Source organism: Galeopterus variegatus, unplaced genomic scaffold (genome assembly GCF_000696425.1).
Source record: "Galeopterus variegatus unplaced genomic scaffold, G_variegatus-3.0.2 Scaffold617, whole genome shotgun sequence".
NCBI lineage: Eukaryota > Metazoa > Chordata > Mammalia > Dermoptera > Cynocephalidae > Galeopterus > Galeopterus variegatus.
The window spans coordinates 611,950-673,077 of record NW_007726728.1 but is presented as its reverse complement, the minus strand read 5'-3'; the positions used below and the strand labels follow the sequence as shown (position 1 = coordinate 673,077).

Here is a 61,128-nt window from a genome sequence, read left to right as displayed (position 1 = left end):
GCCAAGCGAAGATGGCTGGCTTGCCCGATCTGAGCCGGCCGGCTCTGCCCCCACCCCCCGGAGAAAATGGAGGCAGGGCTGCTGAAGGGGCCTAGCCTGTTGTGGTAAGCACGGGCCGGGCAGGCCTTTGCCCCCCAAGCGGGGCTGGGCTGGGCGGCACTCACAAAGCTCCCAGAGCTGGGCCGGTCCTGTGCCTTCCTCTCTGTCTCTGCATTGCTGCTGCCGTCTTTCCTGGCCTTTGTTGCCTTGGGCTGCTCGGTCTCCCAGCGCGGTTGCAGCGCTCTCAGGAATCTTCTTTTGCATCGGCCCTAAAACCTCGAGACTGTAGTTGCTTTTTTTCGTTGTAGATTAGTTGATCAGTGATTTATTTGTTTTTTGTTGCTCTTGGAAATGCAAATAGTACTCTGGCAGCACAGCGCACAGTTCTCAGGCTCGCTCTGTCCTCTGGCTCGCCCGCTTCAGACCCGTCGCCATCTTGAAAACCTCTCTACAAGACTGATTTTGAGTGTATGGATCAATTTGTTATCCCTCCAGAACCCTGTATCTGTGTTTCTGTGTGATAAGCTGTGCTACAGCAATCAACGGGTTTTGAGTAGTTGTTAGTCACATGCACTAGTCACTGAGCATCTCTTTTTAATTTTGGTTTTGTTTTCCAAACAGGATCTTATAGAAAATGTAGTGGCTGTTGCTGAAAACACCGCTGATGAGCTAGCCCGCAGTGACGGGAGGGAAGTACAGTTGGAGGAGGATCCTGACCTGCAGCTGCCTTTTCTTTTGCCAGAAGATGGCTATTCTTGTGATGTTGTCAGAAACATTCCAAATGGTTTACAAGAATTTTTAGACCCTCTGTGCCAGAGAGGTAAATATCATTTACTGTGCCTGAGTCTGAGCTGTTGCCCAGGTTAAAGTGAACATTTTATTCACTGTCTGTCTTACATGCCAGTCCACTTGTGTGGTAGTGCACCTCTGTGTCTTCTGGAGACATCTGTGTTCTGGTGAACTGGAGAAGCATTTCTTGGTGACGTAGGATCAGAAGTGTTCAGACACAAAGCCCTCCTGGATGTGTTGTGGCCCTGCCCGTAAGCACCTGCTCTGCCTACCTGGTATCATGATTACATTTTCTGCCTGGGCCAATAACAAGGGATCTTTTAGTGCTTCTCCCTTATTGATATTTTATGAGCCTGGCAGGTTGATTAAGCCTTTTACAACTAAATTGTATGCTTTGTGTTGGTACTGGCACAGCAGACTAGTTCAGAACAACACAAGCTGTGGAATCAGATTACCTGAGTTTTAATCCCAACTCTGTCATCTACAAACTGTGCTGTCATGGGCAGGTCACTTCTGTGCCTCAGTTTCTTAAATGTAAAGCGGACACATTGGTTGTTCCCGTGGATCACTCAGAACCACGTGGAGCGAGTGCCATGTGAGTGGAGACTGCTGTGTTGCTGCCGCCTGGGTCACGAGTGCCGAGCTAGCATGAGTTTGTGGCTAACTAAACCTAAACGCCAGCATACTGTGTGCTTTGCATACTGTCCTTTTATATATGAAAGGTTTTATAGTACTGCAAGGTTTCAGTGCAACTGATTTCCCTGATTTTATTATATAACCTTTGCTGTATTTTGTTGGTGGTATATATTTATTGTAAACAACTGCAGTTATTCATAAAGTTTGAGCTTTTGAATTAGACTTAATTTTAATCCCACTCTGCTACTTTTTGTGATAACAGCTCAGATAAGAAGGAAAACAGACCCAAAAATGTAGGGGGTAGTTTAAACGAATAAAAATAACAATAATAGAGAAGTTAAGGTTTTTAGACCCATCGGTATTTAAATTTAGTGGGTGTGATTTTTAACTTCATTGAGTATTTCGCTCACCACAGTAAATGTGAAGCATCTTCAAAAAGTTCATGGAAGGATTTGCATTATCTTTTAATTCCATTTTCCACAAACTTTTTGAAGTACCCTTGTACATTTTTATATCTTCAAAGATATCCTCAAAGTTTCTGATAATTAAAGAAAAATCATTTTACAAAGCCTTCTTTTTCTAGTTAAAATGTGTTGTAGAATGCCAACTGTGCTCGGCTCTGGGTGCCATCATCCTCAGGGAAGCAGAGGCCAGTCGCGGTAAGGCAAGGGTGAGGTCTTTTAGGAAACTGTGAAGGATGAAGGGGTGGGAGCAGTTGTAGACAGGGACAGCCTTCAGTGCTGGTACAGGTGACACCTGTGGTGCCTGTGAGCAGGTGAGGAAGGGAGGGTTGGGCTGTGGTACCGTTCTGAGAAAGTTTCAGCCGGGTATGGACATGAACTAATGATTGTCTGGGAAAAGCCTTTGGAAGTGTGGCCTCATGGGGGACCAGAGACAGCAGGCACTGGGCTGCCATAGAGCTGCTTAAAGATGTCCTCCCATGCTCACCACGTCTCACATCAGAAACCATGCCAGCTTTACTTGCCACCTATAGTTGTTAACTATGGCAATAATCTTCTAACAGTCTTCTCTCCCTAATTCTCTCTTACGTTCAGTCCTCCATACTGCCAGTGGGTCTTTTAAAACTAGGATTTGTTTATTGCTCTCTATCCTACTAAGAGCTCTTCCCCCATCACCTATAGGATTCCAGTAAACTGTTGAGCATGACATCTCTCTCCAGTCTTATTTCTCTACTTTGAAACACACACACCATGAACCATATATTGTACAAGTATATCCATGCTGTTGCCTTTGTCAGGACTCCGGCTGTTGAACTTACACACTTTTGCTTATATTCTTAAATTCCAGTTAGGCAACTATTCATCTGAAAAACCTTGGCCTCTCCCTAACACTAACACACCTCCCCAAGAGCATTCTTATGTTGGTCCTTACTTCTGTCATGTTGAATTTGGGATGTGTTTGGCTCTGTGTCTTCTGTATTCATTGTTAGCTCCTGGAGCATTGCTCGGCTGGGCTGCACTTCGTCTTATCCTCAGTAGCTCACATGGGGCCTACTGCGTGCTGTGTGCCCAGTAACTAATTTCTAATTAATAGCTTGCAAATAAGAATGCAGAGACACTAATAATTTACTGGCATTTTGCAAATGTATATAATTTATACTGTGTAAGCAATGACCAGTTTTGTAATATGTGCCATAGAATAGATATTTGCCATGTTGGAAATAGTGAGATCTTGACTTGGTGATGAAGTTTTCTTCCTGACTTCCCCGTAGGCTCTTTTGAAGGATTAAATGTGGGGTTTATGTGGTATTTCTTCCTGGTCTTGGCATCACCGCAGTATTTCGTATGTGTTAGGGGATAATAGTGCATGTAGCCTAGTACACGATGTCTTTAAAAGACTTACAAAGAATTGGGTGTTTTCTTTTATGATATCAGTGTTGTTAATTCTTCACATTTAATTCTTTGTGAGCTGATTAAAGAACTGCTATGTGCCCTCAATTTATATTCCTTTTGTTTTTTCATACAGTACAGTCCTATGAGAGAAGACTATAAAACTAGCCTGGACTCATACCTGTCTGAGACACATTCCTTAAGTTAATAAAGCAAAACCTCTATTTGCAGTATGGTCCAGAACTTGTTATGGATACCTGACATTTGAAAAAATAAGAAAATAGTTTACAATTGTTGGAATTTCAAAATTATGAGAGATTTGTGATTTCCTAAAACATGGGAAAGACGAGCAAATTATAGATTATATTTTATTTTATTTTATTTATTTATTTATTTATTTATTTTTTGTCTTTTTGTCTTTTTCCGTGTCCGGCAACGGATCGCAACCCTCAGTGTTGCCCCCGTACCGGACTGGGGACCGGCAACGGGATCGCAACCCTCGGTGTTGCTCCCGCGCCTCGCTCAGCCAGTGAGCGGGAACCGGTCTGTATGTGGGATCCGAACCCTCGGGTGGGAGCGCCGCCACGCTTCCCAAGCGGCGCACTATCCAGTGCGCCACCGGGCCGGCCCTATAGATTATATTTTAATGAAACTATTATAACAGTGATTTTTTTTTAAAAGTAAAACTAAGTAAAACTACTTTATATTATTATTTTAAGTGAATATGTTTTTGACGTCTCTTTTTCCGTCTATCACAAACCACCTCATAAGTGTCCCAAAATAATAGTCAAAATTATCCTCCCTGATGAAACACTAGGATGGATGAGACCACTAGCTAATGCCAGCTCGGACTCCTAGCCAGTACCCAAGTCATCAGGATTAGTTAGGACTGTGTATTAATGAAAAGCTGCACAGTGTCTGGCACTCAGTATGCTCTTGATAAATGCTAGCTGCTAGTAGTAAGGAGATGACAGCTTTAAAGAAAACTTAACAAGAATTGTGCAAGGTCTACGTAATATGATTGGTCAGGAAATACGGAGGAGCACAAAATAGGACTTGAGTAAATGAAGAATAACATATTTTAAATTGAAAGGCTTAGTCTTATGAAGATGTCATTTGCCCTGATGAAGATATCAGAGATATTCTTTAAAACATTATAAAAAGATTCTAAAATTCATTTGTAAGGTATTTAAATGAGTATGAACCTATAAGAAAATTTAGATAAAGTGTAATGAGAAGAGGCCATCTAACCTAAGAATTGCTGTACAAGTCAAATAATATCTAGATGTCCTGTGTGTGATGTGGTAGTTAGACTTTCCATGTAGTGTCATTCTCTGATTCCCCTGTCCTTTCCCTTTGCTGAATAGATATTCTGAATGTTACTGAGGATCTCTTAATGTAGTAAACAGTTCTGCAGGGTAGTAATAATTACAAGTCAATTTAATAAATTTTTATAGATGTAAGAAAAAAGTTCTTTTGGAACACAGAGGAGAAGGAGACCAATTTCACTTGTCTGCTTGGTGCTGAAATTATGTTGGACCATAACAAATATATAATTTTAAATATCTGATAATTCAGTTTTCGGAGGGAATAAAGGCATAGAGTAAGAAAAATATTGCCATTAGATATTAAAAAGTCTGTGATTTATCTTGCTTCTTTTACTGAAGATCATGTGTCTTGATGTGGTGAGCTTTTTCAGTTTTATAATTTGCTTGTTTTCTTCCTAGGATTTTGCAGGTTAATTCCTCACACACGTTCACCTGGTACTTGGACAATATATTTTGAAGGTGCGGATTATGAGAGTCACCTCATGCGTGAGAACACAGAACTGGCAAGTATTTTGAGGTTGCTAGATGGACTGTAAAATGAAATGAGTTGCTTAGGACTCGAAGACGTGATGCGGTCTTGTTCTTTGCTTACACTGGACATTCTTGTTATGGGAAAATTTTTAAATCACTTTTAAATGTTGATTTTATTCAAAAAATCTTGAGTATTGATTTGTATGTGTATTCCCCCCCCATACCATGTTTATACAGTTTTGTCTATAAACGGTATTTTTAAAAATAAAAAATACTTACGCTAACAGTTATACCAGCCTTAATGTTAATACGTGTTTTAGAAACATATTAATAGGGAAGCTTTAACAGATTTTATAAGAAAAATATTTTTCTTTGGCAAAAATATTTTATTTTATAGTTAGCTCTGCCTTGTCTTAAATATATATGAAGTCATTTATTAATATTTTGCATCTTTTTGAAAGAATTGTAAACCTACTATTTTCTAGCTTCCTACATTTTAAGGAAAATTCTACTTTGCTTCATGCAGAGAGTTTTAAACAAAAAAGAATGCTTTTTTGTATATTAAGTTCAAAATGATTTATTTTGGCTTCCTAGCATACTTAGCTGCACATGTAAGTTCATCATAGCTGTATCCTAAAATTGAGTTAATTGATCTCTTTGTTACACCAAATACATGATCACTTTTAGCTACTAATAAAGTTAACGTTCCTCTAATACTTATCATTGAAAGCTGCAGTTTGTCATACCCCAAGTAACAGCAGCAATTTCTAATTACCAGATGTTATTAAAAAAAAAAAAAAAAAGTTTACTTCTTAGGTTCACTGAGTCTTCATCTTTCTATTTTATTCCCAGATTCTTCCACTTTCAGGTCTTGATTTTTTTAAAAAAATTCTAATGTCACCTAATTTTATTTATTTCCCTCAAAATATTCTTTCACATGCCTTGTTTATTTTCCTTTTAATTAAAAAGCCATGGGCGTAATTTCCACTTTTTGGCAATGTGCCTTCATGCTTATGTATTTAATTAGTTAAGTTCTCCCTTAGTATGTATACACTGTTAATTTTCTTTAATTTTGTTTACTCTGTAGTATGAGTTATGACATGTATATGATATGTAACTTCAATGGATAATTTCATTGTCATTCTTTTATGAATCTATTCAAGAACTGGCCTGCCGTATTGGGCTGTAATTTAGTCACTTCAGGTTGATTACCCGACCGAGTGGCCTTTACTTAATAGTAGAGTACTTTAAAAACTCATGTGTGAACCCTGAAACTGCTTTATTTTTGCTGTTTAAGATAAAATGACTGTTGGATTTTCCCTGGAGACAATACGTTAGGTCATCTTTGTTGTCACTGTGTTTGCTATCCTCCTATAGCCAGTTAAATTTAAATTTCTTTCTTTTTAAAAAAGCCTGGTAATTTATTTTGAAAGGTAATAAAGTAAAAATTGAATTTTGTCTTTATGAATCAAGTTTTCTAACCTGATGGTAATGGAAGTTTAGTTTTGATTTATAAATTAAGTTCTTAAAATAACACTTCAATAGCCTTTATGGCTAAATTCATTTTCAAGACTTTAGTCAAGAATATCAGTATTAAGTTTACCAAATCAATGCATGAAGAGTATTTGTATTAACTGATTTTTTTTTTACACTTTCCTATCTTACCCTTCTGTTTTCTTTTCCCATTTACTACAGTGAATATGATTGACCAGACCATGATTTGTCTTGCCATACAGAAGCACTTCCATTTCAGTCATAAAATAAACCTTTGTTTTCATCCTTTAGGCTCATCCTCTGAGGAAAGAACCTGAAATAATCACTGTGACCCTAAAGAAGCAGAATGGAATGGGCCTCAGCATTGTGGCCGCAAAGGTAGGGCAGAATCAGTCCTGTGAGAGTCGTCCTCTGCACTCTCTAACGCCGAGTCGGGTGGGTCAGAGCGGATTCCATGGGAGCGCTTTACCGCCTGTGCGTAAAGTGTGTGCTCAGTTCCAGTCCTGTGGGGGAGAGGAATGGTGTGCACTGAATGGAGCCACTGTGCTCAGTGGGCTCAATTAGTGAGGGATGACCTCCTGCTCTGAAAATGTAGCTAGTGAGTGATGCCTTGAGATGACGCTTATGCTACGCAGAAGGAGATGACTTAAAGGCCAAGTCAAGACTTGATTAGCACAATGGGGAGAAAGCATTGGCACAATAGAAAACTGCTTAGTAGAAACGGCACAGGTCTGTCACCTCATCACAGTGGGACATTAGACACCCTTACCAAATTTCAGTGCATGAGAGACTCATGGGGGACCTTTTTATACAAGCAGATTTTCGATTCTAAACTCCAGGTGTCCTCTTCCAGTAGGTGTGGAGTGGGGCTTAGGAAATTGCATTTTTAACCAAGGCTGTGTATGGTTCTGACAGGTATTGACTGCTGGGCCAACTTCCCAGAACTCTTAGGATTTGAGTCCCTTCACCCTTTAGTGCATGGAGGGATATTTATAACCACACGGTTCTTTCAGTTAGAAGAAATTAATATTGTGATTCTTGGAGTTACTTAGCCATAAGCCTTTTCTACCATGTGGATACTCATTTATGTTTGCTTATAGTAAATTTTATCTTTGAATCACATTCAGATATTTTCAGTGGAACAAATGTGATTTTTTTTTTAGCTAATATTCAATAACATTTTAATCAGCTTTGCTAATATTTTGCTTAAAGTAATACTTTAGCAACTAAAGTTTTTGTGTGTCCATATATCTTTGGAATGTACTAACAGCTTGCAAGTACTATATAGCAATATGATAGAAGTGCCTTCTGAATTGCACACTGTTAATGTATTTTGAGTAATATGTTTAAATCGATAATAGCCAAAAATTTTAGCTTAAAATTTGTTTTTCTCTATATCAGAAATATATATCCTGAGTATATGTGGAAATAAGCTGGCTGTCATTTGAAACCCTGCCATTCCCATTGCCTATGGACCCGTGGTTTTTAAAAAGTTGTGCTAAAGTCTTTTTCCCCTCAACCCCCTAACTTGTAAAGGGGCTGTTTGAGGTGAGGGTCTTGAGGAAGGCTGTGAGGGCTGCGTTGCTCTGGACAAATGCAAAAGCGTGAGGACAGCCTGGGAGGGCATGCTTTTGCCTGAGGGCGTGACTGTGAGCTCATGTGGTCCAGTAAGCAGTGGGCACTTCCTGGCTTGGGGTTTCTGCATGTCCTGTTGCCTCCATTTGGAATCTTTGCCTCTCATGCTGCTTTTTAAAGCAAGGCTCAAATGTCCTACTTTCTGAGGACTTCCCCGGCAGGTCAACCTTCTCTTCATTGTCCCCTGAGTTAGGGCTGGTCCCTCTGTACTTTCTTTTGAGCACTTCCCACAACTGTAATTACATCATGGGGAGTTTTTTTTTTTTTATCTTTCTCACTGTTAGACTGACTCTGTGTTGCATCTTCTCTGTATTATCTCCACTCCCTAACACAGTCCCTGGCATATGCTGGGCAAAAAATAATTGTTGGAAAAAAAAAATAAAGAACAGCTTTCTAAAAGACAGAGTATTTGATTTGCTATTATACATCTTCAATCCTGGAAATTAATTTACTTAACATAATAAATTACCAACTGTGTTAGAAAAACACTCACTGAGTTAGCTATGAGGAAAATTTCTACAAATGCCTGTGAGACACTATATGATCAAGATCCAGTGTAAGTATCATAAACTTTACATTTGGATATTTCAGAGAAGTGATCTCAGGAGATAGTTGTAGAAGACCTTGTGGAAGAGGTGGGCTCCAGCTAGCCCCTGGGGTGCACGTGATGAGGGAGGTCTGTGTAGGTGGGAACGAAAGCAAGCAGGGACAGAGCAGACGAGCCCTGTGAGATGGGGGGAGCTGAGTGAGGGAGGGCGGCGCTGAATTGGTTCTAAAACTCTTGGTAAGTCTCAAGACTGAGGCACCCTAGGGAAATGAAGAGTTTGGAACAAAAGAGGAACATGACGAAATCGGCGTTTTAGGAAGCTTTATCTGGGCGTGGCCTGAGGATGAGTTAAAAGAACCTGGGACTAAAGGTGGGCATCTGTTCAGTAGTCAGTTGAAGGGCTGGAGACCTTTTAGAGTATGGGTCGAAGGTGTTACGTCTGTGAAGCACCGAGTCCCACGGGCTCACCTGTGTGAAGAGGGCGGGTCCACAGCCTCTCAGCTACCCCCCAGTCCAGAATCTGCCGACCCCTGATAAGGACCGTGCTCATGGGCCATGCTTCCAGACCCACAACCCAGAGCATTTGGAGATGTGAAAGGGGAAGTATCGGCCATGACTGATTTTCTTCTGCTTACCAACTGAATCAGTGCCTGTTTTCAGGGAAATATTTACTAGGATCAAGAATTCTCTCACTATGCTTAAATATACAGGGAAAATTTAACCTTCGTCATTTCTTTTATGTATATCATCTTGTTTCAAATACTCATCTTGCTTGAGATTTGAGGAGTGTGTGGGGGGGACTACAATTATCAGAGTCTCCATCTTTTCCAGTTTAAAAAAAAAAATCTCTTTCCTCACAAAGCTACTTATCTTCTTTAGATTCGAGTCTGATGTAGGTAAGCATTCAGTTGTTGCTATTCTCTCTGATGTCGCGTCGTGGAACCAGTGTTACCTTACTGCAGGGAGGTTAGGAGTGGGTCTGGGGGTCCACCTGGGCCCTCCTTGCCCTCACCTGGATGTCCTCTGGCCTTGAAATGTTGGCCTCTGTCCTTGTCGGGTTGCCAGGTGTCAGGTAGGCAGTTACAACAACGAGCCAAACTAAAAGTCACAATCAAGCCTTTATTCAGTTCCCGAGGCTGTGCAGGCTGCAGGCCAGAGGAAGAGGTGAGAGTCAGATGATGAGCAGGTGGGGGAAGCCTCACACTACGGAAGCCCCAAACAGAAGGCTCTGCCTGTTTATGGGCCACAGGGGAAGGAGTAAAAATAGGAGCCAGAGTGGTGGAAGGTGCCTTAGCCCAGGCCCCCGGCAGGAATGCAGATGTGTGGATGAGCGTGGCTGGTCAGCAGAGGGTAGCTTCTCACTGCAGCCCCCCAGAGCCGCAGTGGCTGCCAGCCCCGAGTCCAGTGAACGTGCTGCATGAGCTGCTTCCACCCAGCCTCTGCTGCCTGCAGTCTCCATGCCCTGCCACAGCTGTCCTTGCTTCTTGTTTCTGTTTGCACGCACTTGTTCCCTCTTCCACTCCCAGCCTCTGCTAGTCTCTCCTCTCCTGTGGGCTCGAAGCCCCCGAGCTGTCCTGGGTCCTCTCTGCATTTGCTCACATACAGGGAAGCATCTTCTCTCTACATCTTCAGGAGAAAGTAGTTAGGTTATAAAAATGAAATGACTTTGGAATTTTTGCCAAAAGTATTTGTCATTTGTTATAAGATACAGTAGGTGTATCAACATAGCCCAGTTATTTCCATTAGCCTAACATGATTTAGGAGTCTGCAGGGGTTAGCTTCAGGATTTAAAGCAATTTTAGGACTAGGTCCTTTATTACTTTTACTAGTATTAGAAAAAACGTAATATGAAAGAGGTGGCTAATTGTTATCCCAGAAGACAATATTGATTCCCTATTGTGTGAAAGTAGAGTGTAATTTTTCACTTTTTAATGTTTAAATCTCTGGGATTTTTTTCTTGTTTTCTACACTAAAATTCATTTTAAAAGATTTGTAGAAATGACTGGAAAGAACTGTTAATAGGAATTTTAACTGGGATATAGGATTATAGAATGGAGCTTAATGGAGCATAGTTAACAACACAGGGCTAGACAGATACCAATCAGGAGATGAACTTTTTTCCCAGCTGAAGCTGCATTGGGGGATGCGGCAGATGTGCATGTCCACTCTGGAGCTTCTGGGATGCACGTCGTGCATGGAGCACACACTCCTGCCTCCCCTTCCCGAATCACTCACTCAGTGGCCCAGCACAGGTCTTCCCTGGGGAAAAGGAGGGTGAGGACCTTAGAACAGGGCCCTCTAAAAGAGCAGAAAGCCCTGAAGAGGTGGTGCACCTCTGCATTTCCTACTCTGCGCACACTCCCATGCAGGAAAGGGTGGAGAGTGGCGGGAGAGGCCCTTGCTCCTTCCTTTCCAGGGGACACAGACATGTGTGTCCCTTTTCTAAAGTGGACGGGATAGACAGTTAGTTCTCATTTATAGTCTTTTACAGATTTTCCCTAGGGAATAGCGTGTATAAATTTGAAACTGGAAGAAGAGTAATATTAAAAGAATAGTCCTTAAATGGTTAATTCATCAGCTTATAAAAATAGATTTAATGAGACCAAGTGTGGATTTGATTCTCATGAAAGTTGTTTTTTACCTAGGGAAAGTTTTCTTCTCCCACCAACAATGTCTGTAATCCTAGGTAGCCACTTTATCAGTACCTACTGCTTGATTGCTTGAGGGACAAGGCAAAAAAAAATACGAAAGAGTAATGACATCATAGGTCATTGCTTATTCGAGGACGTTTTCTGTGGTAGAGTGGAGGTCAATGAAGGCCGCTCTGAGGAAGTATCTTTTAAGCTGAAACTTGAAGGGTTAGTAAGTGTGGGCCAGATAGAAGATCACAGGTAGAGAATTTCAGGAGCGGGACCGCACGCAAAGGCTCTAAGCCTAGTGTGGCTGGAGCAAAGCATGGAAGCCCTGTGGGGTGTGTTACAAGGCAGGCAGGACCACTTTACTGGTGTTGTGGGCTTTGTTGCACTAAGCAGTTGTACTGTCGTAGCATGAAAGCAGCCAAAGGACAGTTCATTAAGGATTGACCCTAGCTATGTTCCAATAAAACTTTATTTATGAGAACAGGCACTAGGTTACTTGCCAACCCCTGAGGCAGAGCCGAGCCATGCAATGGTGGGTCTGGACAGAGATGTGGATTTCATTACAGGTGAAATAAGGAGCCTTTGAAGAGGTTTAAATGAAAGTATGCTATACTCAGAGTGCAGTTTTAAATTTTTACTCTTACTACTCTGTGGAGCATGGATCAGCTCAGAAGTACGACCAGAAACTACTCAGTAAGCTGTACTAGCTTTCCCAGTGAGGTTGTGGAGGCTTAGCCTTGGGAGCCAGCCAGAGGCAGGTGTGTTGTGTATGCACAGGACCAGTGTGCCTTAGAACAGTCACCTGTGAGGGTAGGTGTTTCTCCAGTTCACTTGGCAAATTTGAATGACATATTTGTTGAATGACAGCTTTTGGATTGGTTAATGAACTGGATGTGGTAGGTGAAGAGGGGAGATACTGAAATGATTGCTGGTTCTGTCTGGAGCCGCTGGGGATGTGGAGGTGCTGTTTCCTGAAGGTAGGGCTAGGAAGAAGGAGCATCTGCAGAGGGGTAAGCTTCAGTGGCAGTGGAGTCAAGAGTTCAGTTTTGAGCAGGCTACATTTGAGATTTGGGATGCCTGTTAAGATATGTGAATATAGACCAAGGCCAAGGGTTCAGATCCCTGTACCAGCCACCCCGCCACCCCCCCCAAAAAAAAAAGATAAGTGAGTATATTATCTAGTAGACAGTTAGATAGTGGAGCCATAGATAAAATTTGGGTGTCAGCATATAGATTCGCTAAAGGAAATAACTAAAAATGGTCTGTTAATTGGACACTGTGTTTTTTTCAGAAATGAAAAATGCTATGTTAATGTCTATTCTTGAAAAGAGGTAAACGAATCTAACAGTTCACTCGTATACTTGATTACTTACTGCAATCTATTTTTCTCTAGCTTATTTGTAATAACTGGTACTTGGAAAGGAAGGCTCAGCAGAAGATAACAAACGTCTGATCTGTGCACACTGCTAAGATATCATTGTGTAGCTGATAGATATGTAGGTCTGCGTAAGTTATAATAATAGAGCCGGCTTATTTTCAGCATTTTAGGGGTGTATTTTAAGTGCAGGGTAGGTCAGTATATGTGGGGATTTACCTTCAGCATGCTTTAGGTTGCTGGCCCTGCCTCTTACAAGCCCTTCAGCATGGTGTGCATCACATGTGATCCTGGTGATGCCTGGGCTCTGCAGTCACACTGCCTCTGCCACCAGCAGCCTTGGAATGCTGAGCAAATTGCTCCACCTCTCAAAGACGCCATTTCCTTGCCTTTAATGTAGTGGTAGTAGTTGTAGTTACCTCAAGGATCAAGTAAGAGAAGCTGTGTGAAGCATTTTGGGCCAGATATGGGATAATCACACAATAGCATCATCTGTCATTTTGTTCTTGTTAGTTTCGTGGCTTGTATTTTTTCCTGCAGAAAAGCCTGTAGACCTGCATCTTTGATTTATCCCCAGCAATCCTTACTGTATGTGTCCTTTTGTTGTTTTCTGTAAACTATGCAATTTTTGTATTTGGCCTAGTCATCTTTCCTTTTTAAATTGGTGTGTGGCTTAGCCACTATAACCCTGAACCATGTTTTCGTGTTGACTCCCTGACTCGCCTTCCACGTGGTGGTTGAGTTTTATGAAATCCAGATGATTTGGAAGCAGTGTGGGTATGCAGTACACTTCTAAAAACATTGCTTTTGGGGAAGTTTAGCATGCTACTTCTTGCTCATCTGTGGGACAACACTATGCTTCCTGTTTAATTTGGACTTTTAAAATACAAACAATTCCCTCCTTTTTATTTTTCTAGCTCTTTTTAAAGTTTAATAAAGTACGAAGTGAATGAAAATCAGGGCAGACTGGTTACGTAAGAGTCTGAGTGTTGCATTGGTTCTAGCTCATGCTGATAAATGCCATACGGTGTCAGAGCGTCCCGCTCACAGCTGTGGCGATCCCCATCTTGAAAAACCAGCTGTGTTGGTTGCCATTGAAAACAGAGAAGTAGACGATTGTTTTTTCCAGTTCGTGAAGTTTTTGTAGTCCTAGAGATGAAAATGTGGTTCTCTGTTGTTGGAAGAACAGAATCGGTGGTGAGTTTCTTCAGCGTGTTGTTGTCGATGTTCTTGCGCAAACTGGGATCTTTAAAGAATGCTTTTTCTTCCCACTGTAACTTGTTTAAGCCTGTCAGTAATTAACTTGCTCGTGAAGCAACCATTTGATGCAGCTTATAATTACACACCCAGACATTAGTTCTTTTCTATTTTTATGCTGCAAATTCTATAGTTTCATAAAAATATAAGGCTCCTATATGCTTTTTATTCAAGAAAAAAGCCGTAACATTTAACCCTGCTTATTATAATAGGGTGAAAATTGCTTTAAGTAATGATAACTGCTGCTGTATAACTTGCCAAGACATGTACGAGAGCATCCGTGATGTAACTTACTTTTGGCCACATTAGGTGGTTTTAGTGTAAGCTTTCTCTAAACCCTATTTTTTCTAAAAGTGAACATAAAATGACAGTTTTAAAAATACTGAAAATATTTTATTATTTCATCTAAAAATGGATGGTTAAAGTGCCTTAAAGATGTTCTAGTTTATTTTAGGATGTGTACTGCTTTTAAGTTTTTAAATCTCAGCTTAAAACACAAGATTCCTGTGCCTTAAAAATGAGAAGGTAAAAGAGTTTTTACTAATGTACCTTCTTACTGTTTGAAGAGTAATTTCCTTACTTAAACTATAATTTAGTCCTTTGAAGAATTTGAGACCCTCTGTCTTGTGTTCTTTAATGGCCTTATTATAGCCACATGGGAAAGACCTAGTCAAAGAAGTGAAGTCAGGAAATTCTGCATTCCTTTGTACGTCAGTTCCAAAGTACTCCTTGTGACTGTGGAGTTTCTTCCATGGAAATGCCAGAAACATCTTTCCATTAAGTTGTATGAAATGACACAGTGCTCCTCATAGCTTTTGCTTATGAACTTGGAAACAGTATTTTGTATTTCTGTGCCAAAAGCAAAATAGTAAATTACATAAAAGAATATATATTTTTTTGCCTATTTTTTAAAAATTATAGCCTAAGTGCTGATTTCTTAGATTGACTGAAATATTGAATTTCTTTACAACATTAAAATAATAGAGTAGAAGGGAGGGAGGTTTTGGTAATGGGCTACAATAATCAACCACATTGTATATTGAGAAAGTAAAATAAAACTAAAAAAAGAAGAAAGAAAATAATAGAGTAGAAACATAAATGTTAATCCTCTAAAGAACTTTCTTTTCACAGTGTGGTACACATAGAAAATATTTGTAGGGTCCACCAGGATAAAGGACATCAGCTGTGGTTCAGAGTGCCACAGGCTTGACCTGGGTGGGCTTTATAAGGAACCTCAGTGTCATCTCCACGGGTCTCTAAGGAGCTTGATTCACAGACTGCTTTGGGAGTCCAAGGAAAGCTGTGTGCCCTCTTTTCCCCAATGAAATTCACACACACACACCAAATGACATGTACAATTTTCAAGGGTTCATGGACCTCCTGCAGCCTATCTGTGGGACACAATTTTAGCATCCCATACCTAGTTCATCTCCTTTGTTGTACAGAGAGGGAAAAGATAGACATGGTATTTTCTATTTTGTATTTTATAGGAAGGGTAAACAGTGAACAGAGCTGGAACTATAGCTTAGCTCACAGAAATCAAGCTTAGTTACTTTGCAACATTATGTCTGTTAAGGGTAACTTACCATTTACTTTCAAGGTTGCTGGGAATGGAATGAATTTTAGAACTAATTATTTCAAAATTAAGGTAATTCATACCAAAAAGAGAGATCTTTGGAGTGTTTCTAAAACTCCAGTCTGGACTGTGACAATTTATGAACCAGAACAACTTGTTGACTAGAAGCAAATCAACTGAAGCCCTGAGAAAAGCAGCCAGTGCAGGGCGGAGCACTGCACTGAATGTGCTGATGAGTTTTCAGTGTTCCTGGGCTCTGAGCTCATTCTATCCACTCATTGTTTTAAAACCTCTAGCTGGAGAATCCAGACTAGATTTCCATGTCTGAAAACAATAGGGTTGAATTCATACTGCTTTGACTGGCATATCTTTCTTCCTCCTGCTCTTTTTTTTTTTTTTTTTCCTGGATTGTGTTGTAATGATGTTTTTATGTTGTTAATCATATGACACTCCCACACCCACTCTGAGTTTGCTACTGGAATGTAGCGTAGCTTCTTTCTGATCAGTCCTCGTCTGTGTGAGAAGAGGTGACCTAGACTTTGGATGTCTCCTGGAAAGGTGTAAGGTGCGTGAGGAGAACTGGAGAAAACAGGACATCTGGGAAGCAGCCTCTTCCGTGTGCCGCTTCTCATCAGATGCACACGCATCTCAGCTCCAGGGAAAGTACAGTGTGTAGCAGTTGAGTTCTTTTGATCATTCTTTTTAGTGACTTTTTTTCCTTTCACTCACTGCTATTCTCTTTTGTAACTTTTGTACAGGCACATTTCAAATACAGGTTTTTTTTCATCTCCTTTGTGCTGTCTGCCCTCTCTTTTCTCTCTGCCTCATTAGTCCCACCTCCCACTCAATCCCCTCCCCTTCTTTCACTTTTAGAGGAAAGAAAAGCAGTTTCAAGTTGTATTTTAAGACTAAAGTGTTAAGATCACATAGGTAGTGATGTTTGTGTTTCATTTTAATTTTTTTTTTTTTTTAAGAGGACTTAGGATCTAGGTTTTCTGCCTTTACTCTGCACTGCTTGCTAATGCGTGTTTGGATATCATTTTCTAACACTCCAAACTTATGCTGAAGGACACAGATGCTAATGTGGCAGTTGGGATGCTGTTCTGACAGTGAATGCTGTTCTCAAGTGCTTCCAGAAGGGAGAATGTGTTTTCAGTATTAAAAAATTAACTTCTGGTATTTAAGTTTGTTTAGTTAAATTTCGAAATTATATTTAGTGAAATTTATAATTCCTGATGCCTTTGGAATTTATAACTGCTTTCCAAAAGACCACCTACCTCCCCTTTTTTTAAAAAAGGAATTGATTTGTTAAATAAGGTATGGATAATCCTGAATGTTTATGATTATTCTTTTAATTTTACAAATAATAGACTAAAATGTAATAATATTTTTTCAAATACCATTTCAGGTACCTTTGGGTTTGGGCAAGGAATTCTTAAAATTATTCAGTCTGTGTATTTATCTGTTATATCATGTTCTCAATTTTAATGGCTCTTACTGCTTTTCAGTGGTTGGAAATCAGGGTTTATAATGTTAGCATATATATTATATTATGGTAAGATCTTGTTTTTGCCTAGTAATATGCATAACTGTAAATTTATTGCTAGTACCTATGGTTACAACATGCATACTGTGAAAAACCTATAGTTCTAGAGCAGCACCATCCCATAGAAATGTAATGTGATCCACACAGATAATTTTAAATTTTCTACTAGCTGCATTAAAAAAAAAAAAAGAAACAAGTGAAATTAATTTTAATAATATATTTTATTTTACCCAATATATCCAAAATGTCATCATTTCAATATGTGGTCAATATAAAAGTCATTAGTATTTTCCATTTTTTCCATACTAAGTCTTTGAGATGTGGGTGTATTTTACACATTCACGTTTCATTTCCTGCTGGCCACACTGATGGCTCTGCAGCCACACGAGGCCATCTTACTGGCTTTTGGTCAGTACTTACATAGCTTATACATGGGTCTTTTAGTGACTGATGTGCAGTAACACTGACACACAGCAGCAAAGAACATAGAATTCTGGGCTTCATTTCTTTTTTTTTCTTAATTGGAAAAAGTGAAATTACAATAATATGAATTTTAATTTTATGTATGTGTGTGTATGTGTATAAAATAGGAACTAGCAGATTATTTTAATAAATTTTGAATTCAGTCTTATGAGGCTAGATTAGATTGTGCATTATTGTTTAGAAATAAGACATAAATTAAGCGGTTTAATATTTCTGAAATTAATAAATTTTATGCAATTTTTAACATAGGCTGTAACCTTCTCATTTTCATTTAGATGAAGTGGGGCAAATAGCTAGAGAGCATAGGAAATTATTATGGCTTGATAGATGGCAGTTTTCCTAGGCACCTTACCAGTAGCTGGCAGTTAGGGGTGCAGCAGAGCTTCTTTACTCTACCACCCACCTAGTCAGGGTGGATATCTTTAGACCAGGACTGCTGTGCCCAGATCAAAACAGTGGACACTATAGTTGGGCAAAGATTGTAGTATTTCAGGTTGAAAATAGCTACCCATATTGATTTGATATACATATAGTTAGAAATTCCTTAGAGTTCTTTTATCTTGGGTATTCATGTGTAATTTTGTTGTTTTTTAAAAATAATTACGAGTCATACTGTAATTTCTTCATACAACAGTTGTATTTACAGTTTTTATGACCAGTTTATGGCCGTGAGCTGCGCATAAAATATAGGTAGGATTCAAACAAGCAGGCGTGGAAGGAAGGAAGGGCGTTCCCAGTAGAGCCTGGGAGTCTGCAGAACAGGAACGTGTCTACAGCAAGGTATAGTGTTAGTGGAATGCAAGCAGAGCAGTCTGTGAGATAGAGAATATTCACCAGATAAGCAGGAGGAGGTAGGGACCACATTTGGAAGATCCAAATACCAACCAGATTTGGACACCTCTTAAAATGTTCTAGATCCAGATTCTTTTACTTGCATATCTTGTCTATCTTCCTGTCTTTCTCTGAGTGTCTTTTTTAAATACCATATATCGTGATGCATTGTTTGACTTAATATATTCAATTTTTATTGCCAATCTTAAATAGACGGTTGGTCTATTAGATCTAATTGGTCTTTTGAATTGAGGTCTCTAATGATCATGAATGCTTATTTCCTCAGATGATAAGCAGATATAAATTCAGTTTACTTGGAATTAAAAGAAGTGATTATAACTTAGAATTCAGATAAATTCCCAGTATGTAAGAAAATAGTAATTATCATTTCTTAAATACTATGTCTTTCTCATTGTTCATACCTGACAGTAATGGATTTGTGTCATCTCCTAAAACGGTACATTTGGTACCATAGTCTGAAATGCTTAGGGTTTCTAACTTTCTAAACTAGTAATTCACAAAGTTATATCACTAACTCTATATAATGGACATATCAGTTGCTTAACTTACTGAAGTATACATTTAGTAAAATGACAGACTTATCTTGGGTTTTTAACATAAGGAATTGATCAAATTAATAGACTGCAAGACAATCTAAATGGGAAGCTGCTCTGGAAGGGGCAAAGTTCCCTGGACTCAGGAAGCTTGTAGTGGAGTTGGAGGAAGGGACCATCGGTACAAGTAACTCTAATACAGGACATGGTAAAAAGCTGCTCAAAGGGAACAAAGAAAATCCCACAAAAATGTAAGTGAGGAAGAGATTGTATCTTGTCTGACTCTGGGAAGGTGGCAGCTGGCAGGTGGTGGCAGGTTAGAAGTGGAATGATGGACGGGATTTGACAGATGTATGGCAGCAGAAAGACATTTTATGTGGAGCGATCAACAAAAGCAAGAGTGTGTGTCAGGATAGAACGAGAGAAGGTGAAGGAGGGTTTGGATTGAACATAAGCATAGTGTATAGAGAGAGGTTTAAACTTGAACTTGGGCTCAGGGGACCTTGAATACCTCATAAAGGAGGCTGCTGTACAACAGCAGTAGGAGCCAACAGACAGCCGGTGAAGTCTGGTCAGGACAGCATTCATCGAGCTGTGCTTTAGGAAAGGTAATTTCCTAAGGCAGATTGGAGGTAGGGAGACCAGCAGATCAGTCACAAGGAGAGCTTCCTCATTTTGTGAGTTTTTCTGAAACTCACAATGTAGATTGCTGCCTATTTAAAGTAGGTAACAGTGTTGTCAGATATCTGTGCAGCATGATCGGTTTTAGTTGAATATTTAAATTTAGACTTACTGAGTTTCACATTGCATGCAGTATCGTAAATTGCCTATATTTAAATGGTATAAGATTTCAGGTTACTTAAATATTTTTTTTGTAGTTTATGTGGAGTCTACAATTTAAGCTCGTGTATTAGGTGTCTGAAATGTGGAGTTATTATGAAGTAACAGAGCCCAGTAGTTACCCTTAGGTGTGTGACTCCTGGTCTGAATGATGAAACTGAAACAAAGTGGTAAGGAGTGAAGCTACAGCTCGTTGTGAACATGGAAGGAAGGCATCTTCCTGGAGTGGAACTGCACGTAGCAGGAGAACTGAGAGGGGCAGCTCGAGGTGTGGGGCAGCAGCCTGGTGCTTCAGGGGAGAAGGGGAGCAGTCCTGCTCTCATTTTCTTATATCATTCCATTTTGTGATTTTAAAAAGTTTTCTTATTACAGTTTGTTTCAATAAGTAGTTAGGATTTTGGGGAGTCTTTATTTATATTAATCTTGTAAAGCATACCAGAAATGGGAGCCAACTTCATTTATTTTCTCATTTATAGCAGTGTTATTAAAAAAAACTATATTATTAATATTATTGCTAAACATTTTTCTTGTCAGAGGTGATAGTAGTTGTTTACCTGTTAAAAGGATAATTTTAATTACAATGTCACTGTTACATTAACCAAAAAGATAATGCCACGTGAAATTGTAGGGTAAGTGCCCATTCACTCTAACAGTTGGTATTCTGACATTCAGTAAGCATTGTTTTTCTATCAGTTAAACAGAAAGTAGTTAAAATAACTAGTGCTTTTAGAACTTAATAAAAAAAAATCTGGCTGTGTGTTATTCATTGATGTACACACAGAGCTTAGGATAGGATAGCTACTCAGTGAATATTAGTTGAATGAAAGAAATTGTGATTTAAACAGCTGAGTTGTGGAATTAAATCTGTTACTTATAGATTATATAACATTATGGAATGTGTAAAAATTTAGTTAATTAGATTATGTATGAGGGAATATGTTGCTTTTCATTACTTCGCCCCCCACGGATTTGTCACCCCACTTGCCCTGGGTGACGGAGATGCAAAGGATTACTCAAAGCCCATCTCTACTGAGCAGTGAGAGGCCCCAAAGTGGTTAATCTCCTGGAACCCTCAAGAGAGAGGCATTCCTTCCTTGGGAAATTAATGCCAAATTGGGGTTCTCTTCCTGCATTTATTTTCCAGACCAGAAAGTTACAGGAAGAGAACAAAGGTGGGGTTATAGTTTAACAGTATAGGCTGGTAACTTTCAGTGAAACAAGCCAGAGGACATTCCAGTAAGGCAATTAAGTGATCCATTAACAACAGTTTGGTCGTAGCAAACATTCCTTCTTAACAGCAGTTTCTCAGTATCTTTACCTAACATCAGTAACTAGTTTGTCTTTGAGCCAGCAACGTGCTGTGCCACAATTCTTATCTTGCAACAGAGACTTATACCCTGAGGGAAATTTCCTGCCCATGCAAGGTCAATATTTGAAACTGCAAGGCTTTGGAAAACCAGGCCCTGTGAAGTACATATGCTTTATAGTATATTCCACAGGAATACCCAATTTAACAGATAGGAATAGTGAAGGGCTGTCTTAGAAGTAATTTTCCATAGCACGGTTGAGTTCCCTAGATTCAAGGAAACCCTGCATTGGCATAGGTGAAGTCAGGTAAAAGGCATATTTATTACTGTTTTGCTAATTGACATGATAAAATTCAGAAAATTGCCATTTATTAAGTGCCTACTGGATATTTTATCTTTTATTTTGAAATTTCAAATTTACAAAAAAGCATAGTCGTCACCAACTATCCCAGTGTTTTTTTAATGGCAAAGGATCCGTTTGAGAGCCATACGTTGCGCTTGACTGTTGCGGTGTCTTGGCAATGCAGAGTGATTTCAGAAGGAAGCTGTCAGGTAGACAGCTGGGCATCTGGGCCTGGGCGGGAGATTGGCAGCAAGACACAGAGAAGGGTATTGAGATGAACAGCGTGGAGAATCTGTGTCAGAGGATCAGGAGCTGCCAGAGTGAATACATGATTTTACATTGCATAGAACTTTAATAAACTTAGCTCACAGGTAATGTAACCATATGAAACTTGAAGCTTACTGTTTCCCAGAATTGAATTGTTGTGTTAAATTAGGAAATTTCATACTGTTTTCAAAATGAGATATGTAGTGTTTTATGTTCACAAAACAGTGACATGCTACATGCTTGATGTTTTTCCCCAAGGGGAAAAAGAGAGTCAGCACGAGCAGGGCTGGTTCAGCCAAACTCCCCTCTGTGAGTTTAAGTTGTTCACCAGAGGCTAAATGTGAATAGTTTCCAAGCAAAAATTTCGTAGTTCCTGGGTGTTGTAGAAAATTAATTTTAATTAAGTCATTTGTTGTCTCTATGTCTCTATGTCTTTCTGTGATACCTTCTTAAAGTTTTATTTTTATGACACAATACTTTTTAACTATTGAAATGGATTTAGATTTACCTTTTGTTGTGACCTCCGAAATAAATAGTTATAGAACACTGTCAATAATGTCCAAGATTTCATGCATATGGTTGCTTCCTTTGATATTTTCAATAAATTATTCAAAATCTTGATTTTTATGTTATAATTGTGATGTCTAAGTAGATTATTGATGATTCTGAAAGTAATTACATATAGCATTTAAGTCAGCATCACAGAATTTCACTATTCTTTCATAATAGAACAATTCTATGTGGATTGATTCCTGTTGCTTTAATATTTATTTGATTTACAATATAGAGTATTTCTGCATAATTTTCTCTTCCTACCTGAGTTTCTCTTATTGTTTGCCAGAGGAAGTTTTTTCTTATTTAAAACTTTAAACTATGTATATGAAAAGAACAAGGGGGTCAGGGGGATATAGGTAAGTAATGGAATGTAGAAACGCTATATAAGGTAAATAGCTTTTTGTATTAAGATGGTTAATAGTATTTATCATGCAAGTAATTTTTAGTTCACTTACACTTGTGGCTGTTCAAAACTATTCTTAAATTAACTTCAGGATTCCAAGTCTATTTAGGTCTTCTCATCAGCTGATTCATAAATAATTGACTAATTGTTCAGGGGTATTTTTTTCTTCTGAATTTGGAAGCTTAAAATCATTTCCCATTGGTTTCTTCAGTTTTACCAAATAGAGTGTTCATTCTATTAATATAGATTTTATATTTCTAATTTTCACGTTCAAGTGAGAACCAGGACTTCATTACAGTTATTTGTATATATGTGGAGTGGTTTTATTTTTGTTTTACTTTCCCTTGTAGTGCATTTCTTACTGTGTATTTTCAGTGTGGTGTTTTTACCTTATTTTTGCATAGGGTGCTGGTCAGGATAAACTGGGAATCTATGTCAAGTCTGTTGTGAAAGGAGGAGCTGCAGATGTGGTTAGTATCGTTTTTAAAGAAGTAAATTTTTAGTGTGTCATTCCTCTGTTGAACAAATGATGTGAGATATTCTGCTGATGCTTTTAGTTATGCAACACAATACAGTGTTTGCTGGAAGAACAAATGTGATGTGCACTTATCTTTACCTTATCTTCTTCCTCCCCTCTCTGTCCTTGCCCCCTGACATGTGTATACACCTTTTGGGTGTGCCCAGGATGGACGACTAGCTGCAGGTGATCAGCTCCTCAGTGTAGATGGACGGAGTCTGGTCGGACTCTCTCAGGAAAGGTATGATTGATTTATTTGTTCAAAACTTAATATTGGCATTTTCAGGTGATACTTTGCATTAAACTTTGCAGTTGGAAGATGACAAATAATGCTAAAATGTATGCTGTTATTACTCTTTACCTTTTTAAGTATAAAATTTTCAGTGCGATGACATTTTGTTACCAAATTATAAAAAACTATTTTAATCTAGAACAATTTCTTTGAAACTAAAAAAATATATACTCTTAGCACTTCCTGAAATTTCTGAATCATCTTACTGTTCTTAATATGATAACAGGAGATGTGTTTGCATGTTTTAGTAGTGAATTTTTAAAGAAACGAAATGGGCAGTAGGTTATCTCTCTGAACGTCAGGACTGTTACCAGCTAGCAGATGAGGCTGTGGAAGGTACTGGTTAGTTGCTCTCATCACAGGCTGCTGCAGTGACAGAGCCAGCACTGCATTTTGTTTTTCTTACTTTTGTGATACTTTCTTCCTAGGGCAGCAGAACTCATGACAAGAACAAGTTCTGTGGTGACACTCGAAGTAGCAAAGCAAGGTGCCATCTACCACGGTCTGGCCACCCTCCTCAACCAGCCGTCGCCCATGATGCAGAGAAGTAAGGACTGGTAGCAGTGTGCCATGTGCCACACATTGTGTAGTTAGGACCTCTTTTTATAGTCACATAAACCCTGTAGAGTAGGCAATGGTGTTATTTTTGTCTCAATTTTAAAGATAAGGAAATTGAGGATGAGAGCACCTAAGCGAGATGCCTAGGATGCTCCTGGAGCCAGGATATAGATGTGTACCATCTGACCTTGGCGCTACATTGTGGTTCACCAGGAACCATTCGACCTCACCCCCACAGGGCTGGCTGACTGCTGGTGAGCTCTTGTAGTGTGCAGTAGGTGGTCGGTCAGTGGTGAGTGAATGAGTGGATTTTCAGTTTTGATAGGCAAACTCAGGGTATAAAGTCTTTAAAGAATGAGTTCAGTTCTCTACTGAGGGAATATGTGCATTTGTGTACAAGTAGTTATTTTAGTTCTGCAAGTGCTGAGATAAGGCATGATTATCGTGTTGTATATAATTCACTTTAAATAAAAAACTCAGTTTTTTAAAGCAACTTTTTGTAGGAATTATGGTTTTGTTGCCATATAAAAAAAATCTCAGAATAAAATCAATATAACTTTAGGGCTTTTTAAAGAATTAGTTTAGAACCACAGGAGAAAACTGTTTTGACTCACATTCTTTCTTAACTCATCCTGTACATTCCATATTAGTCTTAATAATACACTTTGCTAAAGGTGTGCATAGCCTTCTAAGTATGGCCTTGATTTAGCCCTTTTCTCCATCGGTCAGAATTCGGGGAACTTCACAACCCAGAACCTTAAGTCTGTACCTAATCATAACAAGCAGCAGGAATGACAGAGACACCTACAAGCCTGGACCTGCTGTTTATGGACACAAATACAAAGGGCGTCCTCACAAAGCCATGTGGTGTGTGACAGGCCTCGACTCAGCATGTTACTCTTTATGTAACATAAAACTTATCATTTTGGTTGTTTAATTTCTTAGTATACAGTCATTTAAAAGAAGCTAGCATGTAAGTTAGAAGTCAGAGGGCGGTGGTGAAAGATGATAAACGAGGGTTAGCAAGCAAGGAAGGAGAACTGAAAAACAGACAAGGAACTGAGTGGTTACCACATGCGATGGCTGTTCACGATGAGGAGAACCCTGAGAGGTTAAAGAAGTAAATATTTGTTTAAGAAGTTTTAAAAGAAGTTAGTTTCAGGCTGGCCAGTTAGCTCAGTTGGTTACAGTGTGGTGGTATGACACCAGGGTTAAGGGGTTTGGATCCCCATACCAGCCAGCTGCAAAAAAAAAAGTAACTGTCAGACATGGTTGGCTTTGTTACTTAAAACAGGCAAGTTTCAGTTTATGAGAGAATAAGGTTTGAAAGTGTACTTCTCCCCATCAATACCAGTTAAATAATTTTCTTAATTCTAAATATATTTATTTAAAAGCTTTTTAAAGAGTCTATAGAAAGAATTTACCCTTATACGAAAATCACCTTATTTCTTATGCTAAGATCAGTTCTTGTGGAATTTTAAATATTTATAGATTCATCTTTCTTTTAGAGCTAATTAGGGTATTAAAAATAAAATGAAGTCTTCATCAAATGAAGAGATACTGAATGTGCTTTGATTTCAGTTTCAGATCGTCGTGGCTCAGGTAAACCCCGACCAAAAAGTGAAGGTTTTGAACTCTATAACAGTTCAGCTCAAAATGGGTCACCCGAGAGTCCTCAGCTGCCTTGGGCAGAGTATAGTGAACCAAAGAAATTGCCTGGTGATGACAGACTTATGAAAAATAGAGCTGATCACCGCTCCAGCCCCAACGTAGCAAGTAAGAGGAATCACTTTTCATATGGACACAGTCAGAAGTGAGGGTTGCACTTTGTGGTTTGTTAATTATTACACTTAAATTATTAGCTGCATATTTTGGCTAAATCTAGGATATGGTTTTTCTATGGGGTATCAAATCTAATGTTCTAACAGAAATTAGAAAGAAGTTGGAAAACCTTTGATTCAGTTAATGTTCTAGGCAGATACATTGGTAATGTCTCTAGTAGGGGTTAGCAAATTACCAACAGGAACTAAAATGATTTTTAAAGTTTTAAAGCATTGTTAACAAAAAGAAGAAGAAATAATAGATATGTAATAGAGACACAAGACTTGCAAAGCCTTAAATATTTACTGTCTGCCTTTACCATAGATAAAACTTTGTAGTTCTGATCTCTGATGATTCAAGACATGGGTGTGGAAATTATGAGATCGAATTTCTCACTTGCCTTGTTTTTTTGTCTCTATGCCAGACACCTCACTAGCAGTATGAAGATTAATGAGACATAGTTACTACCATTAAAGAAATTTTGTTTTGTTACATCTAGTTTGTTTGTTTAATATTAAACTTTTTTTTCATGACTTTTTCAACAGATCAGCCTCCTAGTCCTGGAGGAAAAAGTGCATATGCCACAGGAACAACAGCGAAGATAACCTCTGTCTCCACTGGAAACCTCTGCACTGAGGTCTGAAAGATGAGCTAAAGACTTGTCCTGCACTTTAACACTTAGGTTTCTCTTGGAATATCTAAATTACCTAATAAGATTTTTCACTTTGCAAATTAGCATTGATTATAATTCCTGAATTCGCAGCATTTAATCTTTTAATTTTTAATATACTAGTCAGGCAAATTAGTTTTAAATCAGTAAATCTAGACAAGGTAAAATGTTTTTCATTATTCTCAGTGTAGGTTCAAACACTTTATTTTTAACATGGTATTCTTTTCAATTTTAAAACAGATAGTTGGAAATTAGATCAGTCTGTAGTGCAGTTGTAAAAGACTCACTTTTCTTTGTTCTTCATGTTTTACAGGAGCAGAGCCCTCCACCTAGACCTGAAGCCTACCCCATCCCCACTCAAACGTACACCAGAGAATATTTTACCTTTCCAGCTTCCAAATCCCAGGATCGGATGGTTCCTGTTCAGAACCAGTGGCCAAATTATGAGGAAAAGCCACATATGCACATGGATAGTAATCATTCCAGTATTGCAATGCAGGTTAGAAATACAGGATTCCACAAACTTTTCTCATCCCTCAAAGGAGTAAGATAGACCAGTTTTTCTGTAGAATAGCATTGTTGTCCTTCTGTTTTTTTGTTTTCATGGTTTTGTGGTTAAGTCTGAGGAAAAAAGGGAAGAGGATAGAATACTCAAGAAAAGGGAGTCTTTGTTCTCTTAATGTTTAATTAATGAAATGTTAGTAATAGAAGGCCTTAGTTACAGTTTTTAAGACAAGATTCACTGATTCTAAGAGGAAGAAATGAGAACCCAAATGATATATTTAGGACTTTGTTTCTGTCAGAAGCTTTCCCTGCCCGTAGAGCTCATGGGATTGCTGGGAAATGAGACAGACAGAGTAAATGCATTATAGTCAGTGCAGCTGGAGAGGTGGTTCCAAGGGTGACAGAGCTACCTCAGTCTCAATGGCCACTGGAACCTGGGCCACTGGGTGACATCACAGCTGCCTGGAGTGAAGATCCCCCAAGCAGTGGGAACAAACTCACAGACATGTCGTGGAGCATGAGCCACGACATGGAGTGAAGGAAATGGCAGGATTTGAGGCTGTAAAGGCTGGTAGAGCCTGATAGAAGGGCTCTGTGTGGCTGCTGAGGAATTTGAATTTTTATCCACATGAGTAGAGAAGGAGGTATCAGTCTGGGGAGTTAAGCTGGGGAACATTATCGTATGTGTTTTTCATTTTTGGAAAGAACAGTTTGCACTGTGAAAGATTGGGAGAAGAAATATATGCTTAAAAATAGATGCAATCTAGGGAATGTGACAAATACGTGCCCTGGATATTAAGTGAGGCAGGAATCTGAAGACAATCATTCTTAGATTAGAGTGGTTAGGAGACACTTTAGAGTTTAGATGGGATTTAAGCTGAGACTCAAAGGATCAGAAAAACCAACAGGCAGAGAGGAGAGAGGATTGCACTCACTATTCACAAAGATGAGAAGGAGCCCATTTTCTGAGGGCAGAAAGTGCTCCTCAGGCCACAGATCTTGGCCGTACACGAAATTTCACCTTGTCCTATTGTCTGGTCTGTGGGTCCATCCTTCCTGTTTCCTAGGTGGGCCTGATACTTGAGCATTGGATGCCTCCTTCCGCCCACCCCTTCTAGGATGTCACGCCCACTCTGACAGCAAGCTGGAGTTGACTGGGGGAAGATGGCTTTCTCTAAATTTGTTCTTAAAGTAAAATAATTTTATGCCCTGGTTCTTCTGGCATGTTTTGTTAGACCTTAGGAAGATCTTCTGATACGTCAAGGTAATCCGATTTATAAAACATGCATTGAATCCCATTTTCTCCTGTTTTATGAGAGTATCATTATTAAGTCTTTACATGGATAGTATGTAGCTGCTATTTGGTTCTGCTTCACTACGTGGATAAACAGGACCTAGAGGAGGAAGTCAGCTGAGAGGACGAAGAGTTATGATAGCACTTCAGGGGAGAGGGTGGAGCGAGCAGCAGCAGCAGCAGAAGGAACTGAGTGAGGCCTTCAAGGAGAGCAGTGGAGTGACTCGGGAGTCAGGGGACGCTGCAGCGTGAGCAGCAGAGGTGCAGAGGCTCTGTTCTGCAGATTGCAAGACGTTTAATAGTACTTTTATTTGATCCGTAGATTGTGTACCCCAGTTATGAACAAAGTGTGTTTCTGTATGCCAGACAAAATTTTGTGAGGAAATGTTCCATTTTTCTGTTAGGAGACTGTTTTTTAAAGTAGTATTTTGTCTTTTTTGTTGGTTTGTTTTTTTTAAGGAAAAGGAAACAGTTTACTTTCCAGATTTACATCTTCAATTTCTAGGTATTCCGTTGTTTGATTGCTAGATTGTAGTGATTATTTTCATCAGGGTATACTACTTTCAGACGTGCTGGTTTTCACACTTCAGACTAGCCATACCTCTACGCTTTACTCTTCTAAGATGGGAGCAAAAATATCTTGGATGTATAGGACCTGACTTTGCATTATTATATATGTAGATATGTCAAAGAGCCCACACAGCCAGCCCTCAGCTTGTGAAATTCAGAAAGTGGTGGATAGAGAAAATAACTACTCTTAGTAATAACTAGAATTTCATTATAGAGGAGTAACTGTGGTTGCTTTTCATGTAATCAGACTAAACATACTCATTCTTTTGAAGTCAGAGTTGTGTTGCTAGCCCACAAAAGAGAGGGTGCAAGGTGCTGGAGGAGCTTAAGGAAAGGTACTGGCAGGGAAGTGCCTGAGATTTTGTGTATTTTATTTTTCTTGCCAGTGATGCAGGGAGAAAGTAGGGATTTTCCTTCTTCTTACAGATAAATTCACTGTTATTCCACAGTCAATGAGCTATAGTGTAGTCAGCCTCTATTCTGTATACTCATTTAACAATTTTCCTAGTTTTTTTCCTCTCTGGAGATAAAATGTTTGTGAATCTTTAGTAATTTATTCTGGTAATTGGCTAAAATATAGCATTTCTTTTTTTACTTTTTCCAGCGTGTTACCCGTTCCCAAGAAGAACTTCGAGAAGATAAAGCTTATCAACTTGAGCGGCATCAAATAGAGGCAGTTATAGATCGAAAGTCTGATAGTGATATGTGGATAAACCAGAGCTCCTCGGTGGAATCTAGTACATCTAGCCAGGAGCACCTGAACCACTCCTCTAAGTCAGTCACCCCTGCTTCCACTCTGACCAAAAGCGGCCCTGGCCGCTGGAAGACACCAGCAGCTGTGCCACCCACACCTGTGGCTGTGTCCCAGCCCATTCGAACAGATCTGCCTCCACCACCCCCTCCACCTCCAGCCCACTATGCCAGTGATTTTGATGGAATTCCGATGGACTTGCCTCTCCCACCCCCTCCTTCTGCCAGCCAGGTAGGACCACAGTCTGCTCAGGTGGCTGCTGCAGAAAGGAAGAAGAGAGAAGAACATCAGCGGTGGTATGAGAAGGAGAAGGCCCGACTGGAAGAGGAGCGAGAGAGAAAGCGGAGAGAGCAGGAGAAGAAGTTGGGTCAGATGCGCACTCAGTCCCTAAACCCTGCTCCATTCTCTCCCCTGACGACACAGCAGATGAAGCCAGAAAAGCCTTCCACGCTCCAGCGGCCCCAAGAAACAGTCATTCGGGAACTTCAGCCCCAGCAGCAGCCCCGCACCATTGAGCGCAGAGACCTGCAGTACATCACAGTCAGCAAGGAGGAGCTCTCCTCCGGGGACAGTCTATCTCCAGACCCGTGGAAGCGGGACGCCAAGGAGAAGCTGGAGAAGCAGCAGCAGATGCACATTGTGGATATGCTGAGCAAGGAGATCCAGGAGCTGCAGAGCAAACCGGACCGCACCGCTGAGGAGAACGACCGCCTGCGGAAACTGATGCTGGAGTGGCAGTTCCAGAAGAGACTCCAGGAATCCAAGCAGAAGGACGAGGACGATGAGGAGGAGGAAGACGATGACGTGGACACCATGCTGATCATGCAGCGCCTCGAGGCTGAACGAAGAGCAAGGGTAAAGGGGAAAAGTGCTTTGGTTGTGCGTATCTGTGGTCCCTATTTTAACTTCTGTGTGCTTGTTACAGAGATAGCTAAGCCTGTGAGCTTGGTGAAGGATTAGAAAGGCCCTTAGGCTTATAATATTTTATTATATGTATTACATTTGGCTGATGTTCTCCTACAGAGATGAGCTAGGCCTGTAAGACTGAAATTTATTGAGACCTATACTTTGACAAGTATTATTAAATACAATTCAAATGGAACTTTATTGCTTTAATTTGCAGACTCACAATTATCCTTCTCATTAATGCTTCAGTTGAGAAAACAGCATTTGTTAATGACTAGTAATAATCTTGATCAGGGGTTGGCAAAATTTTTTCTTTACAGGGTGATATAGTAAATACTTTAGGCTTTGCAGGCCATATCAACTGTGTACTCGCCTCTGCTGTTGTAGCAGGAAAGCAGCCACAGACATTACATCAACAAATGGGCGTGGCTGTGTGCCAATAAAACTTTATTTACAAAGACATGAGGCAGGTGGCTGGCCCCTGATCTTGATTATCAGTGCTTAATAGAGGTTAGCACAGGAAACTGTTCAGAACATCAAATTTAAAGTTGTTATTGTTACTATTATTATTTTGGGCATTTAGTATTAATTTGTGGAAAGTGCTATTGATCAGTCATGTTAGTGAGTTTTAGTGGGTTTTTAAAAAATTTATTTACATAGTACAGTGTTCTGAGGAAGGATGGCCAAAAGCATGTTCTTTTTGTCTTTTGGATTTCTTTCTAATTTCATCTCTTTTTTGATGCTGTCTGTACTAAATATCTAAACCAGTGGCTGTTATGTCAGACATTTTAATCTTTCTACTCATGATGAAATTTAATCTTAGATATTTATTAGTGAGTACATAGAGCCCAGCAGTGTGATTCCTTCTCACCTTGCTCTGTGAATTTTTCTTGAAAAGTTTCTCACACACACGCTAATTAATGCATACATATCTCAGCCAAATGTTTATATAACTTTTCCCAAAATTCAGTTTGAATCCCTCTCAGACACTTAAGTTTCTTTAAGTGAGGCCAAGATGTTAACTATTAATTGTTTTATTGGTGTTTTTGTTGGTATTTAAGTCATCAGTAGTAAATGTTCTTATTTGACTATAAAAAATGACTACATTTACCAGAAGAACTATTTTATATGAAAGAACAACTATTTGATAATAACTAAGTTCTTCTGCCATGAGGATTCTCTGAACAACTTCCACTTCGTGGTCAGAAACATCTGGCACTTGGCTATGTGAATTGCTGTCTGTGCCTACCAGTGCCAGTATACCTCCCTCTGTGCTGGCCAGTGTCCCGGTGCTTCCTTAAGATGTATTTGTTAGAAAGCTAAATATATCCATGGCCTTGTATCATCCACACCCTAAAATATAAGAAAAGGATGGCTTTGCCTTTACTGCAGTTCAAAGTTTGTATATATAGCTATTGTTTATGGCAAATAAGTAGACAGTATTTCTATTATTATAACTGTATCCCAACAAGATTGAAAAATTAGCAACTGTATCATAGTGTTTCTATAATAATTCTTTTCTGTGAGGATTGAATTTTTATTTGAAGGTCTGTCAGTTTTTCCACATGGTCAAAACGTTGAGTTTTAAAGACTTTAGTATGAATTATGATATTCGGAAAGTTTCTTATGAAAATTTAGTAAAAAGTATTTGTGGGTTTTCTGTCATTAATGATATTTAAATTAACATCTTAGTCTCCAGATAAGAGCACTAAGAGAAATTATGGTTTTTTTAGTTTTTATATTAATGATGAGACTCACATATTTAATACTGTATGGAGGTCTTTCTATTTCTGCATACTAGAAGTTAGTCTGTAGTTCTTTACTTCTCTCCTCCAGTTGTCCAAAAATAGGTGAAGCGTGATAGCAACAAAGTATACCAGTACAGGTGGAGTGCAGGTCTGAACCTAACTCTTTTTCACACCTCATCTTTCTTTTTTTTTTCCTTCTCTGTCACCTGCAGCAGACTGCTGTGCCAGCAATCTCTGTTCTAGATTTGGTATGTTCTTGTTTCTTTCACTTTGGTACTTTTTTCCTGTCTTGATTTTCTTTTTTCTTTTAGTGGTGGTGGTTTTATGTTTTCAGTAGATCTAGTTCTCCTTAGGGGTGTCCTTGGTCAGGAGATGTAGTCCTGTGACTCTAGAAGCATGCCTTTGAATGTTACTAGATTTAGTAACTCTTTGCTTTTCTCTGTTAATTGTGTTACTGTTTGTTTATGGTTTTGACCTTTTCTCAGTTTTAGTCATAAATTTATTCTGTGTACTCTTATGTAGTCATAAATACATGAACAAATGAAGTAATTTTGCTCAGAGTAATCTATTTCATTCTTGTTATATAGAAATAGATTTTAAGTATTTAACAGTTGTAAACTCAATTGAAAGGGTGTAACACTGTTTGCCAGTTAAGATGTAACTAAGATGTCATGTCTATTGGTAGAGTAAGAGAGATTTCTAGTGAACAAATGCATTTTCTTTAATAATATCTCATGGATGTTAATTTATCAGCCATACCAATTTAGTCTGCCAAAAAATACTTGTCAGCCTCTGTTGTAGATTCAATGTGTATATCATCAGTATTGGGGAAGTTTGGTTGTTCATTTTAGTACCCATTATACTCAAGTACTGACTGTATCTATGTCACTTGCTATACAATTATATTCTATCTGATATATTAATAGTAACTTTAAGTCAATACTTTTTCCTAGTCAACTTATAAATAATATAGAGTCAATATTAGGTAATACTTTTAAAAAATCCCTAAAGGTTTGACTTTAGTGGCCTTTTCACTAAATAACAGTTCTTTTTTTTTTTTCCAATTTGTATACCATGGTGGCAATATCACCCCAAAACGAAACTTTTCTTGCAAACGTCTTTCCACCTTGGCAATTAGAAGGCATATATTTTGAGCTCTGCATTTAAAATTTTTTTTTACATGAAACCAAGATAATAAAACATATACATTTTTCTCTCTCCTTCTCTGTGTACTGAGGTGTACGTAGGTGTAGCTGGAAAACATTGATTAGAGTTATTTCTTTATGTGAGATTCATTTAGCAAATACATGCTCAGCTTCCATTGCATGGAGGATAACCACCTGAGACACTGTCTAAGAAACTAGCCAGCTCTACAGCCCAAAGAGAGTTTTTTATGCTATGAAGACTTCTGTGACAGAATAATAATAATACTTAAAAATCTTATTGCAACCATTATTCTTATTTCAAAGAAATCAGAGTTTTTCTTTCTTTAAAAGATAGTATTTTGAGTATTAATATTGATCTTCACCATCATGTTTCTGAGCAATTCTTAGCCTAATTCCCCAGTATATATTAATATTATTGACAACAATGTCATTATCTGTAGAATTCTTATTATATCAGAATTGGCAGGTTACCCTGGGAGCACCTCTCCTGTTAAGATATCAGTCCTCTCTTTGAGATAATAAGGATAATGGCAAATTCATGACCATATAGGGAGTTCAACTGCCCTGTGCAGTTCTTAATGTGTTTTCTTTGGCACATCACAGGATTTTTAGGTGACTAATGGGATAAACGAGGCAGGACTTTTCCTGTTTGGAGCACCTGAGTTTCATAAGGTTGTGGGCTGCCTAGGCTGGTTTCTGCTCTTTCCCTCTGACCTCTCATTGGCTCATCGCCCCCATCAGTCTGGGGCCTGCCCCCTCCTTCCTCTGTGCTGACTCCAGATCTGTGACAGTAGTACTTTACTGGTGCCGGTGGCATCCCCTCGTAATCTCTAATCCAAACCTCTGGCACACCTGAGACTCATTGACCATCCACCTATGTAACATCTCCACGTGGAGTCAGATTCAGCACCTTAAAAACTAAATTCCTTCTCTCCGGCACTCCATCTACACTGCCGATCACTCTGCCTCTAGCCATCCCCACTTCAGCTGGTGCTTCCGGTTGTTCAGTCGCGAAACCTTACAGTCATTCATGACAACTTTTTGTCTCTCCATTCAGAAACTGTACTGGCTTGAGGTCCTCAGAACCTGACCACTTCTACGTCACCCCTGGCTTGAGCCACCATCCTTTCCTGCCTGGGTCACTGTGGGAAACTGGCAGGACCCCTCGACTCTGCCATGGTCCCTTCTTGGGGCATTCTCTACCTAGCAGCTGCTGCAATCCCAGGAGAAAATCCTCATATCCCTCCTAAATGAGGCACCCCTTCATGCAGACAGACATTCCACATCTTCCTGGGGCCTACAGGTGCTGCTGGGTCTGTCCAGGCCTTGTATCCTCCTTCATGCGTGCTCCACTCCAGCCCGCTTGCCCACCTTGCGCTGGGCCAGTGCCCACCCAAAGGTCATTGCCCTGCCCCAGGGATCGCCATGGCACCCCATGCAAGTCTAGCTTAGACACCACCTTTGCAATGAGGTCCACACTGCCTGCGCTTTTTCATTGTGTGGCCTGTGCCCCCCATCCCTCCACTCCTGCCTGCCCTTCACACACGTTGCCTGTTGGCTAGAGCACCCACCATCCTTTGACGCACTGTGGACAGTACTCATCATCATTCTGTTTATCTCTCCTGGGTAGCACGCACCTCCATGGGAGCAGTGACCTTTGTCTGTTTAAGTTTCTGGAAGAGTTCTGGCTTGTGGTGGGTAGCCAGTAATGCTGAGTGAATGGAACACGATCCTGGGACCAAATTCCCAAGCTCCCGAAGGTGTATGACCTTCATTAGAAGACCAATAATAAAGCTGTTATTAGGTTCTCACCAAATTTAATTACTAAAATGGTGTATAATTCCTATTCAAGCCAAAGTATAACTTGCTGGGGAGAGCCCCTCAGTGCCAGGTTATGATGAAGCATTCATGCCTCCAGGGCCTTTCCCATCTGTCCTCTTGTCACTGTACTCTGTCTCTCCCTCTGGGGAGAAGTCAGGGATCTGAGCAGTTTTCTAAGTTCATCTTAGGTACTCTTTCTACTACACAAAAATGCCTCCTTTTCATAAAACTGTATTGCTAGGTACTGTTTTTCAACTAGAAATGCATGAGCACACTTCAGAAAGTTGGGAAAAATAGAATTAAAAGATAATAGGAATCTTCATGAACTTTTTGAGGTACACTTGTTCTTGGCCTGACAGTCTCAGTGGCGAGTCTCAGCTTGGTCTTGTTACCACATTTTAATGGTTGTCTGCTGAATCAGGTAACATGAGAACTCATAGGAAAAGTCCCTTCCCCTCAGGGTAATGCCACTGCGGAGATGTTTTCAAAGGTGATGTTTTCAAAGGTTTCAGCGGCTCTTCTGTTTTCCTCATATGAAAAGTAAAGTGGCTCTTGCCTGATGTACTGCTTTCCTGTCCAGCTTCAGGAAGGACTTCAGAAATGGAGCCTGCCCCTCTCGAGCGCCTCAGGTGGAGAAGGGGTTGGATCAAAACCCTCATGAAAATTCTAAGCAAGAATTAGTAGGAAACCTAATTTGAGAATTACATCTTCAGAGAGACCTGTCTGTAGTAGTCAGACTGTATTTTGCCTGTTCAAATTGGGGTACCTCTGTAATGAAAATGGGCTCTTCCCAGTACATCAAAGCCATGGGATTGGCACGATGAATCTTCTCAAGAAAGGTCAGCTCAGGGAATTAGGAGGAGAGACGTGTTCATGTAAGACCAACATGTATATATTATGGAGTAAAACACAAGATCTGTATGATTGTGTAAGATAAAACAGTTGTCCCCAAAGAAATTCAAGTGTATGTCTTGGGCCAATTTGAGCCACACCAGCCTGCTAGAGGGTTACTCTGTTGTGTCTCTGCCATAAGGGTATGTCAGCAGCTAAGCTCTAGATCTTATAACCTCTGAAAAAATTGTCGTTTTCCTTAAATTAAAAAATGTTGTACGGGTTAAGGGAAGGGAGCTGTTGTTTACTGAGTGCTGACTGCCACCGTAGATGGTTTTCCCTGTGTCATTCAGTACATACTACTGTTGTGAGAGAGGACTTTGTTTTCCTAATGAGGAAATTGACCCTAGACAGAGAATGAACTTTCTCATGGATAAATAGCTGATTATTTGCAGACCTGGGCTCTGAACCCAGGGCTTAGGGTAGCAACGGCCTATAGTAGTGAATGCCCAGGCATCTGGGGTTTTCTTCACTTTGGGGCCTAAAAATTTTTTAGGATGGGTGTTTTAGTGGGAGGGAGCATAAAGAGAAAAATTCTGTATAGAAGAATGTTTTTAACGAGCTTTAACAGACTTTGAGGGGCTGGCCTGTGGCTCACTTGGGAGAGTGTGGTGCTGATAACACCAAGGCCACAGGTTCAAATCCCTATGTAGGGATGGCCGGTTTGCTCACTTGGGAGAGCATGGTGCTGACAACGCCAAGTCAAGGATTAAGATCCCCTTACCAGTCATCTTTTATTTAAAAAAAAAAAAAAAAACAAACAGACTTTGAGTTGTGTTTTCAGTGAAAACATCAAAAAGTAAAGGTTATCATGACCCTATTTTATGTTCAGATACCTAAACATGGTTTTCTATCTTAATGGGATTTCTATAGTAAAGATATGAGTTAACAGTAAATTAAAGATCTAAGTAAGTTAAAGATACCTGTGATACAAAATTATAAACACACAGATCTCAACATACTTTTTTTTTTAACCTAAAAATACATCTTTTAGAAACATAGACTGCCAGTATAGCAACACTTTGGTTCAAGCTTCCATGCTGGCTTTGAAGTCCCAGCACATTTCTTGATCGGAATAATTTTAGCTGGACTGTCTTTATTCATTAGGTAATAGGTATTTTTTATTTATTCTGATCTCTTCCCATGTTACTTCCTATAAGGCTGCTTCGATAGCATGTATCTTTTCATTCTTTTACTGTAAAACAATGAGCTCTCCTTTTGACTGAATTCACAGTGTTAATGTGACAGTCAATTTGTGACTGGATTGCAGAGTGATTTAATTTGTAAGTTGAGGGCCAGCCCATGGCTCACTTTGGGAGAGTGTGGTTCTGATGACACCAAGGCCACAGGTCTGGATCCCTATATAGGGATGGCCGGTTAGCTCACTTGGGTGAGCGTGGTGCTGACAACACCAAGTCAAGGGTTAAGATTCCCTTACCGGTCATCTTTAAAAAAAAAAAAAAAAAAAAAATTTGTAAGTTGAAATACCCTTTAACTGTTACTGAATGTCAGTAAATCATACAGCCAGTGTACTCTTTTGAGCCATTGTTTTGAGTAAATTCTCTTTTCTCATATCTTTAAAGAACAAAATAATTTAAGTTTTGGAAATGAAAAATACATGAATTAGCCAAGGTAGTGGAAAGAAAATGCCTTAATTATAGTAATGCTGGTTAGTTTGCACTACTTGAAAAGTAGTAACTAATGAACACAAGAGAAGGCTCCTGCTTGCTTACCTCCATCTAGATTTTAAAGAATGAAGGTTTTTGAGAGAAAATGCCTGTTTATAAATTTATTAGATAGCATTTGCACTTAAGAAATCAGAATGATTATAATTGTCATAAGATTATATTCCTATTTACTTTAAAAGAATTAATTGGTTATATTAGTGTATAATATTTTCTTGTTCAAAACTTGTTTCTAATTAGGTCTAGAACATATAACAGTGAAATTAGTTTGTGTTTTATTGGATACAGGAAACACCCCTGTTGCATTAATGCAATTTTACATTTCTTCCTTAAGGTGTTTTGTTATTGTTTGCTCTCATGAAAGAGCCTAATAATAAAGGTTAATTTATTCTTTCCCACCAGATACAGTGTTTTGTTTTGTTTTGTTTTGTTTCACAGAAATCAAGGAAGAATGACATTGTTAGATTTTTGTTTTTAAAAAAATACAACTGAAATCCAGAAGTTAACGTTTTAAATTTTTGTTATAAACAACTTATAGAAAAACTGGTGATTCTATAGAAATTGAAGCATATCTTAAGGTATTTTATGTAAGGGATTCCTACAATGGTTAGAGATTGAACTAGATGGCTTTGAGTTCCATTTGAATTTTAGAAATTTTGAATTGACTCCCTTTGATATTGATATTATTATAGTGTAGCTGTGGCTGTTCCTGTAGCCTAGGTCTATACCAGATGAGAAGGAAATGGAGAATTCAGACTCCAAAGTTACTGTTATCTTAGGCCATAACAACAGAAATAGCTGTCTATTGAGATGACGAAAAGGGAGAGTCTTATTCTGTCTTGCTGTGGTTGGCAATCCAGGGTTCCTTCTTGGAAGACATATTTTCAGCCTGTACTGAAAGAAATGTACAGAGAGAAATGTAACTGGAAGGATAAAGGAAATAAAAAGCCAAAGGAAGGTACATTTTAGGTATTTGAAGATATCATGGAGTATTTGAATGGTTTTAAAGAAAGGTATTAAATTTTTGTGTTATTTCAAAAGGCAGAACTTGAATGACCCAAAATAGGAAAACAATCAGGTGATGAATTGTAGACCACTATAACTTTTTGACAGCCATTAACCTGAAAATAGAATGTACTCTATAGGGTGGTTGACAACAGGTTCCCAAACACTGGAAGTGTTCAGATGAAAGAGAGTTAGAATTAGGTTCCTCCCAAATCTCAGGTTCAGATTCTGTGACTCAGTTTGGGGGTATTATCACTGAGCTGGGAAGGAATTTTTGAAGTCCAGGTTGGGGAGTAGATGGCAGAGGACCAGAGGAGGAGGAGTGCTAGACCCTTGGTCCCCAAGAAAGGCAGGCTGTTGTTGCATGTGGCTCTCATTAGCCCTGGTCCACTGGATTCTGCATTGCACACAGCCCCACCCACCAAGGGGGGGGTACTACCTCCCACATATCCCAAGAGTGGGGCCTTTTTCTTGACATTCATAGTGGAAAATTTTCAAAAGTGGGTAGGAGAAGAAGGCGGTTGAATGTGTTCCATAGATCCATAAAGTGGGGGGGTCTGTCTGTTGTTTGAGCCTTCGTAACTTAAATTTATCCTAACAAAAGAATCATGCTTGTTTAATGTGTGAATGTATAAAATAAATGCCTTCTTTGAGCCATGTTAATGGAAGAATAACTCTGGGACTGTGGAAACAAAATTTTTTTTCTGAAATTATAGAGCTATGAGATGTGTAACTTTTATTGTCTTCCAACAGTGATTTTAAGCTGGTATTTTGTATTTAACTTTGTGTGTGTGTGTGTGTGTGTCTCTGTGTGTCTGTGTGTGTCTGTGTGTGTCTGCTTGCCTTAATATATGCTTTTTGGGTCTTGTGTTGGTGGAGTCTGTTGAATGAAAGTTGAAGTCAGTGTTTTGTTAGTTGCAGGATGAGGAGCGGCGACGGCAGCAGCAGCTGGAAGAGATGCGTAAGCGGGAAGCGGAAGACCGAGCCCGGCAGGAGGAGGAGCGACGCCGGCAGGAGGAGGAGCGGGTGAAGCGAGATGCTGAAGAAAAGGTCATGGTCCTCTGAGGGCAGCTAGCACTTGACCAGATTAGCCAAACATAACCGATTGGCTGGGGCAAGGGGGCTAGAAATTACATGTGTCTTAAGATGCTCAAGACAGAACAGGGCCTGGACCCCAGCTTTTGTTCCTGGACCAAAAACTTTAGCCCTGTCTGGCCCACCTACCTCTCTTGTGGACTGTCTCCAGATTCCCTTATCTTCTGAATTTTGTCTCCCTCAAACTTCTGAACTTTTAGTTCTGTTTAGCAGTGAGCCCCTTTGCAAACGGTCTGTTTACTTGGGGCTTTAATCTTTACTGGACGTGGTCTAGTTTGTTATTGTGAAGTTGGTAATTTGTTCCAGTACTGTTTAAATTGAGTTTGAACCATAGGAGGCAATAGGAAAATAGTGAGACAGTCTGTCAGCATCAAACACTTCAAATAGATTATTTACTGAAATTACTTAATTCTGGCTGATGGTAAAGAAAGCAGAAGGCTTATAAAAACATTATACAAGGAAAATTTAGTATACAATCTGATAAGTATTCTGAGTTATTTCCATATTTTTTTTAAAATTCAGTTAATCCTTTTAATTGAATTTTTAAAGACAACTCATTTTAACATTCTGAGAGATGGGAACTTCTGAGAAGTGGGAACTTTGAGATGTTGTTCTCTGAGTCTCTTTGTCTTGTGTGTTCATAGCTGAGTTCTCTGGGATGCGGAAGCTATAACTGTGGACCTCACTGTGGGGTCTGTCCTGTGCAGAGGGGGTTGCATGTTGCTGTATGTGGTTTGAGAGAAGCTGTTCTTCTCTATTACTTCCCTTCTGTGAAGGTAGAAGCTTTGAGTGTCACAACTTCTGGTGGGGAAAAATTTAGTTTTTATTAGTAATGCCTTCCTTGATAATCCAGTGAACTATATTAATAGAAAACCCCATCCTCCAGAAAAAGAACTTTTAGGAAGCTTTTTGTAGGGATGCTATCTGTTAGAATACAGAACAGTCTAAGTAAGATTGGTAGACTTGATGTGACTCATTTACATGAAAGTAAATAATGTAAGGACACATTATCTTACATACCTGTATTGAAATTAGTGATTTCTGTGTTGTATAGACCTTTACCCTCCCTTAAAGTTCATTATATTAGCTGTCGTATCTAAACAGTTTTGAAGTATTCTCAAGAAGTTTGAGCTTTCAGGATTAGATTACCCTATGAGTCTTTCACTTGTTTAATGGTTAATCAAAATTGATGATCTTTCTAAGGAAATCAGATTTCCAAAATTTGGGCCACCTGATGTCTAACTGTTCCTGGTGGTGGTGGTGTTTGCTCCCTGTGGAAGGCCCCTTGGCTGTTTGCAGGGGTGTGCTTTTCCAGTTCTGTGCCAGCTATGCTCTAGTTAGGTCCCACCCACCCTCAGCAGGGTTGTGGTGGGGGCAGCCTGGCTGTCACGTCAGAGCAGTGTGCATGGAGAAGAGGACCAGGCTATGTGTTCTGTGCTGAGAAACTCTTGGGGTATTTAACTTTTCCAACATGTGTTCTCACAACTCATGATGAAGTTGAATGCACTTGTGTTTTAGTAACTGCTTCTATAATTGAGTGGTCACTGTAAAAAGATGCTAAATAACCTATTTTTTTAATACAGAATGTCCAAAATTGATGGTTTTGCTTTGCTATAAAAAATGTGCCATTCATTTGTTAGGTAGAATAATGTCATCTTGGGTCATGTAATTGTATCTGTTCTTGGTATAACTTAAAAGAGGATGTTTTGGTTTTTCCCTAAAATGTTATCAAGCAATCATCCTTCATGTAATACTAAGATTTTTGACAATTCCATTTAAAAGCCACAGAAGTCATTCTGTTCTGATTTTCCACCTCAAGGGAAAACTTACTTTGTGTAGACAAGAAGATAAAAATGTTTTTCCTTTAGAATTTCTCAACATAGAGCAAGAAGTTGGCTCCAGGATAACAGTTGGGGCTGGCGTTTGCTCTTGGGGTTTTCTTCCCCCCGAAGGTGAAGCAGTGACCATTGTGTGTCCACTGTGTGTGTGTGTATGCATGCGTGCGTGCGTGCATGGCTTTAGAGGGAGCAGGGAGAAAATACAGCATAAACATTAAAATAGGGACCAAAACTTTTATCCTGATGCCAGAAAGGTCCCTAGAATTAGTTCTCTCTGGTTAAATGGATTTAAAATTTGTGGTACTCTTTTCACAGCGCAGGCACTGATTCAAGTCAAGGAGGGTTATTCTGTTTGATCTTTCATTCCCTTCCTTATTTACTCTTTTTGTTGTGCTCTTAAAACTTTTGTCAATCTTTAACAAAACTGTGCTGTTGTTACCTTTTATAATGTTAAAAGAATTTTAACACTGTCAACTGTAGTTTGTGCAGATGTATGTCAGAAAAAATGTACAGTATGTGTAAAATATATTTGAATATCTTGTTACTGTCGCTATTAATGCCTGGCTCTCTCATTTTCTGTCTGTCAGGGAGTTTATTAAGATTTGAAATATAAATTAAGAACTGTGGAAAGCGTATTTGTTAGACTGTTGCTTTGGGAAAATGAGCACTTTTTTTTTTTCAGTTTGTGGTTTCCTATTAATTTTCCTTCCAGTAGCTGGAAGTAAACTGGGTGGTTTAGTCACGTCCTCCTGTGTAGGAAGGACTGCTATTCTGAACTCACTGGGTTCAGTGAGAAAGTATGGAAGTTTTCCCTCTGAAAGTGCCAGCCACAGAAAGCCAGTTGTAGCCTGTTTTTAGTTTTATGCTGTCTTTAAATACAGCAGTAACAGGTAAGTTACTATCCTACCGAAAACAGGAGGTGAGAGAGAGAAAGAGGACAAGGAAGGAAGGAGAGCAGAGAAGAACAAAAGTCTGGTTGGATGACTGGAAGAGGACAGTGATTAGGAGTTGGGAGGCTGACAGTTAACTCATTCTGTGCTTTTGAGCAGTTTTATTTCAAATAACCCAGAGTAGTCTGAATGCATTTGTAAGTCTTGATAGAGAAGACTGTTTACAGTTGACCTGCCGCTTCTGTTACAGTCGTTGTGACATGTGAACTTTGATGTCCTGTGGACTCATTGTCAGTGTGCTGATGGGGACTGATGGGTCAGAACATCTCACACTCCTGTGAAGGCCCAGTGGGTCAGCTGGTCCCCTCCTGACCTCTGACCTGTGCACTCTTGTCTATTCCCGCCTGCAGAGGCGACAGGAAGAGGGGTATTACAGCCGCCTGGAAGCTGAGAGGCGCAGACAGCACGACGAGGCGGCGCGCAGGTTGTTGGAGCCCGAGGAGCCCAGTCTGTGCCGACCTCCACTCCCGCGGGACTACGAACCCCCATCCCCGCCCCCTGCACCCGGCGCCCCTCCTCCCCCACCTCAGCGAAATGCCTCCTACCTCAAAACACAGGTCCTCTCCCCTGACTCGCTGTTCACTGCCAAGTTTGTTGCATACAACGAGGAGGAGGAAGAGGAGGAGGAGGACTGCGGCCCAGCAGGTCAGGATAAGTGCTTCAGCAGGAAAAAGTCTCTTCCTCCCACCGCCCTTAAGCCACAGCAGCCCTCCTGCCAGCCACGCCCGGCCTCCGATGGCATCTTTCTCTCCAACTCACTCCAGCCACCCTCAGCCAAAGCCAACAGTACTGCTCACAAAACAGGCCAGCTCCCGCCCCCTCCAAAAAAACCCAGCTTCTGCCATCCCCGCCACTCCAAAGGTAGAGGTAAAAGATAGAATGACGAATCAAATCGTCTTTTGTCTTCATGATTGGAACCTTGGAATCAGCCTCTCTGCATACTTGCCACTGTAGTATGGTCCATCACGGTCACACTTGCTTTGGAATTTGGATTTCTCTTGATCGCTGATCTTAGCATGGTGATCTCCCTCTGCCTCTGATTGTAATGTCTGTGTTAATATTCTTTTTCGATAAATGTCTTAGCACTACAATTTCTTTTATATTTTAAAAAGTTGCATTTCTTTGATCAGCTGACAGCAATCAGTCCTTCTCCACTGTTCACTAAATCACTTGAAGTACTGTTGGTCTTGGCTTTCATTCTCTACCTTTTTATTCTATACCTTTTATATTTGGTTGAACAAGTGCCCTTTCATGCATGTTAGTGTCTCTAAAGATAAAGTGTTAGTTACATTCTAAGTTTCCATTATGTAACATGAGTAGAGCTTTTTGTTCTGGATAAGTGGCTTATGGAATGAATCATACCGTTCGTGGCAGTTTGGTTGGTGTAGTCAGAGCATCTGCTAAGCTGGTTAATGGGTACGGCTTTATGACCTCAATGCAGGCTGCCTCACAACAGGGCCAGAGGTCCTAATGGTAGTGAAATCCTCGTTTCCTTCCCCCTCTAGCAGGTTTCGGGTTTCGTTACTTTCTGTTATTTTACCTTCTCAGCACCTCACAGCGCCAGCTGCCAAACCTGAGTAGGCATGCAGCTGCCCCTAGTTAAAACCCTCTCAGTTGACTGCAGAGCCTGTGCCAGGACCTAATGGCTACTGCAAGACATAACATTTGGGAGTCAGTTTTTGAGACAGCACTAGATGTTACGTTTAAAATATAACTAAATTATAAGGATTCAGATTTCATGCCAGTCTTACTATAAATGGAATTGGAATTGTGGCACTAAACATCCTCTAATAGAGTAATGTTACATTTAATGAATACAAGAGTCTCATAAATGCTGTATGTCTGCATAAACAGTGCATGGGACTCAATTCTGAAAGAAGTTGCATATTCTAAGACTGGTGTAACTATGACTCTTACATAACAAATGAGTTTTGCCAGAATTCTTTTTTCCCACCTGGATCAGAGCTTTGAATATATAAAGATGTTTATGTTGAGTCGCTTTGAAAGCCAATATTAAATCTTTTTGTAAAATTACTGTTGTAAATAGATAGAATTTGGGACTTTTAAAAGACATATATGGAATAATAGTAAATTTTGAAGCAAGATGCCATCGGTGTCTTTGTGTCAAATTTTATAAGCTGAACTACAGATATTTTACAAGTTCCGTGACACAAATAAATATGAGGCTTGGTATGGAATATTGTAGTTAGATGTCACTTCTAACCATCTTGACTCTCAGTCATTTCACTAATCCTTATTTTATTCTACACCTAAAGTACCATGTAGGAGCAGGTTATGTCCTGCATCTGGTTCCTCCGCCTCTCGGAAGACTTCCTTCGTAAAGTACACCGCTGTCTGCCCCGCGTGCAGAACACATTCTGACCTCGCCACCTCTTCATCTCACTAACATTGCCACATTCCTGTGTTCAGCTCTTTCTTTTGTGAGCACTCTGGTACAGCATGCTTCTGCAGACCGGGCTTGGTCTCTTCCACTGAGGGGTGTGAGCAGTGGATTAGGATGTGAGCTAGAATGAATAATACTGGATTTCAGCACAGCAACGCAGTAGAAGAAGATTTGTTCCTAAAGGCTCTTTGAAAATTATTTGTAATCTATAGTGTTCATATATAGTCAAAAGTATTTGATATTCTAATTAACTCTAAAAGTTCTAAAAGTTTTGAAGAATTGATGTTTATCAGTGGAAAAAACCAATGTCATCATTAAAACAAAGCTCAAAAGATACAACACAGTGATTTTAAAAACAAACAAAATTAATAAAAAATTTGGGAGTAAAATCGGAAAAATCCCACCATGCAGTTATCTAAAGGCCCACTATGGATTGTCTTAAGGTACTGATGTGTTTTTGTTTAATCTTTTGAGTCTTTGCTGAGGATGGTGTCCTATACAGTGATTGTGGGAAACCTGGCTAATAGTAAGTTAAAGGTGCAGTGTGAAGAGGTGCCATTCAAAAGGCAGCTGTGCTAATATGTCACATAAGTTCTGCACAGCAGGTCCTTTTACGTGGAATAGAAACATAAAAATTACTTTTTTGTTCAGCCTGTTTAATAATGAGAATTTTAATGTAAAAACATTGTGATAATTTTGTGGCCTGTGTAATTCAATGTTCAGTGCTATCAATGATTGCTGAATATTTTGAGCATTTGTAACTCCAGCCTATTTTATTTTAGGCAGAAGATTTTTCAAATGTGAATTTTTCTTGCTGATGTTACAATGAGTAGGAATACACTCAGGCTGATTTACTGCATTATAATTTTAATATATTAGTGACTATTATCTTAAACTTGAATGCATTTAAAACATTTCATCAGCATCATCTCTTCTATCTTCAGCAGCCTGCTGAAGTCAGTGGTACACATGGTGCTGCTGCCAACCTGGCTGATGTCCTGCTCACCCAGTCACCCAGCTGGTCTAAGGCAGATCCAGGTCAGGGGCCTGACCAGTCCTTTTCTCACAGCATGCTGCTTTGAGTCTCGTTTTTATTTTGTCAGTGACTTAAATAATTGCAGCCATTTATCTTGAAAAATAAGTTCAATAGTTACCCTGAAAAGAACAACTTCAGTCATGTGATTACTTCGTAATCTTTGGGTTGCATTCGCTCCCAATGATTTTGTAAGAAAATTCTTAGTGTCAGGAGCATGTCTGAAAAGTTTTGCTGATGTCTCCGTTTGCATAATTATGCATTTTATCTGATTTGAACTTTTTTGATATGTATTCATTACAGTTTTCCTCTCTAATAATAAAGGGCACAAGGTCAATTATTTAGCACTTTTTGAAGCTAATGATTGGGTTATTCAGGCCACTAAAAGATGTGGATTTTAAATTGTATCTTTCATTTGCTTTTGTATTTATTCAGCAAAGATATCTTATTTTTCTGTGGGCGCTGCATCTTTATCATGAGCAAAGTTTTGGGAATTCATGTACTCTAACTTTGACTTTTTCTTTTATGGAAAAGGACCAAACCCTTACACGGTATCTACTGGAACAGTTATCGGAGCCCATGAAGCTTATCGGGATGCAAGAGAGAAATGCTCTAAAAGGTATTTACAGTTGTGCTGGACTGGTAACATCATCTATAACTGATGACTTTTTCCATTTCTCATGGCGTTTTTAAATTGTATAAGGCTGGGTTGAAATTTCAAAGACTTCATTCTCAGCTCAGATGTTTCCCATTGTACAAAATCAGGTGAGCATATAGGCTTCTTAAACTTTTTGTTGCTGATATAGTTTTAGATGGCAGTGTAGGCAACTGGCTTTCCAGTCAGAACGTTTGCTTCCACCAGCGGAGGTGGAGCCCTAGGGCAGCGTCCCAGGATCTTGCTGTATTACGTAGGCCAGCCCTGATGGCACACAGAAGATAAATAGGCTGCATGTCCTCACAGAGCCGCCTCCCCTGGATCTTAGTTAGAAATGCTGTTGTTCTAACTAGTCTTAAAACACTGAAGTTGAACTATTCAGAAAAGTCTGCAGTACCATCCTGTAGCTTATTAAATTAGATGTATTTCTAGATGCCTTTCAGATACATGTAAGATTCACTAAAATGCTATATTTCATAGCTGTACTCCTTTAGTGAAATTTGTTTAGGTGGTAAGAACTACCTGCTTGCTAAAATTTAACTCATTTGTTTTTTGAGAGGTGAATATGACTAGGTAAAGTTAACATTTTAATAAGGAGAACATTTTGCCGTTTTTTCTGCATGGGTTTAAATATAGCCTCAATAATTTTAATTATAGGAAATGTTATAACAAAATTTATCAAAGAATGAGTCTCTGTCACTGAAAGTTTTAATTAATTGCTCATTATGCAAATTTACCTAATTGTTGATGAGTTATTTCTATTTGACTAGTAATCTTTTCTTTCCCTCTTCTGCAGCCAAGATATAGATTTACCTGGAAATTCTGGAGCCCCTGAAAACTTGACATTCAAAGAGCGCCAGCGTCTTTTTTCACAAGGTCAAGATGTGTCAAATAAAGTAAAAGCTTCTCGTAAATTAACAGAACTGGAAAATGAACTGAACACAAAATAAAAAATAGGAAAAGGGCATCTTGTATTTGCCCCCAAATTTTCTCAGTTGTGGGTTTGCAGGTGTGAGTTTGAAGAGGGAAGGGGGAGGTTCTATGTCTAAGTGACTTATAATTTCTGTTTAAAATGGTTAGGGTTTAGAGATGTTCCAATTCCAAGAAATTTTATTTTACTTTACCAAGAGATTGTCATTTATACTATTTAAACACTGTCTGATTTCTTAATTATCTGACTCACATGAAGGTGACTTTTTTGTTCCTTTTTCTGGAGTCTTGAGTTCAAAGGAGACAGAGTGAAGAAGGGCAGTCCAAGGTAATGGGATGTCTCTTCTTACCATGTCCCCATAATCGACCAAGAGTACAGACAAAGAAGTTTCTATTCTGTTCTTTTCCAAAAACTTTATTTTACTATCAAACAGAGAATAGCTTGAACTACCCAGACTGTTGTGTTTGCACTATTTGGTAGCGACCCCCAACTATTGTACAGGAGAACACATAAACATGCTCCTTACGCTTCACCTGGCGGTGTCTGTCCACGTGCTGTCCTTCATAGTTGTGTCATGAAGCAGCGTGGCCTGAAGCTCTCTGTGAGTAAGGCGGTACATATCCACCGCTGTTCCATCTCATTCCTAAGCCCTCCTGCTCTGTTCTGAATATTTAGTGAACATTCCCAAAGAAGAAAAGTTTGAGGCTTTACACTTACGAGGTATTATTTTTATAAATACCAGATTACTGTTAGATAATTAATCATTGGTGAATTTGAAGATGATAGTTATGATAGAAAGTTAAATAATATTTCAGATATCCCAAGGGATCTGCAAAGGAGGGTATCTTTAGCTGAACAATGTTCATGTGACTAGGAACAAAAATGTCTGAGAAGAACAGGCGATTAATAGGTGACACTCAAGTGCAGCTATAGCTCAGAAATTTTAAATTTGAAAAAGAAATAGATTTACATCTACATGCTGTCAGAGGAAAGAAGGAATTCAATTACCTATGGCATTTGTAATTTAAATGTAAGAATAACTCAAGGCAGTTCAAGCTATTTTTTTTACAGTATAATATAGTTATTTAATTTTATTTGTTGAACTACTAGTTACCACTGTCACTTCTTCAGCTGTGGATCTATGGCTGATGCTGGGGAGACGGACCTCAATTTGTTCTATATTGTGTGATGCTGAGACAAATTACTTTGTGAGATTACAGGCAAACTTTCTATTTGACAAAGCCCTAATGTGGGGTCCAGGTGATTGTTCTGTACCATATTGTTCTCTTACAAATATGTATGTTAGAAAAATATGCACACTTTCAAGTAGAAGATGAGAGGCTTCCATTGCCTTAGAAATCACTTTTAGTAAGAGTTGTATGATAAATCATTGAAAATGCTGGTGTAAATATTTTTTTTATGTCTATCAGGGTTCTTATTTGAAAGTGTGCTTTTACCATCTCATTTGTTTAAGTAAGAGAGTAAAATGGTTCTAAGTGTGTATGAAGGATTTGCATGTTTGCTCTAGAAATTCTAGGAGAAGCAAGCTCCTCCCAAGTATCTTGAGAACACTGGCAGCCTTATGGTGGCTAAATCCACACTTTCTTTAAAGAAAAAAGATGATGAAAATGATTTACTGTTCTGTTAATACATAGAAAGACAAATACACATAAGTACATACAAATACATGTAAATATCTACATACAGAGATATTTGTATTTGTGGTTGTAAAACCCATAAACAAGTGGATTTGGCCATCGTTGGAAAATTAGGTCAAATGTGAATACGTGTAGAAGTGCTTCACATAACTGCATTACTATGGAGAAAACATCGAAACTGCTGTAGTCTTCCATTTCTACTGTATTTCAGTTGCAGCCTATTTTTAATAAACTTTGTATGTATTTAAGTGTATTTGCTATTATTTTAAAAGTGCTGACAAAGTTTATATTTGTAATATCAGCCTTCTCCCCTTTTTCCACCTGTCCACTCATTCATTAAATACTTACTGAGTATCATTTCTGTGTCAGCAGTGTTTTCGATTTATGGGGAAGAGTGCTTTGCCTGATCACACAGAAGCCTGAAGCTCGCAGGTAACCTGCGTGGTGGTCTCCTTGGGGAGCTCAGCCACCCAGGCCTTCGGACTTCTGCTTTGCACCTCAGCCATCTCCAGTGGTCATTTGGACCGTTTCTCAGTTAACACTGCCCTGTCATGGCCTCTTTGAGATTCCTAAATATACCCAGTAGTAAGTAAATTGGATAAAAAGGGATCCTGGTGAGATGTGTTTGAGTAGCTCGTGTAAAGGGGTGTTTGGTTATAAAAGTAGACTAGTGTTGTGATGAGGACCCAGGATCTGCAGGCGGGCCAGGCCTGTGCAGACTGGCCCCACAGGGCCTTCGTGCTGAGTGCTGCCTCTGAGGTGTGCTTCCTTCTGCCTGGCCTGTCACCAGTTTTACCTTTCCTTCATGGCCTGTGAGCAGGAGCACCGGGACAGGGCAGTGGTGGGATTTAAAGGACTTTCATGGGGGAAGGGATGAAAGAGGAGATGTTGGTCAAGGGATACCAAGTTTCAGATAGGAGGAATAAGTTTTGAGATCTGTCGAACAGTAGGGTGACTATAGTCAAGAATAATTGTACTGTAAAAATTAATTTTAACAAAGTACTTCCATGAGGGAAGAAGTGTCTTAGAGTTGTAGAAACCTATGGAGACTTTCTTGGTAGAACTCGATGTTTGACTGCTGGAACTATAGTATTCATTTTTACTATATTTTTAATGCCCAAAAAGGTACTTTAAAGTTTGGGAAGACAAACTGGGAGCAATTGAGTGTTGACATTGGTTCAGTTTCCCCTCAGGGCCCAGGTTTCTGTTGCAGTTAATGGAAATTATTATTCTGACCTACATGGTGGTCTTCTGTCATCTGCACCACATAGAAATAGCAAAGACTTGACAATTTTCTGGAATGTACCACCGGATTACAGTTTCTTCTGTGCTTTATTACATGGAAAACTGATTTCAAAGATTTATTTAGGATAACATTAAACAAAAGTTAAGTCAGCTGACTTGCAGAAGGAAGAATAGATGCAGTAAGCGACAGGTTTTTTATTTTGGTGTTTCACCCAGTTTATGCAAGGATGTCATGTAGCCCCAGAGGATACACAGACATCAGTTGGGACATAGAAGCCAGGTTTTTGTGTACTTTATTTATGGGTGCCTACTCTGTGTCGGGTGACTGGTGGTGCAGTGGCTACCTAGAGTCTCAAAGCAGTTGTTTCCGTCCTTCTGGAGTATAATTCTAGGAAGACAGAAATATGTACTGTATTAATAAAAATAGATAGTAACTGTTAATTGTATAAAGAAGATGCACAGGGCACTTTGGCAGCCTAATAGAAGGACCCACTTAAAATTATTGTGGGAAATGATACTCCTCAGAGAGAGAAGACAACTATTGTGGGCAGGAGAACCTTGAGGCAGGTCAAGGAGCCCAGAGCCAAGGGAGGGAGGATGCAGGTGGTGGCACTGGAGAGGGAGCCAGGGCCCAGGTAGTAAGAGGCTTTTAAGACCATGGTAAGAAGTTCAATTTATGTTCCTCATGCAACGGGAAGCCCCTGCTGCATTTTGAAAAGGCATTATTGGCTGATCAACTTCCAAGAGGAACTGGCAGCTGGAGGGTAGGGGCAGGAGTGGAGGGAGAGTTGTTTTGGGAGATGTTGGCATGCCTTGGTGTCTGAGTAACTAGATGGTGGATGTGGTTACGAGATGGGAAAGGCTGGAGCATCCCAGGGTGGAGTGGGCACAGATAAGGTCTAGAGTTGTTCGCATAGTTTGTTATATAGATGCCAAAGATCAAATTAGGCAAGATGTCAGTAGAAACAACTTTCAAACAAGAATCAGTGGCCATGGCCCTTCAGACTGAGAACAGTATTTCACGTCTGCCTTCAGAGGATTACACCTCACTTTCCCTCTGCTCTCCTAGAGCTCTGCTTATTCTTTTATGGAAACTACAGGCCTAAATGTATGTTGTTAAATTGGTGACAGTGGTTCCTACTTCAGCTTGGAATTTTTAAGAATAATATAAAACATTAAGTAATCTAAACAAAAGAGAGACTTGGAAAACACTAGGTTAATCGTACAGCTTTAAAAATGTTCTGCCTGACTCCATGGAAACAGGACCAAAAATATAAAAACAGACTACCCAAGTTCAGCAAAATATGTAACATGCTCCATAATGCCAGCCACTTTCAAAATGTTCAATTTTCTAGTGACCATGTTAAAAAAGTAAAAGGAAAGAGGTGAAAAAATGTTAATAGACTTTATTTTGAATGATAGTTTATATGCCAGAAGTCAATATAAACTTTTATGGTGTAATGATTACTAGTTATGAAGATGATAGTATCATTTTCTTTAGGGAGGAATAAAATTACTCTTGTCATATTGCTATATCAAAATTCCACCTGGCATTTGGAACTCCTTTCTGAGTCTGGAGATTTCCCAGAACCATCTCTATCCCTCTTCTTGAAGTGATCCTTCCTGCCCCAATCTCATAATACTTAGGACCCATAACAAGCAAGAGAAACTTTTATCTGCTGGCGTGAGAATTTGTCTTAAGGAGAAAACTTACTTTCAAGGCTTTGGACAAGCGTGGAACTGCCCTGCATGAGACAGAGAGGAATCTGTTGCCGTGTCACTGTGCTGTCCAGGGATACCTGTGAGGAGAAGAGTCCAAGGCGCCCCAAGTAGCTTGGGTTGACATACCAGAAATCTGAAGAAATGCAGGGCAGAAGTGACCACAGAATGGGACCCCAGGACAAAACGTAGGAAAAGCAGCCAAGCTGCTCTGCAGGAGGGCGGCTCACACACCTCCATGGTCTTCAAAGCCACCTGCATAGTGGTCAGTATTTTTTGTTGAGTGAATGAATGCCTGGTTTATGCTTTATACCTTTAGTTAGCAGATAGCAAACTGGTCCTCAGGGGTAGTTGGACCTATTTGAAAAACCCAATTTTAGCCATTTCTAAACTTTTAGAGATACACAAACTTAGTCAAATTTCATTTCTAATCTTTCTGGCCATCAATCTTTTTTCTCTAGAAAAGAATGAGATTTGTTTGCTCTTACATAACTATTGAAAACATGTTTACCATGCTCTAAATGGCAAATTTCTGCTTGTTTTATATTAAGAAATGCATGCAACGTACTTTTGTAAAAATAATCAGTGGTGCAGGTTTATAAACAAGTAGCAGTCCTTTCTTCCCTTCCCCATGCCCAGGCCTCCTAGCTGAAGGAAAAAGCAATTTCTTTTTTTTTTTTTTTCCATTTTAGTTTAAGGCCTAAAATGCGCACGATATTCCTCCACTCATGGCACGTAATTATCATCTGTGCATGCACCGTCTCCCTCTATTTTATTCATTTTTCCCCTGATCTGTCTTTGATTCTCCCGAAATTCCCCACTCTGGGAGGGCAGCTGTTGTGTTTGATTTGTGCTCTCGAAGGCAGATGTGCCTTAGGCAGTGCTGGGGGTGCAGGTTACATACGTGTCCTTGGTCTGTCTTCTGTGCTCCAGCTGCCTCCTGAGCTTCCAAGTGCTGCCCACTCCCACAGCCTGCGTCCGCCTCACCGCAGTGAGGACTTCCAGGTGGCCAGCAGCACCCTGCCACCAAAACCAGGGCAGGAGACGCCAGGGAAGCTCCCAGGAGGAGGACACTGGTGCCCGTCACATGTCTCCGAGGCAGGCCCGAAGCGCATCCACGGAGGCTCTACCAGCTCCAGGGGTACCTGCCCCTCACCCACACGCTGGCAGGTGTTCCGCCTCATCTTAAAAATCCATGAACTTGTGGCAGCTTCTACTGATGAATGTGAGGATTTAGCGTGTTAACAAGGTCCTTCATTTCCATCAGCCCTCCCCTTCTAACTTTTGATTGCCTCAGTTCTTCCCGCGGTGTGCCCTGCACTGTCACTGTGCACGGTACGCGTCAGCGGACAGCACCTCCGGAGCCGCCTGCTGCTCGGTGCTCGGTGCGGGAGCGGGACGAGCGGAGGGGTCAGCAGGCAAGAAAGGGCAAGCAGGGCGCACCCGGAGCGGGCGGGCACCGTGGGGGGCTCCTGAGCGACATGGGGAGCCGCTGGACCAGGGGATGTGACGTCCACCTTTCAAAGGAGCGGCGCGGCGCCCGGGTTGGCGTCTCAGCGGAGGCGCGGGGCCCCGGGCACAACGCGGACAGCGGTTGTGGCATGAGCCTGAACCGGGTGCGCACAGAAAAGGCAGGCCCGAGGCCGGAGACACCGCGACGTCCACGGGAAGGAACCGCCCGTGAGGGGTTGGAAGCCCCAGGCAGCGGCGCCCTGACCAGGGGAAGCGGGGTCTCGGAAGGCGGGAGACACCAGCCTGCAGGAGCTGCGGCCTCTGCAGCAGGGACGGGCGCGCGCCGGCTTCAGGGCGGTCCCGCGGCCCCGGGTCTGCTCGGTGCCTCCCCCGCCCCCACCGCGTGCTCCCCCGTGGGTCGCCTTCGGGTGCCAAAGCCGGTGCCGGGTGGGGGTGGGGCAATGAGCCGAGACGCCCCAGCTGGAGCGAAGCCAGTGGGCGACGGGCGGTGGTGGCACTTCTGGGAGCAGAGGGGCAGGCATCTGCAGCATCAAGCGCGGGTGAGTCCGCGGAGGGGGTCGGGATTGGGACCCCGCATCTCTGCCTCATAGCCTTTGGGGGGACGTGGGAGAATTGGGGTGGGCTTGGGGGAATTCCTAAATTGCAAACAGCACCCCAAGCCCGTGTTGGGGACAGAGGACTGACATGATACACCTTCTATCTGGGTTTCCAGGACCTAAGGGGTGGTGGGCCTAGTCTTACCCCAACCCTAACTCCTGCCCGACCGGCCCCCTGTCCTACTACCACTTGAGGTCTCCTTTGTCCTCCCACCTGGGCTGCGTCTGTGCTCCCACCTGAGCTGCCTCAGTGCTCCCACCTGCAGCCTTTTACCACTTTATTGAATGTCTACTGTGCACGTGCTGGGATACAGTAGTTGTATTAGTCCGTTTCCGTTGCTTATAACAAAATACACGGAACTGGATAATTTATAAAGAAAATGAATTTTATTGCTTACAGTTTCTGAGGCTGGGAAGTCCAAAGCCCATCTGGTGGTGGTGACAGTGATCCAGGGGTCTCACCTTGTAAGATGGTGGAAGCAGAGAGAGACAGACAGACAGACAGACAGACAGACAGACAGACTCTCCTCTCCTTTTAAAGCCCTCAGAACCACGCCCCTGGCCACCATTTTTAATCCATTCACTACTGCACGGACCTACAATCCAATCACCTCTTCAAGGCTCCACCTTTCAATTACCGTAATAGGATTTCCCACCCTCTTAACAGTCACAGTGGGGACTCAGTTTCTAATACATAAAACTTGGGGAACACAATTCAAGCTCCAGTGAGTTTTGAGGGGATATAATTCAATCCACTATTTTCCACCTCTGGCCCTAAAACTTGTCTTTTCACATGCAAATACATTCATTTCATCCCCAAAGTCTTAACTTCTTTCAACTCAAGACTCCGAAGTTCAAAGTCCCATCTGTGAAATCAAAAAGAAGTTATCTACCTCCAAGATGCAATGGTGGGACAAACATAGAGTACATATTTCCGTTCCAAAAGGGAGAAATAGGCCAAAAGAAAGGGGCGACAGATCCAAACAAGTCCAAAACCCAGCAGGACAGGCATTAAATCTCAAAGCTGGCAAATCAGGTACCTCAACTCAATGTTCGACCTCCTCTGCATGCTGGTGTGGGGTTGGGTCCCCAAGTCCTTGGGCAGCTCTCCTCCTATGGCTTTCCTGATCATAGGCCGTACTTCAGCTCTCCCAGGCTATCGTTCCACTGTGGTAGCTCCACAGGTCTGGGGTCTCCCTGGCAGTCCTGCTCCCATGGCTCCACTAGGCTGGCGCTGTTGGGGTTTTTCTGCTGCAACTCCAACCCAACATTTCCGCTTGGCATTGCTCTAGTGAAGGGCCTATGCGGTGACTCCACCCCTGCAACAGATCTCGTCCTGGGTACCCAGGCTTTTCCAGTGGCTAAGCAACAACAGATATAATTTTTCTAATCACTGCCCACTTAAAGTATAGAGCTGAATAAAGGAAGCTGTCGATAAACAAAATAATCGTAAAATGTGATCATGTGACTGTGATAAATGCTGCGAAGTAGAGGCTCACAGTCTCACAAGGTTGCAGGTGTTTACAGTCCTAATCTGAGATGTGAGGAGCTTTCCCTGGTTGTAAGGGTAGAGCTGAGCTCCGATGAGACAAGTTGTCATCTGGCAGTGGGGCTAGGGTTCAGGAAAGAGCTGTGTGGAGAGAGAGCTGTTGAGGGATGCTGTGTGATGTGAGGGGCTTCGACGGAGCCGGGGAACAGCCGTGAATTGAGGCTGAGATGACAGCAAGGGATCAGCCATGCAGGGTCGAGCAGGACGGTTCAGGAATTTTTTCTTTATCTCATGGGCAAGGAGAACCTACTAGAGAGAAGACATGATTTGATCCATATTTCAGACCACTTTGTAGAGTAGTGGACCAAGGGCAGGTAACCATGGAGGGCCAAATCAGGAGGCTGTGGAAGGGACAACTTTCAGGGTGGCAGGGTGAGAAGCTCTGTGGACCCACTCCAGGCAAAAGAAGCAAAACTGGTGAAAACCATTAAAACACAACCATTTAAGGCCTCTGGAAATTGTCCTAAGAGCATACATCCAATAAAAAAAAAACATTCAAGAAAATCTACTAAACCTCCGTATGAACAGTGGCTGGCTGTGGCTTCCTTTCTCCCTTACCCCAACTCAGCTTGACAGAAGCTCCACTCTGGGCAGGTCAGCAAACACGGGCTCCCTCTCCCCTCAGCTCCCAGGTGAGGGTCCCATTGCCTCACCACGAAGGACAGATCACTCATGTTATGTGTCACATGTGTCCCCCAGAAGTTCATGTGTTGGAGACTTGGCCTCAACTGTGACAGTGTTAAGAGGGTGGGAAACCCCAATATGGTAATTGAAAGGTAGGGCTTGAAGAGATGATTACATTGTGAGGCCTGTGCCTTCATGAATGGATTAATCCACTGGTGGTTGAATGGTGGTCATGGGCGTGGTTCTGATGGCTTTATAAGGAGAGCAAGTGCGGAAGTTAGCTCTCTCTTGCTCAGCCATTCACAATGTGACAACCCCACATTGTCACCAGATGTGAAAAAGGCCCACACCAGATTTGTTCCCTGGACTTTGGATTTCCCAGCCTCCAAACTGTAAGAAATAAATATTGTTTTCTTATAAATTATCCAGTTACAGGTATTCTGTTATAAGCAACAGTAACGGACTAATCCAAGTGGCATTCCTCACCCCTCCAACACTCAGTTGAAGAAGCTAAATTCTTGATGAGTGCAGCAAAGAACGCAGGGGCTCCCTTCCTCCACATAGCCTCCACTGATAGGATGGAAGTCCTAACCCAAAAACAGCAGTCAAGGAATACCAGGACCAATTGCTCTTCCTCCAGCTCATTGTAGGGCTCACCCTCCATTACCAGAGAGGAAAGCTGAAAAGCGCAGAGGCAACTGCCCTGCCCAGAGCCCAGAGCAGTGGCTTAGAAATTTTTCCCAGGAGAAGAGGCAGTCCATAAGAAAAGATAGCTCTGAAGCTCTCCCCAAAGGTCTGGACTTTATCTGAATAGTGCAGGAAAGCTCAAGCCTAAGTGCGTGCTTGGAGACAGCTGCTCCTGATTGGGAGTGATGCACTGGTCTGCTCAGGCCGCCATGACAGAGTGCCACAGACTGGGTGGCTACAGCAACAGAAACGTATTTCTCATAGTTCTGAAGGCTTGACGTCTGAGATCAAGCTGTTGGCAGGTGTGGTTTCTTCTGAGGCCTCTCCCCTTGGTTCCTAGATGCCTCCTCCTCACTGTGTCCTCAGGTGGTGTTTCCTCTGCACTAACACCCCTGTTGTCTCTCTGTATGTCCAGATTTCTTCTTCTTATTAGGACACCAGTCAGATTGGAATAGGACCGGCATATTAGTCCATTTAGGTTGCTTATAACAAAATATGTGGAACTGGGTAATTTATAAATTAAATTTATTGCTTACAGTTTCTGAGGCTAGGAAGTCTAAAGTCCATTTGGTGGTGGCAACAGTGACCCAGGGGTCTCATATTGCAAGATGGTGGAAGCAGAGAGAACAGAGAGAGAAAGACAGACTCGCCTCTTCTTTTAAAGCCCTCAGAACCACGCCCCTGGCCACCATTTTTAATCCATTCACTACTGCACGGACCTACAATCCAATCACCTCTTCAATGCTCCACCTTTCAATTACCGTAATAGGATTTCCCACCCTCTTAACAGTCACAGTGGGGGCCAAGCTTCTAATATATGAAACTTGGGGGACACAATTCAAGCTTCAGTGAGTTTTGGGGGGGCATAATTCAATCCACTACAACCAGCCTCATTTTAACTTCATCATCTCTTTAAAGGACTTATTTTTAAACTTGCTCATAACAAGCAACAAGCTAAACCATAGGCTAGCTAGATCACTAGAGAGAACCAGAAGACAGCTAAAAAGAGCCCAACTCTTTTAGAACAAACTGCAAATACTGGCCACAATAACTATCTCTGCCTTAGTTTAATTGGACCAGATATTGGAGAAATGTGTGCCCCAGATCATTGTCAAAAACAACAAAGCAATCAATTGGTAATTAGTGGAGCTTAATAGGTGGATGTGGTACACGTGAGGTGGACAATTTAACAGAGGGATCGGGGAAGGAGATAGTGAACAAGCCCCTCCAAAACCACCACAACCTGTGGTGGCTCTGTGCATGCCCAAGGCTGTGTCCCCTGAGGAACTACACCAAAGGCCTCATACCACAGGGGGAGAAGCTTCACCGACATAGTCTAGCCAAGTCACTAAACAAATCAGCAAGCAAAGAACAGCAAAAACAAGCTGCAGAGAGTGGGGAGGAGAATCTGTATCCATAGTTTCTGCAATATATTACCTAAAATGTCCAAAAATGAGGCACAGGGAAAAAAACAGGCGACAGACTGCTTGTGAGAGGCCCCTGGTATTGGATTTCATAGGCAAAGACTTAAAAACAGCCATTATAAATATTCAAAGAATTAAAGGAAGAATGCAAAGAATTAATGGAAGCTGTGCTTATAAAAGTAAAGAAAATTATGACAATGTCTAATCAAATAGAAAATGTTAATAAAGAGAAATTTTTTTAAAATTATAATTCTACAGCTGAAATGAAAAATCTAGTGCCGCTCAAGAGTAGATTTGAACTAGCAGAAGATAAGAGTCAGCAGACTAAGGTAAATTGGTAGAAATTATGCAGTCTTAAGAACAGATATAAAAACAGATTGAAGAAAAATGAACAGAACCTCAGAGAAAGATGTGAAACCCTACAGTGCACCAACATATGCATAATGGCAGTACAAGAAGAAGAGAAGCGAGAGAAAGGAGCAGGAAAGATATTCAAAGAAATAATTGCTGAAAATATAGGTTAAATATGAAGAGATCCACACAAATCATAGTAAAAATGTTTGAAGACAAAGAGAAGATCTTGAAAGCAGGAAGAGAAAAATGACTTGTTACCTGCAAGGGATCTCCAAGAGGATTGACGGCTGACTCCTCCTCAGAAACGATGGAGGTCAGAGGGCAATGGGGTGACATACAGACATCCCTGCTTATCTGTGGTGTTGCCTTCTGAGGTTTCAGTTAACCGTGGTCAGTTATGGTCTAAAAATATTATATGGAAAATTCCAGAAGTGAAGAATTCATAAGTTTTAAAGTGCATGCTGTTCTGAGTTGTGTGATGAAATCTCACCCAGCCCACTGCATCCCACTCAGGATGTGAGTCACGCCTTTGTCCAGCATATCTATGCTATGTAAAGCACTTGCTTGTTAGTCATTGACATCATCTGCTCCTGACATCCAACCATTAACAGACATGTCATGGCTCGATAATCCAGCATCACCTAAAGCAGATGATCCTCCTCTTGACATATCCTCAGGAGGTCAGTAGTAACCTAATGCTACATCACAATGCCTAAATTGCTCACCTCACTTCATCTCATCACATAGGCATTTTATCATCTCACGTCATCACAAGAAGGGTGAGACAGTACAATAAGATATTTTGAGAGAGAGAGAGATACCCCATTCACATAACTTTTATTACAGCATATTGTTATAATAGTTCTATTCTATTATTAGTTGTTGTTAATCTCTAACTGTGCCTAATTTTAAAATAAAACTTTATCATAGGTATGTATGTATAGACAAATTAAAATATATATAGGGTTTGCTACTCTCCATGGTTTTAGGCATCTGCTAGGGGTCTTGGAGCATATACCCCACAGATAAGGGGGGGGGGCCTACTATATTCAAAGTACTGAAAGAAAAACCTGTCTACCAAGAATCATAACCAGAAAAACTTTCTTTCAAAAATGAAGGCAAAATAAAAGCATTCTCAGAAAAACAAAATCTAAGAAAATTCGTTGTTAATAGATGTACCTTACAAGAAATAGTAAAGGAAGTTCCTCGGGCTGAAAGCAAGTCACCTCACCTGGAAACACAAATCACAAGGAGCATCAGTAAAAGTAGTTATGGATCTGCAAAAAACAGTAAGAATGTATATTTTTTTACCTTCCTCCTCTTAACTGATTTAACAAGCAATTGTATAAAATAATACATGTATAATTGTATGATTGGGCCTATAACATATAGAAATGTAATATATTTGACAAAAATGGCACAAAGGAGGTGATGGGAACAAAGTTTTTTTGGAGTAAGGAAATGACACCAGATAGTAACTTGAATTGACAGGACCAAATGAAGAGAAACAGAAATGGTGAATAAGAAGATAAATAAAAGAAATCCTATAAATATTTACTTGCTGTCCTTTTTTTCTCAGCTTCTTTAATGAACATGAAATTATTTAATAATTATTACAATGTATTATTGCATTTGTAACATATATAGATGTAATATGTGTAATGACAGTAACATGAAGAGGGGGTGGAAGACTACTAGAGTCATATTCTACACCTCACTGGAATTGTTACTATGAATATGAAGCAGTTTCTGCCAGGTTCAAATGTACATGGTAGGCCCTAGAGCAACCACTAAGAAAATAACTTAAAAAATAGTTTAAAATATCATCAAAGCAGTTAAAATGTTACACTAGAAAATATGCACTTAGTGCAAAATAAAGCAATAAAAGAGAAATACAGGAACAAAAAATACACAAGGCACATAAAAAAC

At 40.4% G+C, this 61,128-nt stretch overlaps 1 protein-coding gene across 1 annotated transcript; it reads left to right on the top strand.

Moving 5' to 3' along the window:
• Positions 1-616: 616 nt before the first annotated feature.
• On the top strand, positions 617-47,808 carry LOC103588788 (afadin-like; the record flags this gene model as incomplete). Its single annotated transcript, XM_008570590.1, has 14 exons — positions 617-859; positions 5,042-5,145; positions 6,899-6,985; positions 23,170-23,235; positions 23,450-23,523; positions 24,003-24,121; positions 25,714-25,908; positions 26,499-26,590; positions 26,937-27,122; positions 29,596-30,597; positions 32,609-32,644; positions 39,880-40,014; positions 43,198-43,492; positions 46,819-47,808. Coding segments are annotated over 14 exons (2,762 nt in total), but the record flags the coding sequence as incomplete, so codon positions are not given.
• Between the last annotated feature and the right edge of the window lie 13,320 nt (positions 47,809-61,128).